Source organism: Setaria viridis, chromosome 7 (assembly GCF_005286985.2).
Source record: "Setaria viridis chromosome 7, Setaria_viridis_v4.0, whole genome shotgun sequence".
Classification (NCBI taxonomy): Eukaryota; Viridiplantae; Streptophyta; class Magnoliopsida; order Poales; family Poaceae; genus Setaria; species Setaria viridis.
In genome coordinates, this window is record NC_048269.2 from 32,058,722 (window position 1) to 32,127,186 (window position 68,465).

General features: G+C 46.2%; 10 protein-coding genes and 1 pseudogene across 10 annotated transcripts; 7 read left to right on the plus strand and 4 right to left on the minus strand.

The window, feature by feature from the left end:
- Window positions 1-1,380: 1,380 nt before the first annotated feature.
- LOC117862822 (putrescine hydroxycinnamoyltransferase 1) lies at window positions 1,381-2,996 on the minus strand. Its single transcript, XM_034746343.2, has one exon. The coding sequence runs from the start codon at window positions 2,959-2,961 to the stop codon at window positions 1,513-1,515; it is 1,449 nt and encodes a 482-aa protein (XP_034602234.2). The 5' UTR covers window positions 2,962-2,996; the 3' UTR covers window positions 1,381-1,512.
- Window positions 2,997-4,527: 1,531 nt separating this feature from the next.
- On the minus strand, window positions 4,528-5,406 carry LOC117864143 (histone deacetylase 10, chloroplastic). Its single transcript, XM_034748159.2, has 2 exons — window positions 5,399-5,406; window positions 4,528-4,828 (listed from the first exon to the last, which is right to left on the minus strand). The coding sequence occupies exons 1-2, from the start codon at window positions 5,404-5,406 to the stop codon at window positions 4,528-4,530; spliced, it is 309 nt and encodes a 102-aa protein (XP_034604050.2).
- Window positions 5,407-16,329: 10,923 nt separating this feature from the next.
- LOC117864141 (histone deacetylase 10, chloroplastic) lies at window positions 16,330-20,412 on the minus strand. Its single transcript, XM_034748155.2, has 9 exons — window positions 20,253-20,412; window positions 19,212-19,465; window positions 18,721-18,795; window positions 18,216-18,317; window positions 17,982-18,053; window positions 17,673-17,729; window positions 17,303-17,554; window positions 17,032-17,213; window positions 16,330-16,895 (listed from the first exon to the last, which is right to left on the minus strand). The coding sequence occupies exons 1-9, from the start codon at window positions 20,290-20,292 to the stop codon at window positions 16,595-16,597; spliced, it is 1,335 nt and encodes a 444-aa protein (XP_034604046.1). The 5' UTR covers window positions 20,293-20,412; the 3' UTR covers window positions 16,330-16,594.
- Window positions 20,413-20,542: 130 nt separating this feature from the next.
- LOC117864144 (uncharacterized) lies at window positions 20,543-23,731 on the plus strand. The gene is made up of 4 exons (XM_072295081.1): window positions 20,543-20,724; window positions 22,224-22,371; window positions 23,205-23,264; window positions 23,415-23,731. Exons 1-2 carry the CDS (start codon window positions 20,639-20,641, stop codon window positions 22,327-22,329), a joined length of 192 nt encoding a protein of 63 aa, XP_072151182.1. The 5' UTR covers window positions 20,543-20,638; the 3' UTR covers window positions 22,330-22,371; window positions 23,205-23,264; window positions 23,415-23,731.
- Window positions 23,732-24,503: 772 nt separating this feature from the next.
- On the minus strand, window positions 24,504-25,691 carry LOC117864142 (uncharacterized). Its single transcript, XM_034748156.2, has one exon. The coding sequence runs from the start codon at window positions 25,454-25,456 to the stop codon at window positions 24,932-24,934; it is 525 nt and encodes a 174-aa protein (XP_034604047.1). The 5' UTR covers window positions 25,457-25,691; the 3' UTR covers window positions 24,504-24,931.
- Window positions 25,692-27,179: 1,488 nt separating this feature from the next.
- Window positions 27,180-32,264, plus strand: LOC117865384 (uncharacterized). Its single transcript, XM_072294927.1, has 2 exons — window positions 27,180-31,481; window positions 31,627-32,264. The coding sequence occupies exons 1-2, from the start codon at window positions 28,721-28,723 to the stop codon at window positions 32,001-32,003; spliced, it is 3,138 nt and encodes a 1,045-aa protein (XP_072151028.1). The 5' UTR covers window positions 27,180-28,720; the 3' UTR covers window positions 32,004-32,264.
- A 3,366-nt stretch (window positions 32,265-35,630) lies between these two features.
- LOC117864081 (uncharacterized) lies at window positions 35,631-39,758 on the plus strand. Its single transcript, XM_034748072.2, has 2 exons — window positions 35,631-38,486; window positions 39,113-39,758. Exons 1-2 carry the CDS (start codon window positions 35,888-35,890, stop codon window positions 39,418-39,420), a joined length of 2,907 nt encoding a protein of 968 aa, XP_034603963.1. The 5' UTR covers window positions 35,631-35,887; the 3' UTR covers window positions 39,421-39,758.
- Window positions 39,759-41,546: 1,788 nt separating this feature from the next.
- Window positions 41,547-45,394, plus strand: LOC117864327 (dihydrolipoyllysine-residue acetyltransferase component 5 of pyruvate dehydrogenase complex, chloroplastic). The gene is made up of 6 exons (XM_034748382.2): window positions 41,547-42,574; window positions 42,651-42,842; window positions 42,935-43,022; window positions 44,591-44,661; window positions 44,743-44,826; window positions 44,947-45,394. Exons 1-6 carry the CDS (start codon window positions 41,729-41,731, stop codon window positions 45,049-45,051), a joined length of 1,386 nt encoding a protein of 461 aa, XP_034604273.1. The 5' UTR covers window positions 41,547-41,728; the 3' UTR covers window positions 45,052-45,394.
- Window positions 45,395-45,521: 127 nt separating this feature from the next.
- Window positions 45,522-46,922, plus strand: LOC117864328 (uncharacterized). Its single transcript, XM_034748383.2, has one exon. It carries the CDS (start codon window positions 45,865-45,867, stop codon window positions 46,825-46,827), a length of 963 nt encoding a protein of 320 aa, XP_034604274.1. The 5' UTR covers window positions 45,522-45,864; the 3' UTR covers window positions 46,828-46,922.
- A 309-nt stretch (window positions 46,923-47,231) lies between these two features.
- LOC117864890 (uncharacterized) lies at window positions 47,232-48,017 on the plus strand. The gene has a single exon (XM_034748958.2). The coding sequence runs from the start codon at window positions 47,466-47,468 to the stop codon at window positions 48,015-48,017; it is 552 nt and encodes a 183-aa protein (XP_034604849.1). The 5' UTR covers window positions 47,232-47,465.
- A 17,203-nt stretch (window positions 48,018-65,220) lies between these two features.
- Window positions 65,221-67,491, plus strand: LOC117862906 (uncharacterized; annotated as a pseudogene).
- Window positions 67,492-68,465: the final 974 nt, after the last annotated feature.

Sequence of the window (68,465 nt, forward strand, 5' to 3'; positions counted from 1 at the left end):
AGATGTCAGGGTCGGCCTTGCTGACGGGGAGCTTCTTTGTGATGGATATGAGGCTCCTTCATGGATGAGGTTTCTGGATCTGCACAGGACTTTTCAATGTTGCAGTAGCTTACCCGAGATGTTTCGCTAATTGACCTTTGATGTTGCATCATCTATCAAGTAGACCTGTAATGTTGCTACTGGTATAAAAAAATGTTACATGTAATGGTTTGATTTTTCATGTTGAATATTTGCTTTTGAGATGTTGCAGTAGTTAAATTGTGATATTTTGCTTGTTGGTTCAAGATGTTGCAAAAAGTTTATTAACCTAATTTTGCTGTTAGGGACCATGGCATATGGGATTTTCAGTTATGAACTCATTTTTGTGAATAGACGCGAGGCGGGTATGTCCGACCAAGGAAGAGGAGTTGCTTGTTGAAATGATGGCTTGCTGAATAGAAATCGATGTTACTTGCAACATTAAGCAAATGTTTCAGTGGAAGTTTTTTTTAATCTAATAGCAGCGTCCGATGCTACGCCCGGACGTCGGACGTCCCGGCGCTAGCAGCGCCCTAATAAACATATCCAAAATACATGTTATTTGTTTTGTAAAAGTGAAATGCTACCGTCCGAGCGTCCGGACGCGCCGGACGTCGTTCTGCTTCCCTCCACTTCCTATCCATTCCCACAGTTTTTTTTCTTCCCCATCCCCTTTCTTCTTTAACCTTCCACCCCGGTGTCCTCCTCCTCCACTCCGGCGGCCTTGTCTCCCACCCGCGCCCCACGCCGGCATCCTCCTTGCCCACCTCGACGATGTCGCGCTCCCCCACCCGGCAACCTCGTCCCCCACCCGCGCCCCACCCCAGCGTCCTCCTCTCCACCTCGACGGCGTCACGCTCTTCCACCCCGACAGCCTCGTCCCCCACCCAGGCGGCGCCCCTCCCCCCACCCCAACGTCCTCAACCCACCGGGAGCGCCCAACGCCCTCGGATCCAGTGGCCCTCTCCCCGACCCCCGCGAGATCCGAGCAAGCCCCTGACCCTCCCCTACCCCGGCCGGCGGTAGCCTCCTCAGATCCGGCGGCATCTCCTCTCCTTCGGCCGACAACGGGCAGGCTGGTTGTCGTGGATCTGAGTGTTGCAATAGGTATCTCATGGTATTGCAATAGTTATTTTTGGATGTTGCAACGGTGGCTTTTGATGTTTCATGTGTTTTGCAACAGTCTGACTTGCCAGCAATCGGGTGTTGCACCAACTTGTTCATGATATTGCATATAGTTGTTTTCTTTGTTTCGTCTCTTCTTCTTTCGTTGTTGCAATGTTGTAAAAGATATTTTTTGTTGTTGTTGCAATGTGTCTGTTTTGAATGTTGTACGAAGCAATTCGAGATATTTCATGCACGTAAAGGTGTTGCAATCCTCGGTATTGCAAGTGTTAATTTTTGATATTTCGATAGTTATTTTTCAATGTTGCGATAGAGCATCCGATAAAACAAAATTATTCCGTTATGTTCAACAAAAGAAGTGCTCCAACTTCATGGCCACATGTTCGCATACAGCAGCTTCTCGAACTCCTTGAGGCTCGCGGCCTCCGCGCACACCACCACCTGCACGCCGGCGCCGTCGTTGATGAGGTACACGAACCCCGAGCGCTCCGACTCGGCGCGCACCATCATCTGCGGCTTCCCCCACCCGTAGTCCGCGTCGTACACCGGCATGCCGAGCCAGCTGATCACCCTCAGCTCCGTCTCCGGCATGTCACCGGGGATGGGCTTCCCGTTGTTCTCCGCCAGCTCGAAGTAGTCGATGGCCGAGCGCACCACGTCGTCGTCCATCCGGCGGACGGCGCCCCTGATCCGGCCGGCGGTGTCGGCCAGCGCCTCCGAGGTGACGTCGCGCACGACGCCGGACGTCCCCACCCAGATGAGCGCGTTTCCGAAGTAACTGTCGGGAACCGGTGGCTTGATCCGGCGGCGGACGTTGGCCGGGAGGGTGAGGCGTGTGGTGGCGTCCGCCGGCAGGCCCCTCGCGACGCACACGCACCGCCACACGTGGGCGCTCAGCGCGCAAAAGGTGCTGACGCCGCCGCAGGCCTGCTTAAGGGCGGCGACATGGTCCTTGGAGATGTCGAAGACCTTGCTGGCGACGGGTCCCGAACGCTGGGTCAGGGTTAGCTTCGGGCAGAACACGGCGAAGGCGTCCGGGTTCACGAACGGCGGCGACCGCGCACGGAGGAGGGTACGGTCGTGGCAGGGGGGCTCCATCTCCATCTCCACCATGGCGCCGCCGCCTCTGCACAATGCGGCCCACGCGTGGAAGAAGCGGAACGCGCTGGTGGCGTCGGCGACGGCGTGGTGCAGCGCGGTCCCGAAGGCCACCCCGCCGCACCCGAGGAAGGTGACCTGCACGGCGAGCATGACGGACGACGGCGGGTCGACGCGGGGGACGAAGAGGTCCTTGAGCTCCGGCGACGGGACGACGTCGGCGAAGTCGGCGACGGTGAGGTCGGAGCGGGCGACGGCGAGGAGCGCGCCCTCGGCGTTGCAGTCGATGACGAACCGGCCGCCGGCGTCGACGGTGAGGCGACCGGCGAGCGGGTAGAACTCCACCAAGGCCCTGGCCAAGGACTCCTTGAGCCGCGCTACGTCGAAGAAGTCCTTCGCCGCCGCTGCATCGGCGGCGGGGTGGTAGAAGTAGACGGCCGGGGTGTGGCCCCTGTTGACCAGCAGGACGTCGAGGGGGGAGAGCCAGAGCTGCTGCCTCGGCGTGGCCTCGCTCGGGGTTACGAGGCTGCTCTCCACCACCTGCACGTCGGAACGCATCACCACCATCTTTCCTGTCGCTCTACCTTGGCTGCTAACTAATGGCCCTATGCTGCTAGGTATCTCTCTCACACACGCACGGACAGGGGACACACGTCGCCTCGCGCTCTTATATAGGGCGACACATGAGCATTCCGTGAGACTTGAGAACCGTTGAATCATCAAGTGATGGTGTTGCTTTGTGGTTCAGGGCTTTTGCTGCCGTTACACCTTTAGCCGATTGCCAGCACTCGCGTTCCTGCGAATTTAATTATTGTATTGTATTGTATTCCATTCCATGCTTGATAACTTTGTTTTCTTTGCTCTACGTGTTGGGCTACGGACCGTACGTCCACGCACCACGTCGTCGGACAAATGGAGCAATGGCCCCTAATGGCTCCTTCAGTAGCTAGCTGGTGGTGCCACAACTTAAAGGTGAAACTCTACAAATCAGATCTCTTCTCCCAACTTCACATCTCGGCCGGTAGCCCCCCTTCGAAATGCATGAGGCTGACCGCAGCATCACCATGATGACACACCCAACATAAAAAGCTCACCTGGAAGATAATTGAGACCTGCTTCCTCTATTCCAAATTCCAAATTGTAGGTCATTTTAGCTTTCCTTTCTAGTGTATAGTTTTTGCTATGCACCTGGATATAACGTATGTCTAGGTGCATAATAACATTTATGAATCTAGAAAAACTAAAAAAACTACTACTTGAAATGGAGGGAGTAATTTTTTTTTAAAGTAGAAATGGACCTGAAACGTCTGATTGTTGAACATCCTTCATCTCATCTCGTTCCTTTGCTGGGATGAGAACAGCGACTACGCCATGGTTATTTTTCCGTTGAAAACAATTGATAAGTGGCTTCTGATTTGTTATTACTCCTACTAGGACTATACATGGGAACGCGGACAGGTTTTAGAGAACATGCAATGTCGTAGAAGCAGAGTACGGACGGTGTCGTCGGGGACCTGTGGACTGTGGCACATGTTCTGCCACGCATCCTGCTAGGTTTTATAGCATGATGATCTATTATACATTGTGTACTCGCCCATGTCTTCTTCTTTAATTGTAGCGGTGTCCTGTAAACTGTAGTGGCACATGTTCTGCAAACTGTAGTGGCCTGCGGGCAGTGTCGTTGGGGACCTGTAAACTGTAGTGGCACATGTTCTGCCACGCATCCTGCTAGGGTCTCTTGGGTGCTGACTTCTGACCGACTGGCTTGCATGCGACCACGTATCCTCATCTCGGAGCCATGCATGGACGACGACAGGGGTTTGTTTGGTGTGGTGTGGGGTATGGCCGGGTATACTAGCTACTGACGACGTGGATCCGTATATGATCTGTTGAACCAGCAGACGACGTGGCTTTCTTCGGACCACGTGCTAGATTGCAGCTGTCTCCCGACGACGGCAACCGGCCCATTTTTGCCTCGTCAACTTCACGGGGGCCAGGAACATCAGAGGTAGACGACGATGATGACGCGAGACAGCAGCTATATATGCCAGTCACAGGCTCATCAGAAATTAGCACCGGCGTTCGTCTCGCCGGCCGCAAAACCAAGTTAAAAGCCGTGTCGTATAGAAAGCGATGCGTCGTACATGACCATGTACCCATAAGAGGTATCAGCGCTGAAATTAAACCCCTACACGGCGCACATATATGCTACAACAGTCTCGTAGTGTTACGAGAAACGAGCAATAGATGTACCAGAAGCATCGCTTCAAACTTTGGCGCCAGCCTTCAAAGCGAATGGATGCCCTTGGCCTTCGCAATCGCCTCTTTGATCTTCCGAGTCGGCTCTTCGTAAAGCATCGCCGGGTCGTCCAACTGCGCCGCGAGGCTGGGTTCGTCGAGGAACGCACGGAACGTGTTTGCGACGGAGCTGGACAGCGTCTGCAGGTTGTACCCTCCCTCCAGGAAGAAGATGCAGCGGCCGCCGCAGAGCTCCTTTGCCAGCTGCTTGATGCTCGATGCCAGCATGTGGAACGTGCCCGTGGTGAACTGCAGGCCGGCCAGGGGGTCCAGTGCATGCGCGTCGTACCTGAAAAAGGCAGGAATGGGTTCCGCATAGATAAGGCGTGCCTGCGGGTTTCTTTGTAGAACCAAGGGAATGCGAATCTTCATCATTCTTCTAACATAGATAATTTGCCCAAAATTAATGTCCTCCGTTAGTGCGAGAAAGAATGAATCCCTTGAGTCCGGCCCCCCCGGGTATCGACACGCGGCTTAATTCCGATCACATCCTGAGGCAATAACACATCAAATAATTAAAAGAGTACTCCACCACGAGCAGCAAAAGCATGCTCAGCCAATCCTCACTCGACGGCTCGGTGAACCACTCGCGGATGGATCTGTCAGTCCACTGACACCACACATATTTACATAATGAAAGAATAGATTCCAGATAAAAAATATACTAGCACATATTTACGTCACGAAAGATTAGATTCTAGATTTAGGGTATAAAGTAAACTATCACGGATTCATCCTTGAGTGTATGAAGATAGGGCAAGGTAATGCGGAGAATGTCACGACTCTTATATGTTTCAAATCAGGATAGCATGTGTCATTTCTTATAAGGGTCAAGGCCATAGAGAGAGAGATAGCTAACCTAGCCATTGGCAGAGAGAGGGAGGCAACTGAAGCTTTTAAAGTCGGGTTTAGGTCTTCTTTTTGCTTGCCAGAATCCACCAACAAGGGTTTCATAGGGAGGTATTTATTCCATAAAGTTATCAAATTATAGTGGAATAAGCAATCGGACGGACTGGCTTTCTTCAAGAGAGGGTTTTGTCTTTTCCGCTTCCTCACGCAAAGAAAAAAATAGAATCTCTTCTACGGCTCCACCCACGAATCTAGGTACTGAGAGACCTCACAGCTAACCTCATTCCTTGCTTCATAAGCACATTCTTTATTTACCCTTGATTGTGGTTTTAGACCTTTGGCGTCGAGATCAATGAAAATGCTCATTTTGTGGCTCTATTCTCCTGTTCTCCATTTGAATACTACCCTACCGGGTAAGGTGGCTCGGTAAAGAAAGAACCAACGGGAGAGAAGATGGCCTAGCTCGTGGGGAGAACCACGGAAACAAGAAAAGGTGGCCGGGCTTAGAATGAGGGGAAGAGCTGTCTTCTTTCTCTTGGTTTCAGTTCTCGTATTGGGGCTTAGAATGAGGGGAAGGGCTGTCTTCTTTCTCTTGGTTTCAATTCTCCTATTGGTATTGCCGAGTATTCTACTTCAACGTACGGATTCAAGCCCAGTAGGTCCACTCCCGACTTAAAAAGAACCTTGCTTCAAATGTCCATTGGGAGTTCTAACAAATGGTAGCTTCTATAGCGGATGTTGCTGCTGGTCTTTCTATACTAGAATCTGTAATCTAGTCTCAACTCAAAGCTTCGCTTCTGACAGGTTTTCATTTTCCTTTTTTACTATTGATTATAGACCAGGCAGAAATTGTCAAATGCGATTCTTTTTAAGATGATGTTCCAGTTGATCCGACCTATTTTCTCGGCTTCTCACCTTACTTACTACTCTACTGGATTGGAATAAAAGAAAGATCTTTCTCTTGAACTATAAACTAGAGCCTGACAGTTTTCCTTTCTCTCCAGGAATTTCAATAGGAGAAGATGCTGATCTAGCTTTTACTTCGGCGCCTACTTCCTTACTTCTCCTTGCTACTCCTTGAGTACTCTGACTCGACGGCAGACCTTCCTATTACGTTACATCGTCTGGTTTTCTATGACAATGGGAAGTGGACTCAGGGGCTGGCTCTACGACTAACCTCCTAACCAATCTGTCACATGGAAGGATGCCTAGCTGATACAACGCTTGTGCCAAGTAAGAACAACTCCCTCACCAAGCTTTCCATCAATCTTGCGTGGCAGCAATAAGTGGAGCGACGAGAAGCCTTCTTCTTCTACTGAATTTCATTTCTTTTTTCATAAAAAAATTCGTAATTTGAATGAAGTCTGTGTTACTATCTGAGTTGGATTCCTCTCGTCGAGCTGGGACATTTCCCGAGATTAGAACTCCCCAGTCCTTAGATTCGGGAATAAGGAAATTCGATGATACACGATGATAGGAAAAATGACTACTCAACAAATTAATCAAAAATAGATTATAGAATCTTGAAATTTGGATTTGAAGTCCAATTAGTCTATTTCATTTCGAGAAAAAGCGTTGTCCTCTTTCGCTAGAAACACTAAAACAATAGAAGCACCCTTCTAGAGATAAGAATAGCAAATGTTTTGAGGCACTGATGGAAGCATGCCAAGGTGAAGTTGACGATCTCTTTCGCGTTTATCCTTCTCTTCATCTTGCCCTATGTGCTCATGATGTGAGTGCCGCAGGATGATTTAGTTCAGATCGAGTGCTTGACCCCTTGAGGTGAGGAGGGCATATTCTTCAGCATCTCTCTTGTCGGATCGTATCCCCGTGACCACGTCGTCAAAGAGACAGTCTTTCTTTTGTTTGGCCGACCGATTTACCATCGTTGGTGACACTCTTCTGAGCCCCTAGATTCATCGAAGGATGAGATCTTGCCTATGCTGTAATGCAGGATGAACAGGAAACTAAAGTTCTCCTCCATTGAGACCCTACCGCCATGGAAAACTACTACTTTTTATTATTGAAAAAAAAGAGCTTTGTTATCTTGCTGGCTAGTAAACGCTACCCTATTGTTGGGATACGAGGTAGGCTACGCTAGCGTAAATCAAAATTTCTACCGCGTATAACCAGGAAGAACTGCCGTATAAGGATCATGGGATTACCACTCGACGCACTACTGGTGCGGAAGATGTAGATATGCGTCGGTGCAGTGAAGACGATCACGTAGTCGTACGTAGTCGATCAACGTAGTCGTACGAAGTCGATCACGTCCAGCAGCTCCTCAGCAGCTCGTCCACGTGCATAGCAAGATCGCCTCCGGTGCCGCGGCTCGTCGTCGGCTCGTCGTGGCTCGTCGGCGGCTCGTCGATGGCTCGTCCAAGTGCTGCAGGCGCAACACCTCCAAGGTATCCACACGTGCAGGGAGGAAGCGTCGCAAGCCGGATTGCTAGATCCGCGAGTTGCAACAGGCAAGGGCGTGGGAGGTGCGGCAGGTGTGTTTCGCCAAAAGGTGTAAACCCTAGGGCGCCCCCACCCCTCTATTTATAGGGGTTCCTGACGGGCCTCTGGATCCGAGGCCCATTAGTACTCCTAAACCTAATCCAACTCGGATCAGATCCGAATTGGGCTTCCAGCCCCTTAAGTGTGTGACCCTATGGGTTCGGATACGTATAGACATGGCCCGAGTACTCCTACTCGGCCCAATAGTCGGTAGCGGCCTCTAGCAAGACGTGCCAACTCCTATATGCACACGAAGATCATATCAGACGAACCATCACAACATAATATACATGCTATTCCCTTTGCCTCACGATATTTGGTCTAGCTTCAAGCCGACCGCTCTTTCTCGATCCTGTGATTCGGAATCCCTTTGTAGGTTAACTCTTAACCGTACGTAGCATGGCCATGCATTTTCGGATCCGATCACTCGAGGGGCCCAGAGATATCACTCTCAATCAGAGAGGGGCAAGTTGTGCTTTATAGATGTGAACATTTCCATCCATGTCCTTTTTCTTCTTATAGATCCACTTGCACTCTATGGCTTTAACACCATCAGGCGGGTCAACCAAGTTCCAAACTTGGTTGTCTCCCATGGACTCTATTTCGGATTGCATGGCACTCTGCCATTTTTCGGAGTCTGGGTCCATCATTGCTTCTGCATATGTCGCAGGCTCATCATTGTCCAACAATAATATTTCTCGCATTTCGCGGAGCCTTGCTGACCTTCGTGGTTGTGGCGGTGCTTCTCTTGCCATGGGTATCTCAACTTGTTCTGCTACGTTAGCATCACTCATTGATTCTTGCCCGATTGGCTCATCTTGAACTTCTTCAAGATGCACTGTCTTTCCACTCTTTTCTCCTTTGAGAAACTCTTTCTTTAGGAAAACCCCGTTCCGAGCGACAAACACTTTGCCTTCTGATCGGTTGTAGAAATAATATCCCAAAGTTTCCTTTGGATATCCCACGAAAATGCACTTATCCGATTTGGGTGTGATCTTGTCCGACTGAAGTCGCTTGACAAACACTTCACATCCCCAAATCTTTAGAAAAGATAAACTAGGAACCTTTCCAGTCCACATCTCATATGGTGTCTTAACTACGGATTTAGATGGTACCCTATTAAGTGTGAAAGCTGCTGTTTCTAGAGCGTATCCCCAAAATGACAACGGTAGGTCCGACTGGCTCATCATTGATCGAACCATGTCTAACAAAGTTCGATTACGTCGCTCGGACACACCGTTTCTCTGAGGTGTTCCAGGCGGCGTAAGTTGTGGAACAATTCCGCAACTCTTTAGATGATTGCTAAACTCGTGGCTCAAATACTCGCCTCCACGATCAGATCGTAAGGCCTTAATTTTCTTGCCACGCTGATTTTCAACTTCATTCTGAAATTCCTTGAACTTTTCAAAGGTCTCAGACTTGTGCCTCATCAAGTAGACATAGCCATATCTACTAAAATCATCAGTGAAAGTTATGAAGTATTGGAATCCTCCTCTAGCCGTCGTGCTCATTGGTCCGCATACATCACTATGTACGAGTTCCAACAAGTCTACTGCTCTCTCAGGAAATCCTGTGAAAGGCGTCTTGGTCATCTTGCCTAGCAAGCAAGCCTCACATGTCTCGTATGATTCAAAATCAAACGAAGTTAGAAGTCCATCAGAATGGAGCTTCTTCATGCGCTTATCACTTATATGACCCAAACGACAATGCCACAAGTAGGTAGGACTCAAATCATTAGGCCGAGGCCTTTTAGCACTTACATTACAGACAGGTGAACCATCAAGATTTAAAACAAATAATCCATTCACAATGGGTGCAAAAGCCATAAACATATTATTCTTAGAGATCACACAACCATTGTTTTCACTCGCAAATGAATAACCATCCTTCATCAAACATGAAGGAGATAAAATGTTTCGACTTAAACTAGGAACAAAATAATAATTATTCAACTCCATAATAAATCCTGACGGGAGGTGGAGTTGCATCGTCCCGACGGTCAAAAGCAACTCTTGCATTATTGCCCACGCGGAAATCAACTTCTCCTCTTTCCATGCTTCTACTTCTTATCATTCCCTGCATCGAATTGCAAATATGAGCAACCGATCCGGTATCAAATACCCAAGAATTAATAACTGTATCAGCGAGAAATATGTTGTCTATAACATAAACAACAAGCGTACCTGAGGTAGAAGTACTCTTACTTCCGCCGTTCTTCAAGGAAGCTAGGTACTGCTTGCAGTTTCTCTTCCAGTGACCAAGTTCATGACAGTAAAAGCACTCTTTATCTGGAGCAGGTCCAGCTTTAGCCTTGGGCGGTGGGTTTGGCTTGGACGTTCCAGCCTTACCCTTCTTCTTCCAAGAATTGCCCTTCTTCTTAAAGCTGGGCTTGTTCTGTATCGCCATCACATGGCTGGTACTAGCGCTTTTCTTAATGTCAGCCTCTGCTGTTTTAAGCATGCCACACAGCTCATTCAGACCCTTCTCCGTCCCATGCATATAGTAGTTCGAGATGAAGTTCCCATAGCTAGCCGGAAGAGATGAAAGAATGAAATCAGTGGCCAACTCTTGGCCCAGTGGGAAGCCTAGCTTCTCCAACCGTTGAGTGTAACCAACCATCTTGATTACGTGTGGTCCTACCGCTGCGCCTTCTGCTAGCTTGCTCTCAACAAAGGCCTTAGACACATTGAACCTTTCAGTCCTGGCCTGTGTTTGGAACATGTCTCTAAGCGCCACGATCATATCGTGCGCCTCATGGTTTGTTTCGAACTGCATCTGCAGCTCGGGTTCCATGCAAGCAAGCATAAGGCAGCTTACTTCGAGGTTAGCATCACATGCTTTCTTGTAAGCATTCTTAGCAGCAGCGGGTGCATCCTCAACAGGTTCTTCTGGTAGTGGGTTGTCTAGAACATCTTCCTTTTTCTCAGCCCTGAGAACAATTCTCAGGTTGCGGATCCAATCCGAGTAGTTTGTTCCATTCAACTTGTCCTTCTCAAGGACCGAACGCAAAGAAAACGATGTGGTGGTGTTGCTAGGTGCCATTTAATCTACAACAAAAGTAATGCAAAATACACTAAGACAAACGTATCCATGATAGAGCAAATTACATTAAACTATTTTAACAGAATCTACTCCCACTAAAATCAATATCCCTCTATTGAAACTTAGTGATTCAGGATCCACAACTAACAAGTCTACTAGTGAGCTTTAGCATCACCGCTAGCAAACGAGGTAGATCGGTAAGCAACTTTTGCTAATCATATCACATATGACTCCTGTTGTTGGGTGACATCTCTATGTCTCGGCGCCCAACCTTTATGCCCCAAGGTCCTTAACCGTTAAGATGACCTCGTTAAGCTAACCAACCCTTATGCGTGTAAGTGTCCGACACAAACCCGTCTAGTCAAGGAAAACTAGTGGCACCCTAATTTCATAGACCCACCACTAATTGTACAAGACATGGGACGGTGCAAGTTTTAGTTGGGAGGGCATACTAACTTAAACTTTGTGAGGGATCGTTCTACTTCTAACATCACAGCATGCAAAAAGTAAAACATAAACAGAATAGCATTCACACAGTTGTGACACAGTATGGCCCGTTTTTCATATGGTGATCTCCATCTCCATAGAACCTGTTCACCATGGTGATCTCCATCTCCATGTTCCATGTGCGCCATCCTCCTGGTGATGAGTCCTCCAAGAACTATGCTATTACGCCTAATAGCTAGTAAAGAATCTAGTAATGAAGATTACATAGTTGCTTGGATCATCACAGATTGGTACGTAGACCATTAAATACAATAAGGTGACAACACATATGGCTCCTGCCGTGTTGCCGTACGCGCGACACGCAGGTCACGAATGAGTTACACACATGCATCACATACACAAGGGGGCCATACTGATCACAAGATACATACATCCTGCAAAAGAGAGTTAGGCGTCCTAACGTTCCAAACTTCGGAGGCCCAAAACTCCATCTTCCAAGCCGAATTTGGGAAATCTAATTTCACCGAAAACGGTGAAGCGGTTGAATTTCACGTGTAACTTTTTCTGTAGATCAATTTTCGTATAGAAATCGTCCCGATCCGAGATCGTACCGAAAAGTTACGGCTGATTTACCGAAGCATGCGCATACGGCAAAATCCTGACCCCGGCAGTAGATCCCATCTACTATAGCACATCTAATGCGCCTGGCGTATGACCCTGGATCTCGATTCGACCAATCATATTGATCTTCCCTCACTGCAACTGGATTTACGTGTATCACTTAACTCCGATGGCGGAAACCGACCGGTAGGAGTATGTCGTTACACTACCATTGTAGCAAGGGCACGAAATCAGGACATAGATCAAACAGAGAACTCGCATATCTCCATATGCACACATCTCGAATCCAAAACTAAGCAGCTACGGCTCTTGATACCACTGTTGGGATACGAGGTAGGCTACGCTAGCGTAAATCAAAATTTCTACCGCGTATAACCAGGAAGAACTGTCGTATAAGGATCACGGGATTACCACTCGACGCACTACTGGTGCGGAAGATGTAGATATGCGTCGGTGCAGTGAAGACGATCACGTAGTCGTACGTAGTCGATCAACGTAGTCGTACGTAGTCGATCACGTCCAGCAGCTCCTCAGCAGCTCGTCCACGTGCATAGCAAGATCGCCTCCGGTGCCGCGGTTCGTCGTCGGCTCGTCGTGGCTCGTCGGCGGCTCGTCGATGGCTCGTCCAAGTGCTGCAGGCGCAACACCTCCAAGGTATCCACACGTGCAGGGAGGAAGCGTCGCAAGCCGGATTGCTAGATCCGCGAGTTGCAACAGGCAAGGGCGTGGGAGGCGCGGCAGGTGTGTTTCGCCAAAAGGTGTAAACCCTAGGGCGCCCCCACCCTTCTATTTATAGGGGTTCCTGACGGGCCTCTGGATCCGAGGCCCATTAGTACTCCTAAACCTAATCCAACTCGGATCAGATCCGAATTGGGCTTCCAGCCCCTTAAGTGTGTGACCCTATGGGTTCGGATACGTATAGACATGGCCCGAGTACTCCTACTCGGCCCAATAGTCGGTAGCGGCCTCTAGCAAGACGTGCCAACTCCTATATGCACACGAAGATCATATCAGACGAACCATCACAACATAATATACATGCTATTCCCTTTGCCTCACGATATTTGGTCTAGCTTCAAGCCGACCGCTCTTTCTCGATCCTGTGATTCGGAATCCCTTTGTAGGTTAACTCTTAACCGTACGTAGCATGGCCATGCATTTTCGGATCCGATCACTCGAGGGGCCCAGAGATATCACTCTCAATCAGAGAGGGGCAAATCCCATCTTGATTGACCATATCTCATAGCATGCTTCTTGACAAACCCGAAAGCTACCTTTATAACTACCCTGTTACGGTGTAGCGTTTGATAGCCCCTAAGTAGGTCAATCCACATCTAGAATACATGCGACAATCTCAGGTCTAAGGACAAAGCGTATATGTTGTTTAAAGAGAGAACTACTTCTCGTGTTGGGTCAGTCCTAACACATGTCTCCACATGTGTCCACATTATTAGTTCAACATCTCCATGTCCATGACTTGTGAAACATAGTCATCAACTAATACATGTGCTAGTCTAATATTCATGTGTGTCCTCACATGAACTCCGACTAGGGACAACTTTTAGAATAACCATACAAGTAAAGAGTTTCACATACAATTCACATAATTGCAAATCAATTCAAGTAGCCTTTAATGGATATTCAATGAACACAATATACAAATCATGGATACAAATGGAATATCATCATCTCTATGATTGCCTCTAGGGCATACCTCCAACACCTATACCCTTGAAAACTTGTTTACTTTTGAGGGACGGAGTTTACTTAAATTCAAGAGGGACTTAAAGGATTTCTAACTTCACTGTCCTGCTTACTCATTGGATGAATTGACAGAGTCTCTTGCCCTTTACCTTGGATATACACAAGATTGCTCATTCGCTTTAACCACTAGTTCTAGAACTGAATAGGAAAAGCTGTATGGCACTCAAACAGAATGGATAGCAACTGAAACTCCAAGAGGCAGTATACTAATAGACTTTTTTTTCCCTAAAAACCAGCTTTCCTAAGATGCCTATTGGTCTAAGCTTTATATCTATGCTATCACTCTCTTGCTTAAATTCACTTCCTTCCTTAACTCAGATCTAAATGGCTTCCTTTGGATCGACATTAACTTAGGTGTAGAAAGAGGTTAAAGCACGGGCATGGAAAAGGGATTATATGGCGTGCTGGGCTGGATGAAAGAAGCAACTACGCCTACAATGAGAATAGAAGGACTCCCACTAGCTGACAGAGAACTCCCAGCCAAAATGAAACTAGACTTCCAGCAATAGCAGCGATGTCACTATAACCTTTCATACTGGAGAATAACTAGAAGTTTATGAGGAATACAAACCTTAAGGTTTGGTAGTTAGACTTTTCTGCGTAATTTGAATTATTCATTTCATTGCTCGAAGTTGGCTCGTATTTCAGGTTTTCCTAGCGTATGTAATGTCTGGATGCCCCTTCCTTGTTCAGGAATTCCCGGCCATAGGTGGTATTCACTTTATATCGCGTTCACAAGCTTCTGGCGTACGTAATGTGAGGTCTTTCCTTCGCTCCACAACTAGTTCTCCTAGGCCAAGATTGATTTGGGGCATCATGTTCAATTGTGAGTTGGACAGTTCGTTATGGATCTGCATAGTCAAAAAATCTCGTTCCAACCAGTGATGAAAGTTAGTGGAAGTGTATGACTGCTTTCTTTGTTAGGTGATTGATAGACTTTCGTTTTCCATAACTCATGAGCTCATTCATCGTAGAAAGCGTGCATTGTGCTCTTCCTATCGTCGTATAAAGGTGTCTGTTTTTCAGTTGGTTGGAAGGAAGCTCGAAATTCTTGGTTCAGTTTACCTCGATATATTGATTTTCCGGGACACTCTCCATTACTGCCTAAGATGCTGGAAATAGGTAGAAAGCAGGCCTAGGTTGGGCCTAGCGGATTTTCTCATCCTCTGCTCGTAGCGTAGGGATCAGGGGCACCGACCAGAAGCTAGACAGAAGAATGACCTTATTTTCCTTCACTCTCCATTCCATTTGTCCTTCAACCGGATTAATGGTCAACGACATTTACAGCCTTTCCTTCACACTAGGTTTTTAATCCATCTCCCCTGCTTAGGACAGTAAGGGGAAGTAGCGATATTCTGATTCCTTCGTGGGGAATCAACGAAGGCAGCCGGTCCAGCTGCTTTAGTACTTAAGTTAACGTCCCAGCCCTTATCCCACGATGAGAAGGTAGATGCACCAGCCCTTATCCCACGATGAGAAGGTAGATGCGGTAAGCCAACTCCTATCCTTCTTGCGGAAAGGGCATTCAATGCCATCTGAATTCCCTTCCTTGCTTCGAGCAGGTCGAATAGTCACAGAAGGGGATGGCTAATTCCAGGAATAGAGTAGCATTCTTAGGCACTACCCTCAGTTGCAGCCTCAGTCCATATAAAACAGTCAATCTACCAGCTGCAGATCTACTACCATAAGCGGGAGCAGTTGCTGGTAAAGAGTGTAGCGAGGGCTTTCATTTGCGCGTTAAGGGCAGTTTCTGTTATAGCACTAGAAATCAGTGCCGTTAGTCCCTTCTCGAACATCAGTTTTAGCAATTGAATCAGCTATTTCCTAATAGACTAGGCTGTTAACAGGATTTGCTGGCGAGACAGATGAGGAGGCATAGAAGGAGCAATTCTATTATGTGCTAAAGGCTACGGAATAAGAGCTCTTAGTCCTTTCGACGTAGAGAACGAATCCTCTGTTGCAAGAAGAAGGGCAATGCCGATTGTAAGGTTAAATATTACGTACGTCAAAACCAGCCAGTGACTCATTTAAGTGTTGTGCGAAAAGGTAGCCTTTTGGCAACTGCAACCATCCATAGCGGGCGACGGAAGATCAATAGGCTGTTTTTTCATAAGTTGATAAAAGGAGAGAGCAGCTTAACGAGAGAAGTAGCAGCGAGGGTGCTAAGCAGGTATCAAGTTAATTGGTCTGAGAGCCATCCAAGTAGTAAAAAGCAGGCATTAAAGGAGGTGAGTAAGTCAAGTTCTCTGTATGCTTGAAGCTGATTACGCGCCTTTGTTGCCTTCTGTCTTCTTCTTCCCTTTGGTAGTTCTGTTTCCAGCTGAGGAATCGGAATAAATAAGTAAGGCTTAAGGCTGACTAAAAGAGAGAAGAGGGAATAAATAAGTAAAGGCTAACTAAAAGAGAGAAGAGGGTGTACAGTCATTCTATCCTAACACAACTGAAGAATAAGACGTCTATCCTTACTCTTGCATTAAATAGAATAATCAGAAACGACGGCAACCGGCCCATTTTTGCCTCGTCAACTTCATGGGGTCCAGGAACATCAGAGGTAGACGACGATGATGATGCGAGACAGCAGCTATATATGCACAGTCACAGGCTCATCAGAAATTAGCACCGGCGTTCGTCTCGCCGGCCGCAAAACCAAGTTAAAAGCCGTGTCGTATAGAAAGCGATGCGTCGTACATGAGCATATACCCATAAGAGGTATCAGCGCTGAAATTAAACCCCTACACGGCGCACATATATGCTACAACAGTCTCGTAGTGTTACGAGAAACGAGCAAAAGATGTACCAGAAGCATCGCCTCAAACTTTGGCGCCAGCCTTCAAAGCGAATGGATGCCCTTGGCCTTCGCAATCGCCTCTTTGATCTTCCGAGTCGGCTCTTCGTAAAGCATCGCCGGGTCGTCCAACTGCGCCGCGAGGCTGGGTTCGTCGAGGAACGCACGGAACGTGTTTGCGACGGAGCTGGACAGCGTCTGCAGGTTGTACCCTCCCTCCAGGAAGAAGATGCAGCGGCCGCCGCAGAGCTCCTTTGCCAGCTGCTTGATGCTCGATGCCAGCATGTAGAACGTGCCCGTGGTGAACTGCAGGCCGGCCAGGGGGTCCAGTGCATGCGCGTCGTACCTGAAAAAGGCATGAATGGGTTCCGCATAGATAAGGCGTGCCTGCGGGTTTCTTTGTAGAACCAAGGGAATGCGAATCTTCAGCATTTTTAGGTTCAGAATAGTTTGATTTTAAACTTATGGAAGGAGGATCTCACCCGGCTGAAACAAGGATGATATCAGGCTTGAATCTCTGGGCGGATGGAGCAATGGCCTCATCAAAAGCACACCTCATTGCGTAATCACCTGCGCCACCAGGAAGTGGCAGGTTGAGCGTTGTGCCTTCGCCATCACCTTGACCAACTTCGTCGATCTTACCAGTCCCAGGATAGCTTCCAAGCTACATCGATGAAACATAGAAAACAAAGGTCGTTTCATGGTCAAGTTCAGCACCTAGTTATGCAAATAAAAGGTGCAGAGGCAAGAAACCTGGTGAGTTGAGAGGAAGAAGATGTCCGGATCATCATAAAATGCATCGGATGTCCCATTGCCATGGTGAACGTCAAAATCTATTATCATCACCCGCTTTAGTCCATATTGATGCTGAGCATACCGAGCTGCCACAGCAATGTTCCCAAACACACAGAAGCCCATGGGACCTCGAGGAACAGCATGATGTCCTGGTGGCCTTACTAACGCAAAGCCAAGGGGTGGATTAGGACCTAACTTTGATGCGGCAACCTAGGGAAACATACAGCATTTCTCGGGAAACCGGTACTACAAAGGAAAATTTACTGAATCTTATAATAACAAGAATACTGTAACCACCAGTAAAGTCAACAGAGAGAAGGTTAGTTACCACTGAATCAACCAGTGTGATTCCGGCACCAGCTGATAGAAGTGATTCTTGGAAAGTCTACATAAAGAAAAATGGAACAACTATTAAGGTGATATCTAAAATTTTGCTAAGTCTAATTGCATGCACATCAGTAGGTGAAGTAAACTATGAAATCATCCATGACTAAAACTCAAAATTAATACTGCAGAAAACTATTTTCATCAAGATGAAGTCAACAATGTCAGCTTGTATAACTTGTTACAGTAGAGCAGTAGAGCATCTAGCATCAAGAGAATGTAAAAAGAAGAGCAAACGTGCATGGAGCATTACAGTCTCTGTAGCATATGTTGGTCCAGTTCCTTCAATTAATATCAGACCTTCATCTGCAGCTTTACTCATAGCCTGCACCATGAACTCTATAAATAAAGAATTTCTACCACATATTATGTGAAATAGGAGCCTCATTTCTATATCTTATTGATATGTTTTCACCAGTAGAGAAAAGCAACTTCCAATTCTCCTCTCATGTTAAAATGTATTTAAGAGCACCTTAATGACAAGTACCTTTTCAAGTCCAGTGATGTAAGACTTGGAATGAACTCGTGCAACATCATCTAGAGAAGCAGGGTTGAAATTTTGAATTTCAAGAACCTGTGAACCACGATGCTGAAAGCAAAACAAATAAGATGCTATGTAACTTAAGCATACTTGTCGTGTTCCAGTGAAATGCAAACTACATGATATAAGCAAGAACTGTGTGATAAACTGCTGTGCGTTTTAACTGAAAAATGATCTATTGAAAAACAGTTGATAAGGATATAAGACAATGCCCGAAACAGTTGATTACCAGGAGAAAATAAAAAAAAATCATTTCAGTGAGAATATATTATATGCATTAACTACAGTAGTTTTGCATTTTAGGGAGGAAGAGAAGGTTCCTCCTATTCATTTATATTTAGTTTTTTTTAGCATGAGTATAAACTGAATTTAAATTAAAAGAAAATTAAGGTAATGTGCAGTAGATAAAGCTCTGAAATCGTGAATATTTAGAGTAGTATTGCTGATATACCTTGGGACTAAGCTCCAATTTCTCAAGAGCATCAACTATTGCAGGCACTCTTTTGTTAGATTCTGGGTGTGCTTCCTGAATACCAAAAGAAATGGGAAAGTTATGATATAAGGCAGATGATGCAATTTACTAGATCAGGACTTCGATGTATCATTTTTTTTCATAATGGTATTTAGTTAGCAATCATATGCACAGATGGGCTAGGAAAATTACATGTTGTTCACAACTCAGTATTTTATTTCAAAACCATGACGCCATCAACACAAATTGTCACATATTATTGACACCAAATCCCCCCTCCCCAAACAAAAAAAAAATGAAAGGCGCTATTCAAATATGAAATTTTGGATCAGTTGTGATTAATGAAGAATTAAAAATGAAAAATACTAATGGCTTCCAGTTAACATGTAGCTAATGAGAAGTAGTACCACACCATGCATGTAACATGAATGCGAATTCTGCTGTGAAACAGAATATAAAAAATTGCTTACTTTGTTATGACCCAGGGCAGGAGAGGTACAATAGAGAATACGGGCATCAAGAAGTGAATTATCATGTAATGTTAAATTCTTTAGAGGACTGTCTTTCTCTGGTACAGAAGCTCTGTCATAATTTGCCGAGCACTGTGCGCTCCAACTCCTGATTTGTTTTTGTTCTCTTCCTGATGTTTGGAAGATGCTCCCCCAGGTTAAGAGATGATGAGTTCCAAAGGCACAGCAATGTTTGAGCAGAGGCAACATCCTCCCTGGAAAAAAGGGACAGAGTTCCTATTTATGTCATACTGATCACTACTATTCATATGTGGACAGAAAATAGAAAGGTGAAATCCATAACCAAAGCACCAACCGCAGTGTATGCACAGTGCACGCTACATTTGGTGACTTACTGACTTGGAATAAGAATTGTGATCATTCTGATACAAGAAAAGGGCTTGTGACAGCTCTTATATCATGTGAAACAACAGAATAAAGACATGCACAGTGTTTGTCCAAACTCCATCCTTCCAAATGATATGCCAAGTGTTAGGCATGAACGGAACTACAAAATGAAACTACCACTTCATACTCATACCTCAAATCATCTTTACCAGCACGGTGCCGGCAAAAACCAACCACCAAAGGAAATCAGGGTATTTCCCAATTATTTTCTTCCATCTTAGCAGGTTTTATGCGGAAACGAGTAACTAAGCATTGTAATCACATCCCACTACGGTTCTAGCATAACATTATTACAACACGGAGCCACCGTGAATATTGATTAAGACATATAAGTTTAGCATTTCGTTTCAAACAGAGGCAAAGCCAACAACAGTTCGTCTTCATTCCTAAAGGGCTTCCAAGCATGTAAACCGGTAAACCAGCAGGCCATCATACTATACTGGTTCAGATGGGGAAAAAAACTCCTTTCTCTGCTTGACTGCTTCGCATGACATGAGCATTTCCACAGGCAGATGGTAGGCATGGCTCGCATTCAGTGCAGTAGCACAAGTAAGACTAACCAGGAAGAGCCCACAGAGCAGAGGGTTCATCTACCTCGAAGAATCGGAAGGGATGGCACCAACAGCTGCTCCATCACCAACGGAAAAAAAATTCTCTGCGTCCTCCTTGTCACCGGCGATTGCTCACCCCTCTGCGTGCGTGGCGGGCAGGTGCGGTCGAGACGTCGAGTCGAGTGGCGGAGAAGGGACTGGGCATCAACGGACGCAACCACAACTAACGCAGGCCGAGCCGGGCCGCCACGAGCTCGTGCGCTAGATGGGCCGGCCGCTAGTCACATATGAGTCCACTCGGCCCAGATGCTGTGAGTTTTCTCGAAAGCGTCTTCCTGAACTAGCACGGCACGGGTGCGTGCGTGTCAGAACGCAGAGCGCAACGCCGTGTTGAATTGGCGGCGGCGGGAGGAAGAGGAAGGCGGGGAGATGGCGCAGCCGAGCAAGGAGCCGTGCAAGAAGGAGGCGTGCGACATCCAGGCCTGCCTCTCCAAGAACATGTTCGACTCCAGGAAGTATGCACCCCCCACCCACCCACCCCCAACCCGAAGAATCTGATTGCTTCATGACTCGTGAGTCTGGATTTAGTTCACATGAATTGGTGGCGGCGTCTGGTGTTTGAGCTAAATTCCTGCGCGATGTTCAGGTCTTAGGAACGGGGAGACCCGGTAGAGAGCCACTGGATTAGGGGGTTAGGAATCACCAAGAACTCGTGCTATGCTGGATTTGGTAAATTTGCCCTCTACTCATCAGGTTAGGGATTGACGGTGACCACGTTGCTGTTAGCAGCTAGGCGTGGTTCTCGTCTCAAAGGAATGGAGGAATTCTAGGAATAGTTTCTGATTGACGGCCTTGGGAGCTGGGTAGCAAGATGTTGCTTGCTTCAGATGTTTGCTCGCATGCTCAAGCATGAGTCGGCGCCCTTTCTCCTGTCCATATTTTTTTGGCTGATTTTAGGGACAACTGGCGGTGTCTGGATTCTAAGTTTCTAACATTCATTTTTTTTTTACAATGTGCTATGTTTATCTTGACATTGGCCCTTGGTTGTCTGTCACTAGCATTTTTTAAGGAATTCGTTAGCATCAGGCTGTTGTGGAGAAACTTCTGCTCTAGGTTGGATGGTAAATTAATACTATTCTGGGTCATTTTGACAGGCTTATGACTTCCCCTGTATCATTTTATATGCCAGATATTGTGTTTATTTATTTCTGCTCAGAACATTTTTTTCATTGATTTCGCCTCTGTTAGTTTAGATTGTGACTTAGGTTTCTTTCATGCTTGTTCTGGAATTCTGGATGTCACATCAGAAAAAATTTTGAATGTACATATGTTTGCCACAGCTCCAGAGATTAGTGTGTTTAATCCTTCTTTCAGGCCGATGAACATATAAAATTACAAGGAATATATGATTCATGATAAATGACCATAGACCTTAACAACTTATTTGAGCATGACGTCTTTATGGTTTGTTGGATGCATAATTAATAATTATCATCTGTTGCTAGGACAATTTCCCAGCAGTGCTTACTTGTCTAATTGTCTGAGATTGATAATCTTGGCATGATTTAAGATTCTATTGGGGTGATACCATGCATGAAAGTTATTAAAATGAACAATGATTTGGTGCTTGTTTGGTTTCTCGGTATCTTTTGTAGTTTGGATTCTATGCTTCTCAATAGTACTGTGTTTTAAATTGAGGTGTTTGGGCACAACAGAGATTTGACTTATCATTTATCAATTATACAAACCTTAGGATCTTGAATCAGCATTGAGGTGTTGGGTTAACAATGAGTGACTTTTTTTAACACTACGACTACAATAAGCATCATGATTTGGAATGCTTTTGTTTTTGGATACTGTCAATTTTCAACACACAAGCACACATTTAATAACTGGTGGTACCATGCACATAATTTATGAGTCATTATCAATATGAAAGTTAAATAAGAATGTTTGAGATCTTTTGTGATTATAATCATGTGCGCTTATGTTCATGCTTGTTTTATTTCATCAGGTGTGTGAGAGTTATTCAGTTACTTCAGTCATGCTGTGAGCAGTGCGAGTACAAATCAACACACTGTGGTTCCTTGTCCGGATTACTTAAGAACATTTCAAAGTGATGAAACAATACTGACATGTTTTACTGCAGCCATTGAATAAAGGTAAGTTTCCAGACATTTAGGACTTCTATGGTTGCTAAAGTTTGTTTCTCTTTCAACATTTCTCTCTGGAATTTTAAATTTAAAGTCTGATTCTTGTGTTAAGGATTCTATCTCTTAGTTTTATGCAAATAACAGCATAATAGATTACAATAAACTTAGTTATTAGTCTGATTCTTGTGTTAAGGATTCTATCTCTTAGTTTTAAGCAAATGACAGCATAATAGATTACAAAACTTGAGTTGTTCTAGTAAATGTTGTCATACTTGATCCTGAGAGCACCCCTTTTTATCATCACATGTTTTGTGTATGGTCAATGTATTAAGGTCATAAATATGAGGTATTACAAGAATATAATTCATAAATATTTCTTCTGATACTTCTTCCACACTATCTGTATGGATATCCTTGAATCCGGATCACCAAAGTTTTTGGATAAAAATATGGTTGAATGATAAAAAAAACACTGAAAGCTAAACATAACTTGAGAGAGAATTTGACATTTCTTAGATGAGATTCTGCCTGGTGCTTATTCTACATGATCAGGTATGACAGGCAGAATCATGTGCGCCTGTTCTTAGATAACTGCATGTGAACTTGACCATCTGCTCCGTAGCTAAGCAAATCCCACCTTCTTTGCTCTGCACATGAAAGAGAAGAATATCAGGGGGAAATGTTCTCTCTGAGATCTGAAAGTGGAGAAGTTTTTTTTTCCTGCACATAAAGTTGTTCTGATTTCTGAAGTTTTGTAATTACTTTGTTATAACCACTGGATTTTATGTCTCATGTGGAGGTTGAATTTGAGACACAATTGACAGATAATTTTTCCTTTACAGGTTCTTTGAGGTTAGCTTAGGAGTTTGGGGGGACGTCAATCTCTCTCATTATGGATTAAGGTAACGTATAATATTGCAATTTACGCTACCTTCTGTAGTGTTCACCTAAGCCTGCTGTATTAAGTTTTGGTTTCGATGCTATTGTTTATAATAACGAATCACATGCATTGCTAGTTGACTGGGTGAATTTAATAATGTTCCTTCACACAGGGTGGCTCGTAGGGGTTATCAGTAATGCAGGCATCGTCGACTGGTTGCTGAGTTGTTTTGTACTGAGTTGAACAGCAGATAGATGTTTCATAATGGTCGAGTCTGATGCATGTATACCTGTAGTGTCCTTAGTTCTTGTTCGTCTATACACATGTAGCCCCATGTTCTCGTCTTGAACAGCTAAATAAGTGGATTCCATGTGCTTATACTTATCGATATGGAGATATTTTGTGACCCCCAAAGTTCTGTAATCTGTAAGCCATTTCAATGCTCATTATTCAGCCTCGTTCTGTGGCTAAGAAAATCAGATCTCTCAACTGTCATGCTCATAAATTTGGGATGTAGGATATGGTGCCAATCAGCAACTCTGTGGGGTCATTGGAATATTTCAGCACCACACCGCTCAGCATTTGTGGCCAGTTCCATGTTGCTGAGAAATACCAGTACCCTAGTTGAAGCAATTCAGTGTTGTGCTGTACTGCCACGTACATGAGTTATCTACTATCTGTAGGCTGTAGCCAACAAACCTTTTGCTTGTGGATTGGAATTTCTATTTCTGTGTGATGCAATACCTACCAGGCGAGTGTGTAGATTGGTATGCGATGCGATGACTTCAAGCTGACACGCACAATACATTCTCTACAACTATTTCTTGCTGTCTACTTGGGACCAACCGGTTTGTTGGTGTGTCCTCCACTCCACATGGCCGTTCCTTAACTTGTTGCTCATCTTCGATTCATGCCATAATTCAGTCAAGCATTATGTATGCGCAAGAGGGGCCGATAATATTCCGTCCATCCCTTTTTGTAATGACAGGATTGTATTCATTAAAGCCACGTTTGTTCTTCTTTATGACGGATTAGCGACGTCTAAACGGCTGAAAGCTGATGCACAAAAGGGTGTGACTAGGAGGAGTGCATTTTGAATTTGCAAAATGTGGGTTCTCCTTTTTTTTTGGGGGTCATTTTCACTACTGTAGCTGAGTCAGATAGTCTTGATTTCCGGTCAGAAAAGTTAAATACTTGGATTCGGTGATGTGATTAGCAAACCTAATTTAGATGTGCTTCAGTTTATATTTGCGCAGATAACTTGAACAATTGTTAAATGACTTCAATTGAGATTTGAAACTTTGGGCTGAACTTCGCAAAAACTGTGAAAGTTCAGCCAGGAAAGAATTTGACAAAGAGCAAAATCTGCCTGATTGTACAACATCGTTAGATGCAGAATTCTCATAGCTTGCCCTGTTTTCTGCAAGTTCTAGCAGAGCTAGTCAAAATTAAGCCAAACCCAATGCACAACCAAGATTTAGGATGATCAGACTCTGAACAGCCACACAGACTAGAGGAACTTCTAACAGAGAAACAAGAACATTCATCAGCAAAAACAGCTCCGAACCATGTTCTTGGTCCTGTGCTAGCGAGAGAAACATGTGTTGATCAATTGATCGCCCTCGTATATACACCTGATACATCATCATCCATGCACAGTCGACTCGAAGACTCGATTTTTCTGCTGCATCAGATCGGTGGCGTCTTCCTCGACGGAGCGGCGCCGGACTTGTGCGCCAGGAACAGCTTCTTGAGCAGCCTCAGCATCATGAGCAGGCCCATCCTCCGCCGCCGGACGACGGCGTGCTTGCGCGTCTCCGCGGCCCCTTCGTAGCCGTCGCCAGCGAACCAGGATTCCTTCGTCGCCGCCCACGACGGCGTCCCCTTGGTCAGCGGGCACGGCTGCGCGGCCCGGGCGAGCTCCTCGTTGAAATCCTCCCACAGCATGTCCATCTTGTCCTCCACGGCGAACCTGGCCGAGCCGTGGTGGTGGCCGTCGTAGCCTCCCAGGTGGTGGTGGTGGTCGCTGCCGGCGGCGGTTTGCTGCTCCACGGCCGAGAAGCTCCTCCGGTGATCGTACTCGTGCGCGGCCGTGTCAACGACGCCGCCGGGGACGACGAGCCACGGCGACGGGGAGGCGAAGTGAGGGAAGGAGACCTTCTTGGCGGCGTTGCAGTGCTCAAACGGGACGCTGGGGAATGTGAACTCTTCCATAGCTGCTGCTACTCTCTCTATCTATCTTATCTCTCTCTAACTCTGACTCTACGGAGCGAAGGCTGTGGGCAAGATGTATATGTGGAGAGGTCATGGAGGTTGCAACTTCTCTATCTACCACCTCTTGACATTCCCAGAGATGGAAAGGACCAGAAACAGAGATGTAGGAAGACAGAGAGAGGGAGAGAGGGGGGAGATATGGCTTGTTAATTGTCTGATGAAGTTGAAGTGATGGTTGGCAAATGGGGGTATTATAACATGGTGATGGCGGTTGGTAAGATGCTTGGCCGCTGAGATTGCCCTGTCAAGTAATGCCAATCGGACAAGCACTATGAGCAAAATTAAGGCCCTACCTGTTTGATGCTTCATGATTACAAGGTCATTATACACAAATGCAGCTAAAGTTTAGGAGCAAAGGATATTAACTGAATGGGCCCTAAGAATGTTCAGACATAGCTTTACTTAGCCTGAACATTAGCTGCAATTGCTGGTGCTGAGCAAATTTTTTTAAAAATAATAACAAATAGAATTAGTGTAAGCTGCAACTGATGAACTAACCAATCATTCGGGAATATATCTGGCCGGTTGCATTTTGTATGTGATATCCTCAATTGTGTTGCTTATCAGTTGTTGCTGGAGGATTTGTTTGCCTTATCAGTTGTAATTTTTTTATTTGCAGAAGATGTTGTTGGAACAGTGAGGAGCTCATTTGAATGGTTTTGGAGGGAGGGAGGAGAAGACTGAAGAGCATAGAAGCTGGCAGGCAGTGCTTTTCAGCTAAAGGTCAGCGCTCGCCGCTCACTTTACTGACAAAGGGTAAAGATGGCCGCAGCCGCCGCGTCAGCATCCAACATGGCACCAGTTTGAAAGTTAGGAGGCGACACCTGTGAGACAAGTAGGTCTGGCTGGCGTAACCTGCCTTGTCTAGTCGCTCTTCTGTGTTGTCGCCACTCGCCACGTACGTACAACTGTAAGCTGAAATCACTCTTGCTGCTAAAAACATACTTTGGAGTTGGTCATGGTCTTAACTCTTAAGTGAATGGATTTAACCGTTAACTCTCGTGGTAATGCAACATCAGAAGTTTTGTAAAATGGCATAACGAACCTAATGATCTTGCCGCTGGTGTTTTTTTCGGCGGAAAAAAAAAAGCATTCGTATATAGGAGGGCATGGAACCTTGCAACTTTCAAGCATTTCAGTATACCATTGGTACAAGGATTTAGTATCATTGATCGATCTGATTTTTGGCCCAGGAACTGGCTACACTCGTTTCCAGGCCCGTTAAGGGCCATGGCAGGATGGGCCAGCCCGTTCCGATGGAGCCTACTACTCTTCTTCTTCCTTCTCCCCGTCCTCCAGCGCGGCCAAACGCTTCATCTTCTCTCAGCAGTCAGCACCGTGGAGGTCGATGTCTCGATGCCACCGCTGCCGCCTCGGGCAGTCGGGCTCTCTCGCTTCCTTCCTTCTTCTCGTTCGAGCGTCCCGGGTGGGGCGTGAAGTGGAGGAGGTCTGCGCTCTGAAGCGCGCTCGGGGTGGGTAGGTCATCGGAGCCGCCATGGCCGGCGGCCTGGAGCTCCAGGTTGTTTTACGTAAAACCCCCACACTCGTTACCCAATATTTGCAAAAGCCCCCTGAATCGGATCGGGACTATGGATCGCGATCCAAATATTTACAGAAACCCCCCGAATTGGATCGCAACTATTAATCGCGATCCAACTATTTACATAAAACTCCCTAAATTGGATCGCCATTATTAATCGTGATCCATATATTTACATAAAGACCACTGAAATGGATCGCGATTATTAGTCGCGACCCAAATAGTTGCAAAATCCCCCCCTAATTTCCCCGCACTCTCGCAGTCTCTTCTCGTTCCCCTCCGGCGACGGCGACGTCGTCTCGGACGGACTTGCGATACTCCTCCGGATCGCCCTCAACCCTCTCGCATGCCGGATCCCTTCCCTCCTTCTGCCGCGTCCGATTCCGGCTCGTCTTCCCCTCCCAGCCTAACCTGGCGCACCTCACCTCGTCCCCGTCGCCATCATACCGCGGGGCGCGCTCCGCCGGCGTCAACGGTACTCTCGTCCCGCAACTCGTGGAGGAGGAGGATGCCTCCACCCGGGTTCCTTCCCTCGCAGCCGGTTTCCAGCGTCGACTGCGCAGACCTCGAGGTGCTTAGGCTGTCGTCTCCGCTGGCACCACGCGGCGCTTGGTGCCGTTCCCAGGCCCGATGGAGCCCGGATCACCGGAGGCGGAGCCTAAGGCTTGATTGGTTGGGAAGCCGTCACGCGGCTCCGCGAGGACGAGGGCGTCCGCACCGCAGAGGCGCGACATTGGGAGTGGGACATGCGCCATTTGCTTGGCAATGCGTTGCAGCCAGTTGGGGATTACTCTGCATTGGCACCTGATGGGATGCAGAGAATGATTTTGGGTCAATGCTGGAGAAGAAGCGTGTCCGATCAATCCATGATCCGACGAATTCTGCATTGGCACCGGGTGCCGTGCCGTGCGGGTTCGCCGACTCGCCGTCGCCATCTCAGGTAAGCAAAAGCCAAGACCCGATGCTTATAAATGTCACTCTAGGTATATGCAGCGTCCATTAGACGGACGATCTAACATTCAGTAGTCCGTAGAATAGATTTGGCTTTGTGTCACACTGTCACTCTCACACTAGAAGAAATAGACGACGCAGCACGTCAGCCAGTCAACCCTGGACCCAGCCCAATTACCCAAGCGAGGGGGTGGTGAAGAAAATGAAGAAAACTGTGGTTTGAAGTTTGACTGGCAATGATTTTTTGAACATTGAGTTAGGTAAAATAAAGGTATGCAGCTTATTTTTGCTGAAAGGTATTTTGAGAATAATGTATATTTGAAACCACTGTGTTAATTTACTAAAAACAGAGGGAGTATAAGAATTGACAGCCTTAGCGTGCGCTCACTCTCTTTCAAGGACCCCCAAGAACAAAACCGAATGAAGCCATTGCCAAGCACACCATCTGACCAAGTACCCCAAAACCTGGAGAGAGAAAAAGTATCCTCTAATTTTCCTTTCTTGAGACAGTGAAGATCAGCAGGAGTTAAGTGGAGGGAGTGAGGCGAAGCAATCAAGTGGAGGCCAAGACACAAGAAGGTTCGATCAGGCGTCTATGGTGTAGGTACCGTCCCCATGTCATCAACAGATTTCTGGTGCTAGTAGCACTCTTCTATTTGTCCTTGTTTCACAATGAGTTTGTGGCCGCCGCGGATGGGCCGTCTTCCCTACCAATGGATGAGGCACAGAAGGCCATCTTGATGAATCTCTCGAGCGTCGTGGGTACCAAGTGGAAGGCAAGAAGGTTCAATCAGATGGCAATGGTGGGGATGAGAAGGTATTATCTCTGCGCCAGCCATGGTTTCTTCCTGCTAGTGTTTCTCCCGTTCTTGTTCTTGTTTCACCATGCGCCCGTGGCCGCCGGCGCCTATGCGCCGTCTTCGCAACCATCACTGAACAAGACACAGGAAGCCATCATGAAGGATCTCATGACGATCGTTGGTAGCAGCAGTTGGTCGAACACCACCACCTCGAATCCTTGTAAGTGGAGCGGAGTCAACTGCACGCGCTCCGGTTCCTCTTGGGTGGTGACCAACATCGCCTTGCCCAACTGTGGAATATCAAACTCTTCCATCTTCGCTTCCATTTGCCGTCTTGAGAGCTTGCTGGCCCTTGACCTCTCCAGAAATTCCTTCACTGATTTGACCACCCAATTCTTCTCCCCTTCTTGTTTGATGAAGGAAGGGTTGCGTCTCCTCAATCTGAGCAGCAACATGTTATCTCACCCGCTCAGTAATTTCTCAGCTTTCCCACAACTGGAGGTTCTTGATTTGTCCTTCAATTCTTTTACTAGTGAAAATTTGAGTGCGGACTTGGGTTCTTTTCTCAAATTGAGGAGCTTGAACGTTAGTGCCAATAAGTTGAGTGGCAAAGTTCCTACTTCTATGGTCGGCTCTTTGTTGGAGTTGGTATTGTCTGGTAATCAGTTGAGTGGTTCAATTCCTCTAGATTTGTTTAAATATGAAAATCTTACTCTGCTGGATCTCAGCCAGAATGTTCTAACTGGCGTTGTCCCAGATAAGTTCATGGACCTCTCCAAGCTTGAGACTTTGCTCCTTTCAGGCAATAAACTGATTGGGGAAATACCACCGAGTCTGTCGAATGTAACGACGCTGTCTCGGTTTGCGGCTAACCAGAACAACTTCACTGGTCCAATTCCCAGCAATATTACCAAACATGTAAGGATGTTGGATCTGAGTTACAACAATCTGGATGGGATGATTCCCTTGGATTTTCTCTCCCATCCAGGGTTGCAGAGTGTTGATCTTACCACAAACATGCTTGAAGGGTCTATTCCCCGCAACTTCTCTCAAAGCCTCTACCGCTTGAGGCTTGGTGGGAACAGGCTCAGTGGGAACATCTCAGACTCAATTTGTGATGGCATGGGCTTGACTTATCTTGAGTTGGATAACAATCAGTTGACCGGAAATATACCGTCAGAGCTTGGTAACTGCAAGAACCTGTCCTTGTTGAGTCTGGCATCAAATAAGCTACAGGGTCAAGTGCCTCCTGCTATCAGTAGCCTTGACAAGCTGGTAGTTCTGAAGCTTCAAAACAACTCTCTCAACGGACCTATCCCATATGCATTTTCTGATTTAAAGAGCCTGAGCATATTGAATCTTAGTCAGAATTTACTCACGGGCGAGATACCAAGCGGAATTTTCGAGTTGCAAAAGCTTTCCATCTTGGATTTGCATGACAACAGTATCAGTGGTGCCATTCCAATTTCAGTCAGTTTATCAAAGGCTCTAATTGAGCTCATTCTGGGGAATAATGCTCTGGCTGGTACCATCCCAACAATGCCAACCACACTAACCACGTCTCTTAATCTTAGTCAGAACAATCTCAGCGGATCTATTCCTTCAGATATTGGCTACTTAAGTGAATTAGAGATACTTGATCTTTCATACAACAGTCTGTCTGGTGAGATGCCATCTTCACTAGGGAACATGCAAAGTTTGACACTGCTGGTGCTTTCTTATAATGATCTTTCTGGGTCTGTTCCTAGCTTCCGCCAAAATATGTATATTCATATTGAAGGAAATCCTGATCTTGTAAATGGTAGAGGAGACAAGAATGGCATCCATACTACTAGTACGAGAAAAAGGCACACTGTTGTCATCATCATCTTCATTATTGCTGGTGCTCTTGTTGGATTATGCTTGCTTGCTGTCAGTGTTACGATGTCGTTATCAGCTGGGGAGAGTGTTTCTCAAATCATCAATGGTGGCCCAGTTATGAACAACAACCAAACCTCTGCAACTGCAACTGAGTTCATGAAAGCAAGGCCGGATAACTGGCAGGTCACACGTTTCCAAGCTCTGAACTTCGAGGATGCAGACATACACCAGGGGCTAATTGAGAAGAACCTCATTGGCAGCGGCGGATCAGGGCACGTGTACCGTGTCATGTACATCAACCGGTGCAACGGCAGCACTGGGGTGGTCGCTGTGAAGCTGATACGGAATACTGGGAGCCTGGACGAGAAGCTGGAGCGTGAATTCGAGTCTGAGGTGAGCAGCCTTGGTAACGTCAGGCACAATAACATCGTCAGGCTGCTGTGCTGCATCTCTGGTGATGAGTCAAAGCTCCTCGTGTACGATTACATGGACAACGGCAGCCTGGACAATTGGCTCCATGGCAACACCCTCTGCACAGGGCACTCCATGGTGAGGCCGCAGTCTGTGCAGCGCGTACCGTTGGACTGGCCGACGAGGCTTATAGTGGCTGTTGGTGCCGCACAGGGACTGTGCTACATGCATCACGACTGTTCACCACCTATCATTCACCGGGACATCAAGACGAGCAATATCTTACTGGACTCCGAGTTCCAGGCTAAGGTTGCGGACTTCGGGCTGGCCAGGATGCTGGTGCGGGCAGGGGAGCCCAACACGATGTCTGCAGTGGCCGGATCGTTTGGCTACATGGCTCCCGGTAAGGTCAACTCTTTTGTTATTTCGGCAGATTTCACTCATTTTGCCAGATTCTGTACAGTAACTAGGGTAGTAGCTACTGTAAATATCATAGGTCATAATATGCCAGACCTTATTATATTACAATTTTTCATGTTTATCTGCAGAGTATGCTTACACGAGGAAGGTGAATGAGAAGGTGGATGTCTACAGCTTTGGAGTCGTGCTCTTGGAGCTCACAACCGGCAAGAAGGCCAACGATGGCGGCGAGCTTGGTTGCCTGGCCGAATGGGCTCGGCACCACTACCAATCAGGGGCGGCCATCCTCGATGTTATAGACAAAAGCATCAGGTATGCAGGATACCCTAACGAGATTGAGACTGTGTTCAGCCTAGGCGTGCAATGCACCTCAACCTTTCCATTGACACGGCCGACTATGAAGAATGTGCTGCGGATTTTGCTCAAGTGCTGCGATCAGACGCTCCGGAAAAGCAGAATGGAGTTTAGCATGGAGTACGAAGCAGCTCCATTCTTGATGCCATAGCGGAGCAGCTGTCAGGAACAGATGTCCAACGGCAAAGGAAAGAAGTATTATTGAAAACTGAAGAGAAGAGTGACTTCAATTGCAGTGCTGAACTCTTAGGATAAAACTTGACACTGCACACAGGACATATTTTGTTTTCAGAACATGCTAGGACATATTTATTTTTAAGTGGAGTTGCAGTAGTAGCCATGTGTGAGTAGTTTCTAGTCGTTTTTGTATCCTCTGTTTTTTTTTCTATGGCAAATCTCTTTGACGTCTTAAGATATGCTCCCACCATTCCAAATTACTGTTCGTGTTCGTTTTGGTTTTTTTAATTGCATATCTTTTACTATGCGTATATGCGTATAGTTATGTATATAGAAAAGTCAAAACGAATAGTAATTTGGGACGGAGGGAGTAGATACAGACACGCTCACTCGATAATCAACAGTTATAATCGGGGGAATTGTGACCTGAGAATGAATTACTGGTGGTTTAGTTTGAATTTCAAGTACAATTCGGCCCATTACCATATGAAACAAGTCTTTGCCTCGGAAAACCATCCAGACCCCTCCAATTTAAACAAAGCATACACCGTACATGTTTATCACAAATCACAATCGACATGACGTTGTTTGCCTTTTTTTCCCCGAGAAGCCTATCATACTAGATCATTCTCAATGCAAGTTCTACGAGTGTTTCAATCTGTGTTTCAATCTCATTAAATGACGTGTTACGTAGGTCTAAATGGTGATATGGTATAAAATTTATGAAGAAAGAGAGAAATTGGGTTTCATAGGGATGAAACCCTGTGTACACGGTTACCTAGACTTTGAAACTACGATGAAACTCCATTGAGAAAATTTATTTCATCTTCGTAATTTTTGTCGATCCTATGTGGCCATGGTTAGTATGCCACTACTTAATTTAGGTACAAGTGGTTGCATATTTATATGGCATATTTGATCTCAACACCATACAACAATTAAATACTATGAGTAGCTTATGAAATTGTGATATGAAATTGTGTATTGTGAGGGGTTGTTTCATTCATCAACTTAAATCTTTGAAGATGATGTGGCACTTTTAGAAACCGTGTAATGAAACTCTCCACTGAGAATACTCTTAAATCCTCGCTGGGAGATTAGTGATGACTCTGTCTCGAGACTCTAACCAAACTATTTTACACCCTTTTCTATTAGGCTTTCGGCACTGTGCATTGCACCTGGAGAAGCTTGAATCAGAGTGAGGCACACTCAACACCCCTGAATAATCTAGACTCTATAGTAGCCTTTTGCCTAACTGCTTGCTTGCTGGTCTAATCCGTGTGACAGTTTCACATCGAGACCCAAAACTCCAAGGATCATCCTTGACAGGGTAGAGCCTACAGTTTCACGTACAAAAAGGTAGCCTTTCCTCCGGCTCCTCTCCGTAAAACACGGCTTGTCTCCCCCTGATGCGAAAGCAAAGGCCATTTGAAGCTTTAGCTTTCGTCTTTCCTGTTGATTACTCCTTCCCAGCTGGTACGGCCATCTTGCTACTTTTTTTTTCGAGGCATTGTCAGTCGCGATATGGTACCGAACACAGATCCAAAGCTTGCTTTCAATAGCATTCCCTAGTGCTCTCTATTTTACTCTGAATAAACTGAATGCAAATATTTTATTTTTCGTTTGCTCAGGGGGGAAAACTTCCAAAATTGTTGTCAGGTCTTTACTTGCAACATCCTTTGGACTGGCCTGTGATACCTGTTGGACCTGGTCGCAGCAGGAGGTCCCATGCATCATCTATCGTCAGAGAAGAAGCTGCACTGCAGAAACCGGAACCATGGCACGTTTTAGATTTTAGGTGTTGTGGAGAATCCTGACGAAACGATTCCGTGGAAAACGCCATATGGCCGTGTGTGAGAGAACGGTGAAGTCTCCGTTCAACGTCTCCTCGTCAAGTGTGTGGACTGAGTGAGCTCCTTTTCCCTGCTAGAATATTTTTCAGGTAAACCAAAGCCACTCCAAACCTAGGTCTCGGTCAAGCTTCTTTGGCATTTCCAACGCGTCGCCATTTTCCTTGGGTTGGTCCACGGTTTGCTTTTCCAATTCTTGCGTTTGCGTCAGCAGTCCCGTTCACGTTTCATACCTGGATCCAGTGATCACACAGTTTGAGCTACAACTAGTCCTTTTCAGAATTATAAGAGGCTCCCGGTTGTAGCTGAGCCAGAGCACCAGCTTCTTTGACCCGGCATAGCTAAAGCTACTTTATTTTAAGCGAAACTTCAAAACCGTCCACCTTTTCGATAAAATTTGTTCCTAGGGGACGACGGGATACTATGGGCTAAACTTTAGGCCTGTCATGTCGGATGTTCGGATGCTAATTAGCAGGACTAAATATGAACTTCTGCTATTAGTTTTGTAATTAGCCTATAATTAATACTCCTAATTAGTGTCAAACCTCCGATATGACAGGAGCTTAGTCCCTGTCTCCAAACACCCCTTAATCTTAATGCGCCCGATATGGATAACTCAGCACAAACTTGTACTCCGTTCACTCATAATTAGCAAAGATACTAAGGGCCTGTTTGTTTCCACCCTCCTAAAACCTTAGCTCCTAAAAAGTGACTAAAATCTTTTAGGAGCCTCAAAAATTTTAGTCCCCCCACCCCCTCCTAAAGCCTCCTAAAATCAGATCTGGACCCCCACTACCCCTCATTTATTACCCTTTCTCTCCTGCCCAACTCCCGCCCGCCGCCGCCGCCGCCCAGCACCCTCAACACACCCACGCACACAGGCACGAGCCGGCAACGCATGGCCGGCCGTGGCCTTGGCCGGCGGCGGGGAATGGCAAGGCGCGGTCGGTGACGGGCGCAGGAGCACCGGGGCTTCACCACGATCCCGTTTTGGCTGCTTGTTGGGGACAAGGAGGCCGGGGAGGTGGTGTTCGGCGGCGGCGCCCGAGCTTGGGCCGGCGGTAATGGCGGCCGCGGGGTCTGACATCCCCGGCGCGCGGTAATGGCGGCCGCGGGGTCTGACATCCCTGGCGCCAGGAGCTACGGCGGCGGACAAGGAGTGGTTGAGGGGGAAGAGGAGGGGGTCAGGAAGCCGTGGGAGGCGGCGATTTGAAGATGGTGGAGCGGAGGCTGGGGATTTGGCCGGCGGACGGGCTCTGCTCAGCTCGGTGTTTCCTCAGTTGGAGGAGGAAGAAGAGATGAGTGAGTGAGAGAGAGAGGAACAGGGGTAGCGGGTTGGTCGGGATTCGAGGGGAGGGGGCGGCGCCAGCGGGAGGAGGGGAGGGGCGGTCCGGGGCCGGCGGCGGGATGGCCAGCGCCGACGGAGGGGCGGTCCGGGGCTAGTGGCGGGCGGGCCAAGCGCCAACAGTAGGGGCATGCAGGTCCCTGCATGGGGGAAGGATATCTTGGGTATTTTACCACTTTATTATTGCCTTTAGTCACTTTTAGGAGGTGGAACCAAACATACTTTTAGGAGGTGTCTAAAAACTGCCTAAAATCTTTTAGAAGCTAAAAACTTTAGGAAACAAACAGCCCCTAAATCACAATTCATACCACACTCTAGTCTACGGAGTAGACGGCGGTGTACGTCAGTCAGTCAGTCAACGCTGGACCCAACCCGAACCCAAGAGAAGGGGCACCAGAAAAACATCAAGAAAAATTATAAGAAATCACGGCCTCTGCCCCGCTCTCTCCCCAGTCTCCTCTCAATCGCCCTGAAGAACATAACCCAAGAAGGTCATGGCGGAGCACACCCGGAACCCCAGAACCTAGAGAGAGGGGGGAAAGATCTCGTCATTTTTTTAGTTTTTTACTTCCTGCTGCTCCGGCCGGTGAAGTTCAGCGGGAGTGAAGGGGAGAGGAAGAGGCGAAGCGATCAGAGAAGTGGAAGGCAAGAAGGTTCAATCAGATGGCTATGGTGGGGATGAGGAGGTATTGTCTCTGCGCCAGCCATGGTTTCTTCGTGCTAGTGTTTCTCCCGTTCTTGTTCTTGTTTCACCATGCGCCCGTGGCCGCCGGCGCCGATGCGCCGTCTTCGCAACCATCACTGAACAAGACGCAGGAAGCCATCATGAAGGATCTCTTGAGGATCGTTGGTAGCAGCAGTTGGTCGAACACCACCACCTCGAATCCTTGTAAGTGGAGCGGAGTCAACTGCACGCGCTCCGGTTCCTCTTGGGTGGTGACCAACATAACCTTGCCCAACTGTGGAATATCAAACTCTTCCATCTTCGCTTCCATTTGCCGTCTTGAGAGCTTGCTGGCCCTTGACCTCTCCAGAAATTCCTTGACAAATTTGACCACCCAATTCTTCTCCCCTTCTTGTTCGATGAAGGAAGGGTTGCGTCTCCTCAATCTGAGCAGGAACATGTTATCTCACCCGCTCAGTAATTTCTCAGCTTTCCCACAACTGGAGGTTCTTGATTTGTCCTTCAATTCTTTTACTAGTGAAAATTTGAGTGCGGACTTGGGTTCTTTTCTCAAATTGAGGAGCTTGAACGTTAGTGCCAATAAGTTGAGTGGCAAAGTTCCTACTTCTATGGTCAGCTCTTTGTTGGAGTTGGTATTGTCTGGTAATCAGTTGAGTGGTTCAATTCCTCTAGATTTGTTTAAATATGAAAATCTTACTCTGCTGGATCTCAGCCAGAATGTTCTAACTGGCGTTGTCTCAGATAAGTTCATGGATCTCTCCAAGCTTGAGACTTTGCTCCTTTCAGGCAATAAACTGATTGGGGAAATACCACCGAGTCTGTCGAATGTAACGACGCTGTCTCGGTTTGCGGCTAACCAGAACAACTTCACTGGTCCAATTCCCAGCAATATTACCAAACATGTAAGGATGTTGGATCTGAGTTACAACAATCTGGATGGGATGATTCCCTTGGATTTTCTCTCCCATCCAGGGTTGCAGAGTGTTGATCTTACCACAAACATGCTTGAAGGGTCTATTCCCCGCAACTTCTCTCAAAGCCTCTACCGCTTGAGGCTTGGTGGGAACAGGCTCAGTGGGAACATCTCAGACTCAATTTGTGATGGCATGGGCTTGACTTATCTTGAGTTGGATAACAATCAGTTGACCGGAAATATACCGTCAGAGCTTGGTAACTGCAAGAACCTGTCCTTGTTGAGTCTGGCATCAAATAAGCTACAGGGTCAAGTGCCTCCTGCTATCAGTAGCCTTGACAAGCTGGTAGTTCTGAAGCTTCAAAACAACTCTCTCAACGGACCTATCCCATATGCATTTTCTGATTTAAAGAGCCTGAGCATATTGAATCTTAGTCAGAATTTACTCACGGGCGAGATACCAAGCGGAATTTTCGAGTTGCAAAAGCTTTCCATCTTGGATTTGCATGACAACAGTATCAGTGGTGCCATTCCAATTTCAGTCAGTTTATCAAAGGTTCTAATTGAGCTCAATCTGGGGAATAATGCTCTGGCTGGTACCATCCCAACAATGCCAACCACACTAACCACATCTCTTAATCTTAGTCACAACAATCTCAGCGGATCTATTCCTTCAGATATTGGCTACTTAAGTGAATTAGAGATACTTGATCTTTCATACAACAGTCTGTCTGGTGAGGTGCCATCTTCACTAGGGAACATGCAAAGTTTGACACAGCTGGTGCTTTCTTATAATGATCTTTCTGGGTCTGTTCCTAGCTTCCGCATAAATGTGTCAATTCATATTGAAGGGAATCCTGATCTTGTAAATGGTAGAGGAGACAAGAATGGCATCCATACTACTAGTACGAGAAAAAGGCACACTATTGTCATCATCATCTTCACTATTGCCGGTGCTCTTGTTGGATTGTGTTTGCTTGCTGCTATTGTTATGATGTCGTTATCAAAGAGAATTTATCGTGTAGAAGACGAAGGATTACCAGCTGGGGAATCCGTGCCTCAAATAACCAATGGCTGCCTGATAACTATGAATAGCATCCACACCTCTGCAATTGAGTTCACAAAAGCAATGGAAGCAGTCTGTAATCACCAGAACATCTTTTTGAAGACCAGGTTCTGTACCTACTACAAGGTGGTAATGCCAAATGGTTCAACCTACTCTGTAAAGAAGCTTAACTCAAGTGACAAGATTTTTCAAATTGGGAACCAGGAGAAGTTTGCTCGTGAAATTGAGGTCCTAGGGAAACTGACCAATTCCAATGTCATGGTTCCGTTGGCCTACATTTTGACTGCAGATTCTGCCTACCTACTCTATGAGCATGGATACAAGGGAACAGTGTCCGATCTACTCCATGGTGAAAAGTCAGATAATATAGACTGGCCTTCACGATATAGCATTGCTTTGGGTGTGGCCCAAGGGCTGACATTTCTTCATGGGTGCACTCAACCGGTTTTGCTTCTTGATCTGTCAACAAGGACCATCCACTTGAAATCATCAAATGAGCCTCAGATTGGAGATATCGAGCTTTACAAAATTATTGACCCTTCCAGGAGTACTGGAAGCTTTTCAACCATTGCTGGTACAGTTGGTTACATTCCACCAGGTAATATGCACTAATGTGTTCATTTTGAGTACTTCCTTTTAAGTTAAGCTGACTGTTGAAAATTAAGTAGTTACTGTTGAAAATTAAGTAGTTTCCTGCCATTCTTTCTTGATAGCATTTTATCTTAGGCTTCGAGTATCGTTGCATTTTAGTTCACTCCAGTAAAGTCATCTGACTACTTTTTTTGGGCATATATTCTTCATGTGCCGTAAGAGTAATTTTCTAATTGCATGTCTGGTATTTGTGGCAAAATTATTCTACAAGTCTGTTGACTTCCTGTTTGAATGGCAATTGTACCCTTCAACTTCAGTTTGCCCTGAATACTGTCCAAGCTGAGGGCTAGTCTTATTTTTCAAAATTTATACAACATGTAGTTTCCTCTTTTATTCGTTTAATCTAGTTACACATATTTCCTTATGACATACTCTATTGCTCGAATAGAATGTGTTTTCTTACTTCTGGTCAGGATTATAAGTTTTAGGACTCAGATCAACTATGGAATGGAAGATTCTATGATAGTTTTTTTTGTGTGTATAAGCTTGAAGAATTTGGTTTAACAGTTTCTAAATGATGTGAGAGACGCAATATACTATGCTAACCCTAAATTCACTGAATCATGATTGCAGAGTATGCGTATACTATGAGGCTAACAATGGCTGGCAACGTTTATAGCTTTGGAGTCATTTTACTGGAGCTGTTGACAGGGAAACCATCAGTGAGTGATGGCATTGAATTAGCCAAGTGGGCACTCAGTCTTTCTGGCAGGCCTGAACAAAGGGAGCAGATCCTTGACACCAGGGTTTCAGGAACTTCAATTGCTGTTCACAGCCAGATGTTGTCAGTCCTGAACATCGCGCTCTCTTGTGTTGCATTCTCTCCAGACGCTCGGCCAAAGATGCGCAACGTCTTGAGGATGCTCTTCAATGCAAAGTGAATCAGAAGCTGCCTACAATCATATCATATATAAATTGGGTGGAGAGTTTGATCTACGGGTAGTTCATGGATGTCAGTAATCTGCATACATGATGTTCTTGTACATAGAAGATAGAACCCTAGCTTATGGTAGATCATATGCTTGATGAATTGAGTAATTAGGTATCCGTTTGGGAGTAAGTCACAATATGGTTTCTATGCTGTAAAATTGTAGAGATGGTTATAAGCAAAGCTTAAAAGGTCATGGGTATGCTCATAAAAGTAGATAGTCTATTGTTTTTTTCTCTGTATTGTGTAGACTAGTTCACGAAAGGCAAAATAGCCATCTTGGTCCTTCAACTTTTTTCCAAGGGTCAAGTTCATCCCTTAACTTTCAGCCAATATAGGTCTGGTTCCTCTTGCTTATTTTTAGCACCCGTCACATCGAATGTTTAGATACTAATTAGGAGTATTAAACGTAGACTATTTACAAAACCCATTACATAAGTGGAGGCTAAACGGCGAGATGAATCTATTAAGCCTAATTAGTCCATGATTTGACAATGTGTTGCTACAGTAAACATTTGCTAATGATGGATTAATTAGGCTTAATAGATTCGTCTCGACGTTTAGCCTCCACTTATGTAATGGATTTTGTAAATAGTCTACGTTTAATACTCCTAATTAGTATCTAAATATTCGATGTGACACGTGCTAAAAATAAGCAAAGGGAACCAAACACCCCATAGTCCTGAACTTTCATTTTTTAGTCAAACTCGTCCTAATGTGGTACTTCATAATGATATGAGACTTGCAAAATGTCAATTTTGCCCTTGACTTCATAATCCCATCCTTAATTTTAGCATGGTTGCTGGTGTGCGGATGCTCGTCAATCTACTCTTGCTTGCATGGAGGAGCTGGGGTGGGATCGACATGCTGCTGCTCCTGGCTTGATTGCCGAGAGAAATTGGAGGAGAGCAGCGGCAGTTGCTGTTAGCTTGCTTGCCGATTGGGGCTGAGAGAGAGAGAACTACATGCTTGTGCTTTGTATTTGCTCCTTGCTTGCTTTCACAGAGAAAGTGAAAGGGGAGTTGTAATGTTGTGAAGCTCGGATTGGAGAGGAGGAGCATGCAGCTCGGCTTGCTCAGCGGTGCTAGAGGCAGATAAAAGGAGGAGGCAGCTAGTTGTTGATACTGTGCTCGAGCAACAAGAGGAGAGAGCCAGCTAGTTCTTGTCTTATATTCGTTGATGGTGGAAATTGAGTAGGGAAAGAAGAACAAGGGCAAAAAGGGCATTTTGCATTAGTTTAGTGATAGTATGGAGTGCTACATCAGCACAAGAAACAAGAATGAGTTTGACCAAAAATGTTTTAGGTTCAAATTAGCCGATCTAAGAGTTTAGGGGACAAAACTGACCCTCGATGTAAAGTTGAAGGACCAAAACGTCTATTAAAACGTCTATTAAAAGCTTTGCATTGGTAGTCAAGTAAATAGCTCTAATTTGCCCTAAGAAATAGAAAGTAAATCACGATCACAGATCTAATAGCCTAATTGAGATAAGCTTGCGACATGTAATCTACAATTTGCACATGCAAATGTTTCTATGGTTTCCTTGTCAAGATAATTTTTCTATGCTTCAAATTGCTTAAATTTAGAACCATGGGCATATCGCATCATTTCTTTTGTGCTTTGTAGAATACTAGACTTTAAAAGATTATTTTTCATATGATAATTTCTATATATCTGTTACATCATTTTTTCTAGCAAAAATCTACCAAATCTGCTTCCAAATAAATTAAATATTCTAGATAAAGAAATCAAATGTTATAGAAAACTGCATTATTATTATTATTATTAATTCATTTCACCCATTTTTCTTTCCTAGTAATAAGGAGAGATGGGTGAACGGCCTATTCTGTTAAAATCCAGCAAATAGAAGTGAAAGATTTGCTGATACAAATCATGCGAATGATAAAGCCTTTTTCATATTTTCTGCATCCCTCCAAATGAAAAACCAATCACCCAAATGCAAATATATATATCTTTTTAGAGAAAAATAGCATATCCCCCACACAAAAGAAGAAAAAATAAGCTTGGTTGAAACCTTGGGCTTGTTGTTGGACCTTGTAGCGATCCCCAAAGCCGGGCTTAGCATCAGGAGCGACGAGCCCAAACCTTTCCACCCGTCGTCGTCCTCGGCTAATCCGCCGCGCCTCCGATACTCCCAAGGCAGCGCCAGCGGCAACAACAGCAGCAGCAAGCGAGGGGCAGCCACCATCTCATTAGACTCCTCGCAAAGCCTCCCCGCCAGGCCCCTCTTCCCCCACCGCAATGGCTGGCCTCCTCCAGCTCCACTCCACGCTGCTCCCCTCGGCGTCCGCGCTCCGCCGCCGTGCGGGCGCGCCAGGGCCCTCCGTGTCCCGCCGCCGATGCCGGGTCGAGGCTAAGATCCGGGAGATCTTCATGCCGGCGCTCAGCTCCACCATGACCGAGGGCAAGATCGTCTCCTGGACCGCCGCCGAAGGCGACCGCCTCGCCAAGGGCGACCCCGTCGTCGTGGTCGAGTCCGACAAGGCCGACATGGACGTCGAGACCTTTCATGACGGCTTCCTCGCCGCCGTCCTCGTGCCCGCCGGCGAGTCCGCGCCCGTCGGCTCCGCCATCGCGCTCCTCGCCGAGTCCGAGGAGGAGATCCCGGCCGCCCAATCACAGGCAGCCTCCTTCTCCTCCTCTGCCTCCGCTGCCTCACCTCCGGCTCCGGAAGAAACTGCCGCCCAAGAAGCTTCTCCTCCCCCGCCACCGCCTCCTCCCCCAGCACCGGTCGCAGTCTCCGCTCCCGCGCCGCCTTCGCCGGCAGCACAAGGCGGGGCGCGCGTCGTTGCGTCGCCCTACGCCAAGAAGCTGGCCAACGACCTCGGCGTCGATCTTTTCTCTGTCACGGGGTCAGGCCCCGGTGGGCGAATTGTGGCCAAGGATGTTGAGGTCGCGCTTGCTGCGCCCAAGAAGGCGGCAGCGCCTGTGGCTGCTGCACGGCCCGATGTGCCATTGGGTTCGACAGTGCCATTCACGACAATGCAGGGTGCTGTGAGCAAGAACATGGTGGAGAGCCTTGCTGTCCCGACATTCAGAGTCGGGTACACCATCACCACTGATGCTCTTGATCAGCTCTACAAGAAAGTCAGCATCTTTTCAAAATCTTAGGAACATTGTTTTATTAATTTGACAATGGGATAAAAGAGTAAGCTTTTTGCAGATTAAGTCGAAGGGGGTAACGATGACAGCACTACTGGCTAAGGCAACAGCAATGGCGCTGGCTCAGCATCCTGTAGTGAACTCCAGCTGCAGGGATGGGAAGAGCTTCACATACAACAGTAGCATCAACATTGCTGTCGCAGTGGCCATAGATGGTGGGCTGATTACACCTGTGCTTCAGGATGCTGATAAGGTCCAGTATTTAGTGTAGTTATTGTGTGCACTGATTACTGATGTCTATGATTATATATTTGTTTAATAAATGGCAATTGTTGGTTTATCCAGGTTGACATTTATTCACTGTCAAGGAAATGGAAGGAGTTGGTAGATAAGGCGCGAGCGAAGCAGCTGCAGCCCCATGAGTATAACTCTGGTATTTTCTCTGCTTCACACACAAACTTGAATCCATAGCGCATTGAGATGCATCTTTTCTATGTTCTGATTAGATGGTATAGGGTCAACTGTCGTGCACTACTCAATGCATATTCAGTGGGTCCTCAACAGTAGAATTTGGTACATGCTAGATGTTGCTTTGGTTCCATATAATTTAGCTGGATAAGGTATAAAAAGGTTGTGCTAGCCTATTATCTGTTAAAGACACAATAAATCCCTGGTACAATCCCGATACTTCCCCTGTTTCTTAGCCTGGTAACAGCGTATTTCTCTTCATGTGTGGGAGAGGGAAGGAAACGGCAATTAAGATTCATATTGTCACACTTGTATTTGTCTATGCTTCTATAGTCTGTGGATTGTTAGCATCTGGTGCTATGTTTTTGTTGGTTGCAGTAACTCTTTTACTCCCTCCGTCCCAAATTACTATTTATTTTGGCTTTTCTAGGTACGTAGCATTTGCTACGTATCTAGACATAATATATATCTAGGTGCATAACAAAAGCTATGTATCTAGAAAAGCCAAAACGAATAGTAATTTGGGAAGGAGGGAGTAAGTATTAGCGGTATGCCGGCATTGATAAACTGTGCTTGCTCTTTTCTCCCATAATATGTTTAAGTTGCTGAGTCACAATATCCTTTGTATTGGGAAATGCCATGTCACTGTACTCTTCTATCAGGGAAACTTGTACAACTTGATTAGTTTTGGTGGCTGTTGCAAAAAGTTGAGGACAGTGCCCCTTATCAATCATTTTATGTATTGAGTAAATACTATAATATCCACAATATATCATAGCTTTATTTTAGGTATTTGTCAGCAATGTTTAGGTCTTTTGTATGCTTCTAGTTGTATCAACTTTTATTCTCTCGGCTGAATCACGATCTTGGTTTCATTTACCAGCTGGTTACTGCCAGTAAACCAGAAACCCCAGTTGTCCTGTCTACACCATTTAAACCTGTCGCAACAAACCAGTAAAATAGGATCCTGATAAAATTTGGTTGACTCCAGAGATTTATAGTCAAATTTGGGAGTTCTCTGAATTTTCTAGCTAAAGATTTCTTTGGCTGGTTGCAAGTTACCAGCTGCAGTATTTGTATGGAACCTTTGTTCATAAAACCAGAGAAACCCCAAAATTATTAGTTCTTGGATTCATCACTGGGCAGTGACCTCTGAAGAATTTTATCTATCAAGAATTTGAACCCTGACAATGATATCCATAAGAGTACTACATAAGCTACATTAATTTTCTTAGTTGTGGCTTTTTCTGTAAGTTTTCTTGCCTAATATTCTAATGTAGGCGCTCTGCCATAATGATCCATTCGCAGCAGTTCCAGGGGTATAGTAGAATAAAAAAATATGCTATTTTCAGTGTGACAGTTCCAAGTTCTTGCCTATTTTCGGTCTGGATATTAACTTGAAGAGGTTCTTGTATTGTATATTTTTATCTCTTTAACCTTGTTAGTGCTCTGGTTATTAGGTGCAACAGACATGTAGGATATGACAACCGAGTTATTTGTGTGCGCTAATAGCTTAGCATGTTCAATCTACAGGCACATTTACTCTTTCAAACCTTGGCATGTTTGGAGTTGATAGATTTGATGCAATCTTGCCACCGGGAACTGTAAGAAGAATCTTTTTCCTCCATTTCTGTTTTTGTGCATTGCCACACACCTTGTTGAAGTATCTGGGTTACTGAAAATAGGGAGCAATCATGGCTGTTGGAGCATCAGAACCAACTGTTGTTGGTACAAAAGATGGTAGAATTGGGATCAAGAGCCAAATGCAGGTAAATTACTTGTACCATTTGAACTTCTACCGTTCTACATTCTCACCAACTGATCTTGAATTCACGATTTGTTTTCTTATAATTTGATAATGCACCTGAATACCTGATCAATACATGCAGGTCAATGTTACTGCTGATCATCGCGTTATTTATGGAGCTGATCTTGCCGCTTTTCTGCAAACACTCTCAAAGATTATTGAGGATCCCAAGGATCTTACATTTTAGATACACCTATTGATTGTTTTTGCCTGAACAATCAGAACTGGGTGCTTCTCACCTGTCAGTAGATGTGTAGAGTTTGGTCTGGTCATGTGGATTAGTGGATTTAAGCTGTCACCAATGTTAGCATCAGGTAACTTGCTCTGGTGGTTACCTTCTCATCATTGGCTTGTTTTTCAATAAATTATTTTCTTTTTTTTCTTAATTCAAATAGATGTGTAAGGATGGGTATATTTATCATTTTACCGGAGTTTTCATGGATAGTTGATTTTGCTGAGCTCATCAATGTACCATAACCTTGAGATACAAAGAATGAAATGTACCTTGTACCACCCTGTGGTTGATTTCACATGCCTGTCAAACAGAAATATGGTTGATGCCCTTGCAAGGGTGCCAAGATAAAATGCTCAGATCTGTAAAAATATATCACATGTATATCTCTTTGTTTTACAAGTGAAGTACCATGATTTCTGCCAACCACTCCCATGATGCCAAAGGCTGTACAGCATCTGATGTATCTTGACCTGTTGTACATTCCTGGGACAGCGCAAGATAGCGTCCTCCCTTTTTTGCGCAGAAAGCATTCCTATTTCAGCTCGTTGTACTCTCCATCGTCTCTACTTGAAGGATCCTATTAGGTGACAAGTCTAGTATCTTGCTTGCTGGCATGGGCTATCCGCCATTGTAGTGTAAGCAAAGCAAGACCCCATTGATCACCTCCATAAAAACCCTCCAGGAGTTCTTGATCTCGTCTCCCTACTTCCGATATCTCGTAGCCTGCCGGCAGGGAAGCCATCCTTTGCAAGCTGCGGCGGTGCCATGGCGTCGGACCGTGGAGAGGTTGACACCTCCCGCGCGTTCCGGTCTGTCAAGGAGGCGGTCGCCGTGTTCGGGGAGCGCATCCTCGTCAGGGAGGCACAGTTCAGGCCAAATGGTATTACCCATGGCAACCATCGGGCTGGCAGGGAGGTGAACCTCAAGGCGAACGTCGTCGCCGTTGCCGCCTCGGATGCGAAGCTTGAGCGGACTGATGGCGTCAGGGATTCTGTTGGTCTTCAGCCCAGGGAAAGCTACTCCAAGCCAAGTGTCAGCTTCAATGCCAAGCAAGAAGGGAGTAGCAGCAACACGAAGACTGCTTCAAACGAACTACCAGTGCCGGTGCCAAGGCCCGTTTCAGAAGACGTGCCAATGTACTTGGTGCCTTCCTCGCCGCCGTTCTTCGCATCATCGCCGTCGCTGGCGAACGACGACGACGATGAGCAAGCAGAGCGCAAGGAGACCGACCTCATGGTCATGAGCACCATCAAGAAGCTGGAGGAAGAGGCGGCGAGGACGAGGCAGGAGGTGTCGCAGCTCAAGAGGAGGCTGGCCGAGATGGAGCTGTCCATGGCGACGCTGAACGCCAAGCTCCACCGCGCACTCTCCAAGGTGGCGCACATGGAGGCCGACAACGCGGCGGCGGCGCGCGCCAGCATCGAGAGGGGCCGCAGCGGCGACGTGGCGCTCGCGGTGTGGGCCGAGCGCCGCGCTCCCAGCAGGCCGCAGTTGGGCCACCTGCTGAGGCTCGGCGGGGCCGACAGGGAGGCGGCGGTGATGAGCGGCGGCGGCGGCGGCGGCCGGACAGTGGCGGTGCCGTCGAGAAGGAAGGTGCAGAAGCAGAAGCCGATCGTGCCCCTGGTTGTTCCGCTCATCAATGGCGTGCTGTTCTCCAAGAAGAGGAGGATGAAGGACAAGGAGAGCGTGTACATGAAGGAGCTTTACAGCTTGCTTAGGCTGAGTTGATCACTGCCCTCCATGCTAAATCTGTGGATAAACAATGCACATGAAGTTGTATCTACCAACTAATTCTAAAATTGTCTTCTTAGTTTCTGTGACTATACTTACGCGAGTGGAGTGTGACTGTGTGAGGATGCAATTTGTAAATTAATATAAATCTGCACTAGTGTTATTTCCGTTCAGCTTCAGCTTATAAGCCAGCTGAAAAGCTGAAACGGCTGATTTGTTGTGAGAGGAAAACACTGTTTGGTGGCTGATAAGCCGGCTGAATAAGCTGAAGCGAACATGCCGAAGAATTCATGGAGCAATAGTTGTAATGCAGGCACTTATTGCTTGAAATGCACGGCTATGCTATTATAGGGTGTGTCCTCAACAGCCGCTCCCTAGTTTTCAGTTGCCTTTGGTTGAACATTTCCAACTTCCTCTCAGACATGCGCCACAAGAGCAACCACACCATCAAAGATCAAAACTTTTTGCTCCTCGGAGATCATCGGCGTCCAAGAACAGGAGATGCAAATTAGTCAGTCCATGACATTGTGAGGATCATCTGATCTTTCAAGAACAGTGTCTCGTTCATCAGGCTTGTTGGATTTTTCTTGCGGTTTAATCGGTTCCATCGGTTTGGATCCGATCGGGAGGAACCGATGGGGCCGCCGCAGAGGCAGCAGCCGGATCAGGCGCGGTCGGCGGGGAGCGCGTGCGTGTGGGTGGTGGCGGTGGTCCTCCTCCTCGCCGTGCTTGCCGGCGGCGGGTGCCTGGTGCTCTACGTCACGCTGCCCCCGGCCGAGGTGCCGCACTGGCTGCCGGCCGCCGGGCTCGCGCTCGTCGCGTTCCCGTGGGCGTTCTGGATCGCCACGTGCGCGTACCGGTGCTGCTGCTCGGGTTCGGACGCGGCGGCGCCGCCCGTGGCGAGCAACGTGGAGCGGCAGGCGTCGTCGAGGAAGGCCGTGGCGCCGATGCCGAGCAGCAAGAGCCTCAAGGGCGCCCGCAGCGCGAGGCACGCCGCCGACGGGGCGACGCCGGCCTCGAGGTCCCCCACCGCCAGCAGCGCCGCGCGCCGGGTGCGGTTCGGCGACACCACCGTGCTCGGGGAGGAGCACGCCGCCGCCGCCGCGGGGGACAAGGACGACGGCTCGTCGGTGCACTCCAACGAGAGCGAGGCGCCACTCGCCTACAACATGCAGCCTTCGTCATGATGTCTTCTTCCACATCACGTAGTGCAGCCGTGCAGGTAATCAATCAAACCGCGGATCATTTTGTAATCGAGCAGCAGACGCAATCTCGAATAGGAACGAAACAAATTAAATCGGTTGCAGTCTCTAATGTAATATTAATCTAGCTAGATTAGAATTCAAACAATGGCTCTGACAGTAAGATGGATGTGTCATTGTTGTGCAGCGTCAGGACGATGTCAGAAAGATGGAGACGGAAGCGATCTTCAGATGCAGACGCAGCTAACAGGAGGAGAATGGAGAAACTGCATAGCCAGATGTCTGCGTGCGTGAAGCACTGTGCATAGGACGTCTCACGCACTGTGCATAGGATGTAGGGTAATACTCTGCAGCAGCGTAGGCACTGTTTAGCGTAGGTACGCTCTCTTTAGCGGTTCATAGGTGGCAAATTGATCGTCAAGCAGCGAACAGGGTCAGAGGATCTGTTCAATCTTTCATATATCAGGTGAGTCTTTTTCTTTTGGAGTAATATCATCAGAGTCTACGCTGCATAATTTCAGTGAAAAATGAGACTGCCTGTCCTGCTATTTCCCCCCCCCCCCCCCCCCCCCCACCGTGCTCCATTTGGGGACTGAAGATTTAACTGCACAGAGCAAAGGACGACTGTACAAAGTTTTCATCTGCTATGTGGCAACTGCAAGTAGGGCCTAATTTTGTTTAGAACAGGCAGCTCGGTTGATGGTTGAGATTTTCCTTTTGTCGATTGGCCCAGCTACATTGTCTGTACAGAGATCACTTCTAGGAAAAAAGAATCCGTATTGCCAGTTTCAACTATGATCAGAATAAGTTTACAATACTTTTTTTTCCAAATTGTAAGTCGTTATATGTGACGGAGACGAGAGAAAGATCGCCGGAGAATGCGATTGGAAGCCAAAAGGGCGCTGGGAGAAGATGGAAAGTGATTCGCCGGGAAGGAAGTTACTGAGCTCATGGAGAAAAAGCGGCAGGGAACGCCAATATTTAAAGACGGTTCGAGAGAAGGGGTAAAGACGGGATTTTTACCGTGCCGTCTACACGAATTTCGAGGGAGCGGTTGTCTCAGGCGCCTAGTTCGAAAAGATTGCAATCATCAGATAGAAGACCACGAAACAGAAGGAGATTTTTTGCCGCGTTTGTTTCGGAGAAGAGGTTAAAGAAAAAGAGAATTTCGAAGTAAAAGTCATGTTTTACTCCGAAACTGGGGGGCATGGGTTGACGCCAGATTTTAACACGTTTTGATCGGCGTCAAGAGAGCAAAGGATTGGCTGATGTGGCGGGTTAAAAGGTTACGTTTGGGAATTGGCTGATTAGTGCTACATTTGGGAATCGGCCGATTGGCGCTACAGTGTTTCGAGCGATTGGCAGACGGAGTTGGTGAAGGTCGGCCGATTGGAGGTTGGAGCGTTTGGGCCAATATGGGCTTAAGATGGGTCAGAAAAGAAGATAGAGAAAGATTGGCCTGTGGGAATATACTACCAAGTGGAAGAACACGGAAAGGAACATTATACTTGAGGTAATGAGATAATTTTGAGCTAGGAATCCCCCCCTTTCCTGTGCATTTCTTTGATTCCATTGTCATTTATGAAGTTATTGAAAGCATCCATTAAGCTTTGGTCCAGATTGTCGGACGATTTTCCCACTCAAATCTGATCATGTTAAAGTCACCCCCCTATCAAGAAAGGACATTCCATCTCTGTGATATTTTGGCTGAGTTCTTGTAGGAAAGCTGCCTTCGTTTTCAATTGCACAAGCCCATACATGTTGATTACCTCCCATTGAAATTTGTCTCCTCTATTTTTAATTTTTGTACTAGAGAAGAATTCCCCACTATCCATCTCTATGACATCCAAATCACCTTGCTTTACCCCAACCAGGGTACACCTGAGTGTCCTATTGCCGCAGTCCAGTTCCAAGAAAAATTACCGTTGCAAAGATCCTTCAGTTCACCAATTGATTAGTCAGTTTTGGTCATGTCTTGTAGACAAACGTTATCAATTATGTAATGCCCCATAATTTCTTTCAGCTGTTTCCTTCTTCGAGCACCTCCCAGTCCTCTAACATTCCAGAATAAAATTTTCATATCTTCCATTTTGATTTAGGTCAGTAGCCGTTCTCTTCCTCACACTAGCATTGAGTGGTTTGTCGGTAGCCGAGGAGGAGAATACCTCTAATTCCTCCTCGTCTCCCCCACCTTTATCTCTCTCTATGTCCTTTGTTGCTTGATTTGGATTATCTTCTCTCATCTGTTGAACTGTTTGAGTGTCTTGGTTTTCGTTGTTCTCCCTCTTTTGCACAGAAGCCATGAGGGTAGCTTTGGCTACCTCATGAGCTCGGATTGTAGGTATAGCATTCTCTACCTTTCTTCTGTATCCCCAAGATCAATATTACTGATAGCAGCTACTTTTGCCAAGTAACTAGGGTCAACAGAATTAAAAACAACAAAAGCTGAAGTGTTACCTGAGCAATCTCTTCCTCAATGACTGACAGATCTTTCCGTTCGCTCATGTTTGTAGCACTCTCTTGGGTTGGGTCAGCTTCCTCATACATCTCTGTGGGTGACTCCTCAGGTAGTGAGGTTTTAACCCTTTCTACATCTTCTAGAGGGTGTAGATTCATCTCGTTGTCATCCTTGATCGCTGGTGCGCTAAGTTCTTCTGCATGCCCACTGTTCTCGGTCACCTTTTGCTTTTTGCTGGGTATAGAGTAAGCAGTTTGACCAGAGCCTTCGACTTGGGACATTTTGTTGTCACCCCTCTGTTTCTCATCCAATGGCTCATGACTAGCGAAAGAGTTTTCTTCCTCTTCTTCTTCATCCTCCTCATCTCTATCTCTCTCTCTATCAAACTTGGATGTACATGGTACTTTTCTCGAGTTATTGTTATTCTTCTCCACCTCCCACCCCATACTGTGACTCTCCATTGAAAAATACTTGAGTTTCTCCCTAAATCTCTCTAGCATTCCTGCAGGCTAGTTCTATCCTAACTGTGGTTTTTTGAGATAGTTCAGATCTACTTCTTCAGGGTCCCCCACAATGTAGGACACTTCCATTACAGTTTCTGCCATCCTGGCCCTTGGTGGGAGATTGTAGGATTTGACCCATACAACCACCAGGTTCCCATCTGCCTCAGCTGATATCCTAGTGGGTATCACCTTGGCTTTGACACTTGATGTTTCAAAGTCAAAACCTTCGAACTTAGGTACTTGGTGTCTAATTCTTCATTGGGAAAAGTGATCATGTATTCATTTTCTGCACTCATCCTTTTGATGTTCCATTTGGGCACCTCTCTGAATAAATGAACCAGCTCTCCCTCCATGATTTCCACATCTGCATAACCATATTCAATTCTCATGATTACCAGCATTGTCCTTCTTCCTCTCTGTCGTGTCTGTAGGAATGTGGATACTGTGGAAACCCTATCCAGGTAAACCAAATCCGGATACTCTTAACCCTCTCTTATTCGGACACACTGATGATCTGTGTCCAATTTTCTTACAGCAATAACAGAAAGGGATATCTCAGTTTTCTTGGATCTTGTACATAAGAGATGTTGATAATGCTGATGAGTTGAGTGGTAAGGATCTGCTATCAACAGATTCAGTACATAAAGCAAGAAAGGAAGCAATAGCACTAAAGAAGGAAAGGAATGAGATGGTTGAGCGGAGATATACTGCAAAAAGGCAAAATTTGCGTGACCTGCTTAAGTACACACACCTCGTTAACAATGATATACAGTTCAGCCCCAGAGAGCAAGGTAAATGCGTGTTCATTATCTCCTACGTCGTTCCAGCAAAAAAAAAATGGGTACTCATTATGTACCTTTTTTGGGGCTACACTCCTGGTTGCTGCTTTCTTGTGGCGTGTCTGTAGATGTATGTTCAATGTTGTAAACTCTCCTTTCTCTCTTTTTTTCAGTGGAAAAGAGGGACTTGAAGTCAGAGATTCAAAATATCAAACAAGCTATCAAGAGAGTTAAATCACTTGCGCCAGTGAGAACACATCTAGTCCTTCGAGTTGAACTGGTTCGGAAGGCGAAGTCACAGGAGGACTTAGAAGGTAGTATCAGTAAGTATAAGTTTTGATGTTTTGTTTCACAACTTGTTAGCAGTGGATCGTATCAGTTAATATCAGTTTTGATGTTTTGTTTTGACTTTGGACCAGTTCTGATTTCCAAAACCAAATCTGCGGCCTGTGTGCTGCAAATGGGTGATGAAGCAGTTCCATACGATGGAATTGGTGTTGATAGTGTTTTAAGCACGTATCGACAACAGTTCATCAGTGCTGCTCATAAGAAGGACACGAAAAAAGCTAGCTCAAAAGTTGTACCAACAAACAAAGCAAAAAACTTACCAGGTGGAAGAACACTGAAAGGGACATTATACTTGAGGTAATGAGATAATTTTGAGCTATGAATCCCCCCCCTTTCCTGTGCATTTCTTTGATTCCATTGTCATTTATGAAGTTATTGAAAGTATCCATTAAGCTTTGATCCAGATTGTCGGACGATTTTCCCACTCAAATCTGATCATGTTAAAGTCACCCCCCTATCAAGAAAGGACATTCCATCTCTGTGATATTTTGGCTGAGTTCTTGTAGGAAAGCTGCCTTCGTTTTCAATTGCACAGGTCCATACATGTTGATTACCTCCCATTGAAGTTTGTCTCCTCTATTTTCAATTTTTGTACTAGAGAAGAATTCCCCACTATCCATCTCTATGACATCCAAATCACCTTGCTTTATCCCAACCAGGGTACCCCCTGAGTGTCCTCTTGCCGCAGTCCAGTTCCAAGAAAAATTACCGTTGCAAAGATCCTTCAGTTCACCAATTGATTAGTCAGTTTTGGTCATGTCTTGTAGACAAACGTTATCAATTATGTAATGCCCCATAATTTCTTTCAGCTGTTTCCTTCTTCGAGCACCTCCCAGTCCTCTAACATTCCAGAATAAAATTTTCATATCTTCCATTTTGATTTAGGTCAGTAGCCGTTCTCTTCCTCACACTAGCATTGAGTGGTTTGTCGGTAGCCGAGGAGGAGAATACCTCTAATTCCTCCTCGTCTCCCCCACCTTTATCTCTCTCTATGTCCTTTGTTGCTTGATTTGGATTATCTTCTCTCATCTGTTGAACTGTTTGAGTGTCTTGGTTTTCGTTGTTCTCCCTCTTTTGCACAGAAGCCATGAGGGTAGCTTTGGCTACCTCATGAGCTCGGATTGTAGGTATAGCATTCTCTACCTTTCTTCTGTATCCCCAAGATCAATATTACTGATAGCAGCTACTTTTGCCAAGTAACTAGGGTCAACAGAATTAAAAACAACAAAAGCTGAAGTGTTACCTGAGCAATCTCTTCCTCAATGACTGACAGATCTTTCCGTTCGCTCATGTTTGTAGCACTCTCTTGGGTTGGGTCAGCTTCCTCATACATCTCTGTGGGTGACTCCTCAGGTAGTGAGGTTTTAACCCTTTCTACATCTTCTAGAGGGTGTAGATTCATCTCGTTGTCATCCTTGATCGCTGGTGCGCTAAGTTCTTCTGCATGCCCACTGTTCTCGGTCACCTTTTGCTTTTTGCTGGGTATAGAGTAAGCAGTTTGACCAGAGCCTTCGACTTGGGACATTTTGTTGTCACCCCTCTGTTTCTCATCCAATGGCTCATGACTAGCGAAAGAGTTTTCTTCCTCTTCTTCTTCATCCTCCTCATCTCTATCTCTCTCTCTATCAAACTTGGATGTACATGGTACTTTTCTCGAGTTATTGTTATTCTTCTCCACCTCCCACCCCATACTGTGACTCTCCATTGAAAAATACTTGAGTTTCTCCCTAAATCTCTCTAGCATTCCTGCAGGCTAGTTCTATCCTAACTGTGGTTTTTTGAGATAGTTCAGATCTACTTCTTCAGGGTCCCCCACAATGTAGGACACTTCCATTACAGTTTCTGCCATCCTGGCCCTTGGTGGGAGATTGTAGGATTTGACCCATACAACCACCAGGTTCCCATCTGCCTCAGCTGATATCCTAGTGGGTATCACCTTGGCTTTGACACTTGATGTTTCAAAGTCAAAACCTTCGAACTTAGGTACTTGGTGTCTAATTCTTCATTGGGAAAAGTGATCATGTATTCATTTTCTGCACTCATCCTTTTGATGTTCCATTTGGGCACCTCTCTGAATAAATGAACCAGCTCTCCCTCCATGATTTCCACATCTGCATAACCATATTCAATTCTCATGATTACCAGCATTGTCCTTCTTCCTCTCTGTCGTGTCTGTAGGAATGTGGATACTGTGGAAACCCTATCCAGGTAAACCAAATCCGGATACTCTTAACCCTCTCTTATTCGGACACACTGATGATCTGTGTCCAATTTTCTTACAGCAATAACAGAAAGGGATATCTCAGTTTTCTTGGATCTTGTACATAAGAGATGTTGATAATGCTGATGAGTTGAGTGGTAAGGATCTGCTATCAACAGATTCAGTACATAAAGCAAGAAAGGAAGCAATAGCACTAAAGAAGGAAAGGAATGAGATGGTTGAGCGGAGATATACTGCAAAAAGGCAAAATTTGCGTGACCTGCTTAAGTACACACACCTCGTTAACAATGATATACAGTTCAGCCCCAGAGAGCAAGGTAAATGCGTGTTCATTATCTCCTACGTCGTTCCAGCAAAAAAAAAATGGGTACTCATTATGTACCTTTTTTGGGGCTACACTCCTGGTTGCTGCTTTCTTGTGGCGTGTCTGTAGATGTATGTTCAATGTTGTAAACTCTCCTTTCTCTCTTTTTTTCAGTGGAAAAGAGGGACTTGAAGTCAGAGATTCAAAATATCAAACAAGCTATCAAGAGAGTTAAATCACTTGCGCCAGTGAGAACACATCTAGTCCTTCGAGTTGAACTGGTTCGGAAGGCGAAGTCACAGGAGGACTTAGAAGGTAGTATCAGTAAGTATAAGTTTTGATGTTTTGTTTCACAACTTGTTAGCAGTGGATCGTATCAGTTAATATCAGTTTTGATGTTTTGTTTTGACTTTGGACCAGTTCTGATTTCCAAAACCAAATCTGCGGCCTGTGTGCTGCAAATGGGTGATGAAGCAGTTCCATACGATGGAATTGGTGTTGATAGTGTTTTAAGCACGTATCGACAACAGTTCATCAGTGCTGCTCATAAGAAGGACACGAAAAAAGCTAGCTCAAAAGTTGTACCAACAAACAAAGCAAAAAACTTACCAGGTGGAAGAACACTGAAAGGGACATTATACTTGAGGTAATGAGATAATTTTGAGCTATGAATCCCCCCCCTTTCCTGTGCATTTCTTTGATTCCATTGTCATTTATGAAGTTATTGAAAGTATCCATTAAGCTTTGATCCAGATTGTCGGACGATTTTCCCACTCAAATCTGATCATGTTAAAGTCACCCCCCTATCAAGAAAGGACATTCCATCTCTGTGATATTTTGGCTGAGTTCTTGTAGGAAAGCTGCCTTCGTTTTCAATTGCACAGGTCCATACATGTTGATTACCTCCCATTGAAGTTTGTCTCCTCTATTTTCAATTTTTGTACTAGAGAAGAATTCCCCACTATCCATCTCTATGACATCCAAATCACCTTGCTTTATCCCAACCAGGGTACCCCCTGAGTGTCCTCTTGCCGCAGTCCAGTTCCAAGAAAAATTACCGTTGCAAAGATCCTTCAGTTCACCAATTGATTAGTCAGTTTTGGTCATGTCTTGTAGACAAACGTTATCAATTATGTAATGCCCCATAATTTCTTTCAGCTGTTTCCTTCTTCGAGCACCTCCCAGTCCTCTAACATTCCAGAATAAAATTTTCATATCTTCCATTTTGATTTAGGTCAGTAGCCGTTCTCTTCCTCACACTAGCATTGAGTGGTTTGTCGGTAGCCGAGGAGGAGAATACCTCTAATTCCTCCTCGTCTCCCCCACCTTTATCTCTCTCTATGTCCTTTGTTGCTTGATTTGGATTATCTTCTCTCATCTGTTGAACTGTTTGAGTGTCTTGGTTTTCGTTGTTCTCCCTCTTTTGCATAGAAGCCATGAGGGTAGCTTTGGCTACCTCATGAGCTCGGATTGTAGGTATAGCATTCTCTACCTTTCTTCTGTATCCCCAAGATCAATATTACTGATAGCAGCTACTTTTGCCAAGTAACTAGGGTCAACAGAATTAAAAACAACAAAAGCTGAAGTGTTACCTGAGCAATCTCTTCCTCAATGACTGACAGATCTTTCCGTTCGCTCATGTTTGTAGCACTCTCTTGGGTTGGGTCAGCTTCCTCATACATCTCTGTGGGTGACTCCTCAGGTAGTGAGGTTTTAACCCTTTCTACATCTTCTAGAGGGTGTAGATTCATCTCGTTGTCATCCTTGATCGCTGGTGCGCTAAGTTCTTCTGCATGCCCACTGTTCTCGGTCACCTTTTGCTTTTTGCTGGGTATAGAGTAAGCAGTTTGACCAGAGCCTTCGACTTGGGACATTTTGTTGTCACCCCTCTGTTTCTCATCCAATGGCTCATGACTAGCGAAAGAGTTTTCTTCCTCTTCTTCTTCATCCTCCTCATCTCTATCTCTCTCTCTATCAAACTTGGATGTACATGGTACTTTTCTCGAGTTATTGTTATTCTTCTCCACCTCCCACCCCATACTGTGACTCTCCATTGAAAAATACTTGAGTTTCTCCCTAAATCTCTCTAGCATTCCTGCAGGCTAGTTCTATCCTAACTGTGGTTTTTTGAGATAGTTCAGATCTACTTCTTCAGGGTCCCCCACAATGTAGGACACTTCCATTACAGTTTCTGCCATCCTGGCCCTTGGTGGGAGATTGTAGGATTTGACCCATACAACCACCAGGTTCCCATCTGCCTCAGCTGATATCCTAGTGGGTATCACCTTGGCTTTGACACTTGATGTTTCAAAGTCAAAACCTTCGAACTTAGGTACTTGGTGTCTAATTCTTCATTGGGAAAAGTGATCATGTATTCATTTTCTGCACTCATCCTTTTGATGTTCCATTTGGGCACCTCTCTGAATAAATGAACCAGCTCTCCCTCCATGATTTCCACATCTGCATAACCATATTCAATTCTCATGATTACCAGCATTGTCCTTCTTCCTCTCTGTCGTGTCTGTAGGAATGTGGATACTGTGGAAACCCTATCCAGGTAAACCAAATCCGGATACTCTTAACCCTCTCTTATTCGGACACACTGATGATCTGTGTCCAATTTTCTTACAGCAATAACAGAAAGGGATATCTCAGTTTTCTTGGATCTTGTACATAAGAGATGTTGATAATGCTGATGAGTTGAGTGGTAAGGATCTGCTATCAACAGATTCAGTACATAAAGCAAGAAAGGAAGCAATAGCACTAAAGAAGGAAAGGAATTAGATGGTTGAGCGGAGATATACTGCAAAAAGGCAAAATTTGCGTGACCTGCTTAAGTACACACACCTCGTTAACAATGATATACAGTTCAGCCCCAGAGAGCAAGGTAAATGCGTGTTCATTATCTCCTACGTCGTTCCAGCAAAAAAAAATGGGTACTCATTATGTACCTTTTTTGGGGCTACACTCCTGGTTGCTGCTTTCTTGTGGCGTGTCTGTAGATGTATGTTCAATGTTGTAAACTCTCCTTTCTCTCTTTTTTTTCAGTGGAAAAGAGGGACTTGAAGTCAGAGATTCAAAATATCAAACAAGCTATCAAGAGAGTTAAATCACTTGCGTCAGTGAGAACACATCTAGTCCTTCGAGTTGAACTGGTTCGGAAGGCGAAGTCACAGGAGGACTTAGAAGGTAGTATCAGTAAGTATAAGTTTTGATGTTTTGTTTCACAACTTGTTAGCAGTGGATCGTATCAGTTAATATCAGTTTTGATGTTTTGTTTTGACTTTGGACCAGTTCTGATTTCCAAAACCAAATCTGCGGCCTGTGTGCTGCAAATGGGTGATGAAGCAGTTCCATACGATGGAATTGGTGTTGATAGTGTTTTGAGCACGTATCGATAACAGTTCATCAGTGCTGCTCATAAGAAGGACACGAAAAAAGCTAGCTCAAAAGTTGTACCAACAAACAGAGCAAAAAACTTACCAGGTGGAAGAACATGGAAAGGGACATTATACTTGAGGTAATGAGATAATTTTCAGCTATGAATCCCCCCCCCCTTTCCTGTGCATTTCTTTGATTCCATTGTCATTTATGAAGTTATTGAAAGTATCCATTAAGCTTTGGTCCAGATTGTCGGACGATTTTCCCACTCAAATATGATCATGTTAAAGTCACCCCCCTATCAAGAAAGGACATTCCATCTCTGTGATATTTTGGCTGAGTTCTTGTAGGAAAGCTGCCTTCGTTTTCAATTGCACAGGTCCATACATGTTGATTACCTCCCATTGAAGTTTGTCTCCTCTATTTTCAATTTTTGTACTAGAGAAGAATTCCCCACTATCCATCTCTATGACATCCAAATTACCTTGCTTTACCCCAACCAGGGTACCCCCTGAGTGTCCTCTTGCCGCAGTCCAGTTTCAAGAAAAATTACCGTTGCAAAGATCCTTCAGTTCACCAATTGATTAGTCAGTTTTGGTCATGTCTTGTAGACAAACGTTATCAATTATGTAATGCCCCATAATTTCTTTCAGCTGTTTCCTTCTTCGAGCACCTCCCAGTCCTCTAACATTCCAGAATAAAATTTTCATATCTTCCATTTTGATTTAGGCCAGTAGCCGTTCTCTTCCTCGCACTAGCATTGAGTGGTTTGTCAGTAGTCGAGGAGGAGAATACCTCTATTTCCTCCTTGTCTCCCCCACCTTTATCTCTCTCTATGTCCTTTGTTGTTTGATTTGGATTATCTTCTCTCATCTGTTGAACTGTTTGAGTGTCTTGGTTTTTGTTGTTCTCCCTCTTTTGCACAGAAGCCATGAGGGTAGCTTTGGCTACCTCATGAGCTCGGATTGTAGCTATAGCATTCTCTACCTTTCTTCTGTATCCCCAAGATCAATATTACTGATAGCAGCTACTTTTGCTAAGTAACTAGGGTCAACAGAATTAAAAACAACAAAAGCTGAAGTGTTACCTGAGATCTCATTTTTTCTTTTTCTTTATGGCTTCCGCTTTGTTCTGTACTGATTTGTTGTTGTTATAGTTGCACAGACTTCGCCTTTGTGCTATGACAAGGTATTTCTTTGCTTTTATCTTAACAGTAACGAAACCCTCCCTCTCACTGCTTCCATAAGTACCTTCGACCACCTCCTCTATAAATGATTCTAGCTTCTTGTTTCTCTCACCATCCCTACCCCCCTCCCAACACACACACACACACACATCTACTCATGTTCCTTCGCATCACACTTATCACCAGCTTCATGTGTGTAGAAGTTCATGGCATATATTAGCTTGATTTGTTCCATTTCCATTTTTTATTGCAAAAGGGTCTTCATCATAGTCAATCAGTTCCTCCTCAGCAATCTCTTCCTCAATGACTGACAGATCTTTCCCTTCGCTCATGTTTGTAGCACTCTCTTGGGTTGGGTCAGCTTCCTCATACATCTCTATGGGTGAGTCCTCAGGGAGTGAGCTTTTAACCCTTTCTACATCTTCTAGAGTGTAGATTCATCTCGTTGTCATCCTTGATCGCTGGTGCGCTAAGTTCTTCTGCATGCCCACTGTTCTCGGTCACCTTTTGCTTTTTGCTGGGTATAGAGTAAGCAGTTTTACCAGAGCCTTCGACTTGGGACATTTTGTTGTCACCCCTCTGTTTCTCATCCAATGGCTCATGACTAGCGAAAGAGTTTTCTTCCTCTTCTTCTTCATCCTCCTCATCTCTATCTCTCTCTCTATCAAACTTGGATGTACATGGTACTTTTCTCGAGTTATTGTTATTCTTCTCCACCTCCCACCCCATACTGTGACTCTCCATTGAAAAACACTTAAGTTTCTCCCTAAATCTCTCTAGCATTCCTGCAAGCTAGTTCTATCCTAACTGTGGTTTTTTGAAACAGTTCAGATCTACTTCTTCAGGGTCCCCCACAATGTAGGCCACTTCCATTACAGTTTCTGCCGTCCTGGCCCTTGGTGGGAGATTGTAGGCTTTGATCCATACAACCACCAGGTTCCCATCCGCCTTAGCTGATATCTCAGTGGGTATCACCTTGGCTTTGACACCTGATTTTTCAAAGTCAAAACCTTCGAACTTAGCTACTTGGTGTCTAATTCTTCATTGGGAAAAGTGATCATGTATTCATTTTCTTCACTCATCCTTTTGATGTTCCATTTGGGCACCTCTCTGAATAAATGAACCAGCTCTCCCTCCATAATTTCCACATCTGCATAACCATATTCAATTCTCATGATTACCAGCATTGTCCTTCTTCCTCTCTGTCTTTTCTGTAGGAATGTGGATACTGTAGAAACCCTATCCAGGTAAACCAAATCCGCATACTCTTAACCCTCTGTTATTCGAACACACTGATGATCTGTGTCCAATTTTCTTACAGCAATAACAGAAAGGGATGTCTCAGTTTTCTTGGATCTTGTACATAAGAGATGTTGATAATGCTAATGAGTTGAGTGGTAAGGATCTGCTATCAACAGATTCAGTACATAGAGCAAGAAAGGAAGCAATAGCACTAAAGAAGGAAAGGGATGAGATGGTTGAGCGGAGATATACTGCAAAAAGGCAAAAGTTGCGTGACCTGCTTAAGTACACACACCTCGTTAACAATGATATACAGTTCAACCCCAGAGAGCAAGGTAAATGCGTGTTCATTATCTCCTACGTCGTTCCAGCAAAAAAAATGCGTGCTCATTATGTACCTTTTTTGGGGTACACTCCTGGTTGCTGCTTTCTTATGGCGTGTCTGTAGATGTATGTTCAATGTTGTAAACTCTCTTTTCTCTCTTTTTTTTCAGTGGAAAAGATGGAGTTGAAGTCAGAGATTCAAAATATCAAACAAGCTATCAAGAAAGTTAAATCACTTGCGTCAGTGAGAACACATCTAGTCCTTCGAGTTGAACTAGTTCGGAAGGCGAAGTCACAGGAGGACTTAGAAGGTAGTATCAGTTATTATAAGTTTTGATGTTTTGTTTCTCAACTTGTTAGCAGTGGATCGTATCAGTTAATATCAGTTTTGATATTTTGTTTTGACTTTGGACCAGTTCTGATTTCCAAAACCAAATCTGCGGCCTGTGTGCTGCAAATGGGTGATGAAGCAGTTCCATACGATGGAATTGGTGTTGATAGTGTTTTGAGCACGTATCGACAACAGTTCATCAGTGCTGCTCATAAGAAGGACACGAAAAAAGCTAGCTCAAAAGTCGTACCAACAAACAGAGCAAAAAACTTACCAGGTGGAAGAACACGGAAAGGGACATTATACTTGAGGTAATGAGATAATTTTGAGCTATGAATCCCCCCCTTTCCTGTGCATTTCTTTGATTCCATTGTCATTTATGAAGTTATTGAAAGTATCCATTAAGCTTTGGTCCAGATTGTCGGACGATTTTCCCACTCAAATCTGATCATGTTAAAGTCACCCCCTATCAAGAAAGGACATTCCATCTCTGTGATATTTTGGCTGAGTTCTTGTAGGAAAGCTGCCTTCGTTTTCAATTGCACAGGTCCATACATGTTGATTACCTCCCATTGAAGTTTGTCTCCTCTATTTTCAATTTTTATACTAGAGAAGAAATCCCCACTATCCATCTCTATGGCATCCAAATCACCTTACTTTACCCCATCCAGGGTACCCCCTAAGTGTCCTCTCTTCGCAGTCCAGTTCCAAGAAAAATTACCGTTGCAAAGATCCTTTAGTTCACCAATTGATTAGTCAGTTTTGATCATGTCTTGTAGACAAACGATATCAATTATGTAATGCCCCATAATTTCTTTCAGCTGTTTCCTTCTTCTAGCACCTCCCAGTCCTCTAACATTCCAGAATAAACTTTTCATGTCTTCGAGTTTCATCACCTTGTCTTTCACTTGCACCCATCGGAAGCTAGCGCAGCTGCCATAGCGAGCACGCTCCAGGAAGAAGAACCGGCAATCAATGCTACCCACCCGTCGGCGACTGACGGGTACGCGGCTCAAGACAACAATGCGGTTAACACACCTGCGGCTTGCACACAACCTGCTGCACGCCACGAGATACGCTTGGATGCTGTCTGTACTCCAAGCGCTGACCTCGGGCTGCTCCCTCGGCCGCAACAGTAAGGAGCGCCGTGCTCAGGTCACCTCAGCCCCCCTCCCCCGCCTTCACTCCTCCGCCTGTTCCCACCAGCCAGCCATACCTGCGCGCCGTGCTTTCCCCAGCTCTTCCTTCTACCCCGCCCCCGCCTTCACCCCCACCTCCCATTCCCCTTCAACACCAGCGCTGCCCCCGCTGCCTCGCCCGTGATCACCGCGTTCGCAACTGCCGCGACCCTATCCGCTGCCGCATCTGTCGTGGCACCAGGCACAGGGGATACGCCTACCCAGTAGTGTTTCCGCACGAGCATACCCCCCACCCCCGCCACCACCCCACCATCCCGCTTCCCGCGTGCGTGCCGGTTGACGCTATCCCGTTCAGGCCCCGATCCTCGCCGCCACCGTCCGCCACGCCCACGCCGCCACCAACCCCGCTAAACCTCCCTCCTTTCACCACCGCCTTCGAACCTCTTCGCATGCTCGTCTCCTCAAGAAGTGGGCCTGTCATGAGCCAACAGATCGAGACCGCTGTTGCTGACACCACTGCGGCTGCCCCAGTCTTGGACGAGGGCCCTTTCTTCCTGGGCGATCTGTTCCGGGAACAGGCTGCCAAGGGGAAACGTGTTCTAGAGGGGGGGCGCACTTCTCCCCGCGACGTCCGCCTCGTGTTGCCCCCCATGCTAGAGACATTCGCATGGTCAGTGGCGCGTCGCCACGGACACTATCGGCGGCTAGCACACCGACAGAAGGGCAGGTCCCCACCACCAACCCCCTCTGCCACACGTCCCTACCCAGCATGCGCAGCTCCTGCGCGACGTCACGCGTGCTGGTAGTGAAGGGGATCCGCGTGACCGCTCGGACGGCTCCCTCCAGGACAATGCCACGGAGGCAACGTCCAAGGAGGAATCCGTCGAAAGCATCGATGTTGTCGCGGGCCTGGACTACGTGGAAATATGGGTTGCGGAAGGCGACTGGGAGCACACCACCCGCTTCGCGTTCGTGGAGATCGAGCCTCCAACTGCCGCCGCCAACCCTGCGCCACTGATCCACTCCGCGTTCAACATCGCCACACCCCACCTTCGCTTCCAGATCCTCCCCTCCTCCCGCGGTGTTGGCCTCCTCCACTTCGGCTCCGCGGCTGCCAGAGAATCCACCATGCTCATCCAGCCAATCCGTGTGAATAGCACGGTAGTGCGGCTGGAGCGCGTGGAAGACACTGATGATCGCTTCATCCGGGACCCACGTGATTGGCACATGTCACGACATGGAACCTCCCGGAAGAACACTGGGCACTGTCGAAGGTTCGGGGCATATACAGCTGCGTCGGCTCGATGGTCGAGATCGACTCGTTCTGCATTCCGCGGCTTCGACCGCTCCTGCTTGAGGTTTGTTATCGAGCTGCAACACCCGCACATTCCTAGCAGGATTGGAGTGCACACGCCGAGTGGCCGGGGGATCGTCCTCCACCAGAGCGCAAACGCAGCTAGTCTGCAGCTAACAGGAGGAGAATGAAGAAATTGTCATGCATAGCTAGATGTCTGCGTGCATGAAGCACTGTGCATAGCTCAAATATAGGACGTAGGGTAATACTTTGCAGCCCTGTTTAGTGTAGGTATGCTCTCTTTAGCGATTCATAGGTGGCAAATTGATTGTGAAGCAGCGAATAGGGCAACTGCAAGTAGGGCCTAATTTTGTTTAGAACAGGCAACTTGGTTGATGGTTGAGATTTTGTTGACGCCAGATTTTGACATGTTTTGATCGGCGTCAAGAGATGAAAGGATTGGCCGATGCAGCGGGTTAAAAGGTTACGATTGGGAATCGGCCGATTAGTGCTATAGTTGGGAATTGACCGATTGGCAGAAGGAGTTGGTGAAGGTCAGCCGATTGGAAGGTTGGAGCGTTTGGGCCAATATGGGTTTAAGATGGGCTAGAAAAGAAGATAGAGAAAGATTGGTCCGTGGGAGTATGATAACCAACTCCGATACGAGTTGTGTTTGTAAATATTCATTTTTGTTTAAAATTAGAGATAGATTCTAGTCGGTTAGAAAATCAGTTGTAACAGACTATAAATAGCCATCTCTAGAGATTTGTAAAACAACACATCAATGAATACAAACAATCTACTTTTTTATCGTACTTTACTTTTAAGTCGGCGACTTCACCAATACGTCTTTTCTTTCACGAGTTCATACGGATTGGCGGGGTTGCATCGACACGATCTCCGACCGATTCTGTAAGTTCTGTTTATCGAGTAATATCTAAGCTTTAACTTCGGGTGCATCGTTGTTGTTTCGTTTAGATTTATTCACAAGTTATCGATATTAACTAGAACTATAGGTTTCATCTATTATTTTAGTTTTATCACCAGTTATCCAGCTTGAGATTTGAACTGTCGGCTTTATTACTGTTATTTTCATTTCTCATTATACAGCCGATTAGATCTATTTCAAGTGTTGCTTCGTAGTGTTTCTAGTCTGCTCTGGTAGATTCTTTACAATCGCTGCGTGATTGTCGGCTGTTCTATAGCCGGTCATCTTCATAGCAAATTGGTCGATTCGCTGATACGCTTTTTGAGACAGATCAGAATTTTAGCCGATCGAAATCCTTGGGATTTAATACGTTTCTTTTCTTGTCAATCAACAGTCCGCGCGAACCGCACCAGGGCGATCACCCGAACAGGAGCTAAGCAGATTCTCCCGGATCGTGTGTCCGACGCTGAGGGTCATCGGCCGATTTTTAGCGCCAACAGATTTTCTTTTTATCGATTGGCCCATCTACATTGTCTGTACAGAGATCACTTTTAGGAAAAAAAGAATCCATATTGCCAGTTTCAACGAATAAATTTACAATATTTTTTCATTCCAAATTGTTAAGTCGTTATATGTGACGGAGAAAAAAATTGTTTTTCTCCCGACTACGAAACGAGCTAAAGTAGCCTGATTTAGGGGGTGTTGTGTCAAAAATTGTTTTGCAGTCACGAACTCACCATCACGATTTAATTTCCCCAGGCCTGTTGTGTCAAAAACTAGCTGAGCTGGAAGCACCAGCAGGCCTGTGACAGTGTGTGACCATGTTCTCCACCATGGGCCTCCACTAAGGGACCCTAAGCCCACCCATCAGTTTCACCGTCTCGTCGTCTCCCCCAGCAGCACAGCACGGCCTTTTCGTTCACACTCTGCGCCCTCCGGTGTTCCCACACGCCGCCATCGAACACTGCGCCGGCCCATTTCCCCCAACACGGCAACACCACACCCACACTATCGCCGGCGGCGCTCCATTCCCCCCAGATCTTGTCGCCGGCGGTTCCGTTTCTACTCCGATTCGGAGTCGCTGATCCACACAAAGCCGCAAATTGTCGAGCCTAGTCCGAATAGGTTTCGATGTCGATCCCGACGGCGCTATTTAAGCGCCGCTGCGGCCGCGGCCGTGAGCCAGGCGCATCTGCTCGCTACGCGGTTCGTCGCGCAGGTGGAGGTACCTCTCTCATGGTGAGGAGAGGTAGGCCGGGTCGGTTCCTGCCCCAGCGCCGTCCGTTGGCGGCCTGTAGCTCTCTCATGGCAAGGAGATGTGGCAGGAGTGGGGCGGGTCAAATCCTGCTCCGGCGCCGCCGTGAGGACCGGATAAGCGCCCTCCCCGACGACCTCCTTCTCCTCATCCTGCGCCGTCTCGACACCCGCTCGACGCTTGGCGCCGGCTCGCTCTCCAAGCGCTGGGCGCACCTCCCCCGCGAGCTCGATGCCCTCGATCTGAGGGCCAGCGACATGCTCCCGCCGCGGTACCACCGATGGGTTGACCTCTACAAGGACAACCGCGCCTTTCTGCACTGCTTCCGCGCGATGAATCTGGAGCTGCTGGCTAACATCAGGAGGTACGAGCGCCGTGCCATGCGCGCCTTCATCAGCTCCACGGAGCGCTTCTTGGAAGGGCCTCGCCGGAGGGTCAAGACGCTGAGCCTCGAGTTCTTCATCACCGGCAACGCCGGCCGCATGGACCGGCTCGTCGCGGAGGCCATCGATGCTTGGGGCGTCGAGGACCTTGAGGCCGTGGCTAAGCGACTTTTCGGAAGTCGAGGACCAGGAGTCGACGACTTTCCTATCCATACCTTTCCTAGCCATGGCCTGTGCAAGGGGGGCGTCACGCCTGCGGAGCCTTAAGCTCAGTGGCTGCGTGCCTCCACCCCTGCACGAGTACAACGCGCTCAACAGGCTCGTCCTGCAAGGCCTACCGGCACCGACGCCTGTGGCGGCCTATGAGGACATCTTCACCTTGTGCCCCCAGTTGCAGACGCTGCACCTCATCTCCTGCGGCTGCAGCACCCGCAAGGGCATATCCTTGATTGTGACCGTGGACGCCCCCAGATCACAAATCAGAGAGCTCGTGGTGGAGAATTGCACATTCCGAAAGCTATCGCTGAGGGCTCTTCCCCGTCTCGAGAGCCTTGCGTCGCTTCAAAGTTGGGTGATCTTCGAGTCTAGCTCATTTCCTTGCCTCAGCCAACGGAACCTCGCCGTGTGCCTCGGCTTGGAAGAAATAGACTGGCGTGTGGACTTGGAGCTCGACATGTTTCTCGATTGCACCCCGGGCATAAGGAACCTCATTATCCGCTTCACTGGGCCTTACAGATGGATTGTGCCGTCGAGCCCCCCGTCTGAATTCTTGCCAAACCTGAGGCGGCTGCTTGTCGCGGATGTGCCTTCGTCCTGGGATGTCACATGGCCTCGTCTGCTCCTCGAGATGGCACCTTCCCTCGAGATCCTTCACATACGCATTGTGCATGCCGTTAGCAAGAAGCCCGGTGAAGAGATACCCTGGACGCCCACGGAGCTTCGGCAGCATCACCTGAAGGAGTTTGTGGTGGTTGGTTTCAAGGGGACGGCGAGGCAGATTTGCCTTGTCAAGTTTGTGGTGGGAGTATGCACGGCGTTGTGCCATCTCGCCATGTTCAAGAATGGGCATGTTCGGTACAGGGGGCGTTGGGACTGGGAGATGGTGACGCAGGAACAATCTTGGAGCGACGAGGAGAAGGGCACCACGCTCAAGCAGATCATGGACATGGTTTCTTCAACTTCTCCAGTTCAATTAGTTTTGGGTTAAATAAATGTAATTTTCTATTTTGCAGGCATCCTTTAGTATTCCAAGCCTCTGTTATATTCGATGTAAGGCCCCTGTAATCTGTCACAAGTTGTATGTCTGTCGGTGGTTGTTTTTTTGTACGACTGGTAAAGTGTCGCACGTGTTTTCAATAAAACTCTAAAAACTTATAATGGCCATTCATACATTTAGAAAAGTACTATAATTATTTTAGAAACATAAAAACGTACTCTAATAATTTACGTCGTCATTCACAAATGCATTCTTGAGGAGGATGTGCAGCGAAGAACATGTCAAGATCATTGAAAACCTAACAGAACTTCTATTTGAACAGCAACAGGAACGTCTATGTGTAAACCGATAGGGAGCCTATGCGTATGAGATTTTATAATTATGGCAGAGCTCCTCTGATTTAACACCTAAGCTATGCTCATTTAACAAATTGAGCTGTTGCCCAAGGACCATTTAGATTAGAACTCGACTTTGAAGAAGGTTGAAATTTCTCAACAACAGCCCACTTCTGAAGATCAGATACAACATATCCAAAGCAATTGTTTCCAGGCAATTTTGCCTTCGGTGAATGCTTCGTTGTCGGATATTGCCCTTTCAATCAAATGTGCTGATGCCTGTCATAAACAAAAGATAAACCAGTTTGAGATTTAAAGGTCAATTAAACATGCAAAACCCACCATTCCTGTCAGGAATTGCATATCAGTGATCCATCAGATCAACTTTTCTGGAAGAAGAAAAACAGAGAATTGGTAGGCACACAATCTTAGAACACACTCATTCACACTTGAGCTACTAATCCAATGAAGAAACATAACAAATACGAACGCTCTGATTCTTGCATTCTCCCCCATAGGTAACTTGAGTGTTTGTTCTTCACATCCTATATATGATTAACTTACGTGATCCTCGATCTTCAATGATTGCTGCACGCATGCCAAGTTGCAGCGACCTTTTTTGACGAATCGGTCCTGCAGCATCACCTTGGTCCCGTGAAACCGACTACACTAGGAACAGCAAAGTTCTAAGCAGTTTCTTATGTAGAAACCATGCATGCATCCCGATCCGTCAGCACCTAATCGATATGTTCCGTTTTATATTCGCCGCTTGCAGCTAGCTTTCTTGGACCTTTGGTGATCAATCG

What these genes read in the sequence shown, in the direction of transcription:
- LOC117862822 (XM_034746343.2), bottom strand. Translation starts at nt 2,961, where the DNA reads ATGATTCAACGGTTCTCAAGTCTCACGGAATGCTCATGTGTCGCCCTA.
- LOC117865384 (XM_072294927.1), top strand. Translation starts at nt 28,721, where the DNA reads ATGGATGAGGCACAGAAGGCCATCTTGATGAATCTCTCGAGCGTCGTG. An exon ending in GTTTGGCTACATGGCTCCCG is followed by an intron (nt 31,482 to 31,626) that starts GTAAGGTCAACT and finishes GTTTATCTGCAG; the next exon opens with AGTATGCTTACACGAGGAAG.
- LOC117864890 (XM_034748958.2), top strand. Translation starts at nt 47,466, where the DNA reads ATGGGGCCGCCGCAGAGGCAGCAGCCGGATCAGGCGCGGTCGGCGGGG.
- LOC117864142 (XM_034748156.2), bottom strand. Translation starts at nt 25,456, where the DNA reads ATGGAAGAGTTCACATTCCCCAGCGTCCCGTTTGAGCACTGCAACGCC.
- LOC117864328 (XM_034748383.2), top strand. Translation starts at nt 45,865, where the DNA reads ATGGCGTCGGACCGTGGAGAGGTTGACACCTCCCGCGCGTTCCGGTCT.
- LOC117864327 (XM_034748382.2), top strand. Translation starts at nt 41,729, where the DNA reads ATGGCTGGCCTCCTCCAGCTCCACTCCACGCTGCTCCCCTCGGCGTCC. An exon ending in GCCCCATGAGTATAACTCTG is followed by an intron (nt 43,023 to 44,590) that starts GTATTTTCTCTG and finishes TTCAATCTACAG; the next exon opens with GCACATTTACTCTTTCAAAC. An exon ending in GGATCAAGAGCCAAATGCAG is followed by an intron (nt 44,827 to 44,946) that starts GTAAATTACTTG and finishes CAATACATGCAG; the next exon opens with GTCAATGTTACTGCTGATCA.
- LOC117864081 (XM_034748072.2), top strand. Translation starts at nt 35,888, where the DNA reads ATGGCTATGGTGGGGATGAGGAGGTATTGTCTCTGCGCCAGCCATGGT. An exon ending in AGTTGGTTACATTCCACCAG is followed by an intron (nt 38,487 to 39,112) that starts GTAATATGCACT and finishes TCATGATTGCAG; the next exon opens with AGTATGCGTATACTATGAGG.
- LOC117864144 (XM_072295081.1), top strand. Translation starts at nt 20,639, where the DNA reads ATGGCGCAGCCGAGCAAGGAGCCGTGCAAGAAGGAGGCGTGCGACATC. An exon ending in AACATGTTCGACTCCAGGAA is followed by an intron (nt 20,725 to 22,223) that starts GTATGCACCCCC and finishes TTATTTCATCAG; the next exon opens with GTGTGTGAGAGTTATTCAGT.
- LOC117864141 (XM_034748155.2), bottom strand. Translation starts at nt 20,292, where the DNA reads ATGGAGCAGCTGTTGGTGCCATCCCTTCCGATTCTTCGAG. An exon ending in CAACATATGCTACAGAGACT is followed by an intron (nt 17,730 to 17,981) that starts GTAATGCTCCAT and finishes TTCTTTATGTAG; the next exon opens with ACTTTCCAAGAATCACTTCT. An exon ending in ATCATCCTTGTTTCAGCCGG is followed by an intron (nt 16,896 to 17,031) that starts GTGAGATCCTCC and finishes TGCCTTTTTCAG; the next exon opens with GTACGACGCGCATGCACTGG.